The sequence below is a fragment of the Sceloporus occidentalis genome, unplaced genomic scaffold (genome assembly GCF_023333645.1).
Source record: "Sceloporus occidentalis isolate IW3139 unplaced genomic scaffold, rSceOcc1.0.p SCAF_1, whole genome shotgun sequence".
Classification (NCBI taxonomy): Eukaryota; Metazoa; Chordata; class Lepidosauria; order Squamata; family Phrynosomatidae; genus Sceloporus; species Sceloporus occidentalis.
The window spans coordinates 182940524-182997119 of NW_028316981.1; the positions used below are offsets into that span (position 1 = coordinate 182940524).

General features: G+C 43.3%; 1 protein-coding gene across 1 annotated transcript; it reads left to right on the plus strand.

The window, feature by feature from the left end:
- Nucleotides 1-9377: 9377 nt before the first annotated feature.
- On the plus strand, nucleotides 9378-37481 carry LOC149322990 (uncharacterized). The gene is made up of 9 exons (XM_089509759.1): nucleotides 9378-9635; nucleotides 14032-14319; nucleotides 16024-17184; nucleotides 19775-19890; nucleotides 22352-22484; nucleotides 30586-30743; nucleotides 32178-32317; nucleotides 36255-36581; nucleotides 37113-37481. Exons 1-9 carry the CDS (start codon nucleotides 9431-9433, stop codon nucleotides 37291-37293), a joined length of 2709 nt encoding a protein of 902 aa, XP_089365885.1. The 5' UTR covers nucleotides 9378-9430; the 3' UTR covers nucleotides 37294-37481.
- The last annotated feature ends 19115 nt before the right edge of the window (nucleotides 37482-56596 follow it).

Here is a 56596-nt window from a genome sequence, read left to right on the forward strand (position 1 = left end):
GAAGGATTGAGTGAATCTTAGTTATAAGAAACTGGTGATTTAGATAAAGATTTATAAACCCAACGGTAACTGTAACAAAGTAGAAAGTAAAATTACATAAGATAGTATATTAAAACCAACACTGTTAAACCATCTTGTAAATAAAGTTTTATTTGTTTGATTCAAGAAGGACACGCCTGGACTTGAGTTAATACCACGCTACTCACAATACAAAACACGGGTGGCAGTTGTGGGATAAAAACTTCCAGGTGCCTGCCATCATAGAAAAGGATTGTGGTTTGGGTGTGCATTACATAATTTGGTGGCAGCATTAGGGTGAAGGTTGACTAGACGGGGCTGGGTGGCACAATAGGAAAATTTTGTTACACCCCCCTTTCTTTTCTTTTTAAAAAAAACTCTTATCAAAAAATCGATTGCTAAAGCGACCACTTTGCAAGTGGCTGCTTCACCAATATAGCAATTTTGCAATGACATTTTTAAAAACAAACAAACAAACAAACAAAAACCAGCGCTGGGGGTGTCTCTGGGGAGGGATGGTGACAGCTCTCTGCCACTTGTCCCTCCTGCAGAAACAGAATCGATTCTGATGGCTTTCCCACCTGTTGGAATCATGTCAGAATTGATTCCTTGGAGAAAAAACTCGAAAACCCAGCTACCAAAATACTCTGGGCTTTTTGCATTTGCTCTGTTCCCCCCCCCCCCCACTGGAATCGATCACATGAGGCTCAGGATCGATTTCCAGTGGAAACTATGGACATAAAGCTCGAATCAGGATCTGAAGCGTTTCATAGTGGGAATGGGCCCAAAATCTGTCATTAGCTTTTTTTTCCAGGAGAATTTCCCTTCTTAGGGACATAACTTTCTTGATTTCTCACCTTTTCCTTTCATCTTTCCAGGCAGACATGTCAATGGAAAGGTATAGGGGAGAAAATGAGATGATGTCTGAGAGGAAGCCACACCACAAAGCTGAGAGCAGGTCTTAATTGCTGCATTAATTGAAGTCCCAGCAGTTGCCCAAGAATGCTGGCTTCATTCATTCCTTTATTAAATCTATGCCTTGATTCCCACTGCAAACGTTTCAAAAAGTGTAATATTGCAAGAAAAGATACATGAAGGCCTGTTAGTATAGGAAAAAAAAATCAATATCAAACTTGAACAATGTAGTACAGTAAATAAATATAGGTGCTGACAATAAAACAATGTACAATTGCCCCTCCTAACTCGCGAATCTGAGATCAGCGACCTTGAATATCCATGGAGGGGAGACCTCCAATATTTTCAATGGTGAGCACACCTGGGCAGTGGGCACAGGGGCACACCCTATTCAAGCCTGTGGGGCTTGAATATGCACAAGCCTCCGTTTTTTTTGGGGGGGGGGGGGCGGGGGTCCAAAATGAATTCCCCCATGAAAACGGAGGGCCAATTGTACTGTAAAAGCAACACTGCACTGACTGTCTTTTTATATAGGTACATACTGTATATACTCATGTATAAGTCTAGAAATGTAGGTAAAAAAACTGACCCAAAAACCCTGAGTTGATTTATCCATGGGTCAATGTAAGTACTGTATCTTAACTCTTATTTAAAAGAAGGAACCATCTCCAGGGGAAAAGCAAGAGTGTAATATGTGAAGCACCGACCCCATCTATTCTCTCATCCATCCAGTCTTAGCAGTAAGCACATAGAGTTACAGTTTTTTGTGGGTTTTTTGGGGGTATGTGGCCATGTTCTAGAAGGGTTTATTCCTGATGTTTCAGCAGCATCTGTGGCTGGCATCTTCAGAAGATACTGGCGAAACGTCAGGAAGAAACTCTTCTAGAATATGGCCATAGCCCAAAAAAAACCCACTAAAAACTATGGAAGCCAGCCATGAAAGCCTTCGACTTCACAAAGAGTTATGTCTGCTGGAATTTTGTAAGTTCTTTGACATTGTTTTGCTTTGCTTCATCCTTTAGATTGTTTGCTGTGTGCCCCTAAATGTTACCCTAGACTTATTCACGGGTCATAGAAAAATCCATAATTTTGCCCCCAAACTTGCTCTCGACTTATATATGAGGTCAACTTATAGTTGAGTATATACAGTAGTTTGAATGTTGGACTATGACTCTGAACCCCAGACTTTGAATCCCAGCTCAACCATGAAATCTACTAGGTGACTTCACATGCTCTCAGCCTCAGGAGAAAGCAATGGCAAACTTCTTCTGAACAAATCTTGCTGAGAAAACCCTATGATAGCCTTGAGATCGCCATAAGTTAAAAACCAATTGAAGGCACACAACAAGAACAAGATACTAGGTCAAACACCAAATATCTTGAACGCCACAAAAACAGCCTCTATAATATTCAAACTCTTTGTAAAATAAATGCAGCTTTGCTTGGAGCCCAAAAGATGCCAGTGTCAGGTGCAAGGGAAGATTCTTTTGGGAAAAACATTCTGCCATTGTGGGGCTACTACAGAAAAGACATGTTCTTCAGCTGACACACTCTCATACCTGAGCTGCTCTTAGAGGAAGAAGAAAATCTTGATGCCAATCTCAGGATAAAGTAATAATAATAATAAAGATAATAAAGATTTATTTATAGCCCGCCCAATCACGAAGATTGCGGGCGGGTTACAACAATAAAATACATCAATTACAATACAGCTAAAAATCAAGCCCTAGACCTACCGCCCCCCCCCCATACCAGTACTAAAACAGAATTAAACAATAATAGTATAAAAAACATTAAAAGCATTAAAAGCATTTAACAAAAAGGCGGAAACATAGGCGGGGAAGAATAGACAAATGAGGGGACAATATCTCTATATCTGGGGAGGGTAACTATGTGGGAAAGGCCTGCTGGAAGAAATCCATCTTGAGTGCTTTCTTAAAAGCTGTCAGAGTGAAAATGTGACGGATCTCCTCCGGCAGGTCGTTCCATAGTTTAGGAGCAGTAGTAGAGAAGGCCCTCTAGGAAACTGATGTTAACCTAGATTTTTTTGACTGTAGTAGATTTCTTCCTGAGGACCTTAGTGTGCGGGACGGACAATAGGGAAGAAGGCGTTCCTTCAAGTATTCTGGGCCCAAGCCATGTAGGGCTTTAAAGGTAATCACCAACACCTTGTACTTTGCCCGGAAACTAATAGGCAGCCAGTGCAGGGACTTCAAGACCGGTGTTATATGGTCATTCCTAGAAGTTCCCGTGATCAATCTGGCTGCCATATTTTATACCAACTGAAGTTTCCGAACTTGGCACAAGGGTAGCCCCAAGTAGAGCGCATTACAGAAGTCCAATCGAGAGGTTACCAGTGCATGTACTACTGTTTCCAGGTCCCTCGGCTCCAGGAAGCGACGCAGTTGGCGTATCAGACGAAGGTGATAGCAGGCGCTCTTGACTGTCGCATCCACCTGAGCTGTCAGTTGGAGCGACGAGTCAAGGAGCACCCCCAAGCTGCAAACAGAATCCTTCAGGGGAAGTGTGACCCCATCCAGAACTGGCTGACACAACTCCATTCCTGGATTCAGGGTTCCTATAGCGAGTACCTCCATCTTACCTGGATTCAGCTTGAGTCGGTTTTCCCTCATCCAGTCCATTACCGCCCCAAGGCAGGCATTCAGAGGAGAGATGCCATCCTTAGTCACTGCTTCAGTCTGAGACATAGAGAAATATATTTGGGTGTCATCAGCGTACTGATAACACCCCGCCCCATGTCTCCGGATGATCTCACCCAGCGGCTTCATGTAAATGTTAAACAGCATTGGGGGCAGAATCATGCCTTGAGGGACGCCCGATTTGGGCTCCCTCTTGGCCGAACAACTGTCCCCAAGCAACACCATCTGGAACCTCCCCGAGAGGTAGGACCGGAACCACTGCAATACAGTGCCTTCAATGCCCATCTCTCTCAGGCGTTCCAGAAGGATACCGTGGTCAATGGTATCGAAGGAGGGAGGACAGAATCCCTGAGGCAAAAGGCTTCAAAGGTTAAAAGCAAAGTTAAAAGCTTGAATCTGGCAAATAAACACATTTTGGCAGCTAATCTCATACCTTCCAACTGTTCCAGTTTGGCAGGAACAGTCTACTGTTTTTTTCAGATACACTTAAAACAATCCAGTTTCTCTCTATTCCTCCCACTTCTCCCCTTTGTCCCCAGCTCCATTTTGCTGTTTCTCTGAGTGTTCTTGAGAAAGCACAATAGTAAAGATGTTCAGCCTCATTAAAAAGCCTTCTATGCAGAAGTGAACACGTTGCATCAGCTCCAGTCAGTTTGGCTAACAGTCAGGGATCATGGGAGCTGTAGTTTCTAATAATATTGGTATAGCTACAAGTTTCCACTGTTGCATGAACGAAAGAGGCCTGTTTGGGGCTGTTCCTGAGATGCATAGTTTTGCTAGGAAAATTGTCAACTCATGGACAGTGTGCCAGCCTTTGGGAGAAAATATATTTCCTGGCTCCACTTCTTCTTCTTCTTTTTGGTTGCTAATGAGAGGCTTCAGGAGTACGTTGTGTTCATTTTGTTATGAGCTAGTTAAATTCTGGGCCTTATACTCACTGGAACTAATATTAGAAGTATCACTAACATAGAGATTAGAAGTAACAAGTTACATCTGATGTACAGTACTTACTTGTAACTTGTTGCCTTTAGAGGTATGAAAAAAAGTCATGCCTTTGGGGCAACAAGTTACTTTTGTAATGATGATACACAAAAATAACAAGGACCAGGAATTAATTTACTTTATTTTATTTTATTTAGAGTATTTATACCCTGCTCTTCACCACAAATACTCTTTATTAGTGTAATTAGTAACTTTCAAAAATTATTGTAGACATGAAGTTTTAGTGGCATTTTGATAAATTTTAAAAGTTGTATGTCATTCTCTTATGAATACTAGGGATTTTTTCTCTCAAAAAAGTAATAGAAAAGTAACAAGTAGTACTACAAGTAATGTAACAAGTTATTTTTTCATCACTGCGGGATAACATCCCCTCCAACAGTCCTGATTTGGCAGGGAATTTCCATTAATCCTCTGTTGTCCTTCATCTCTTTTTTAAATATCCCAGTTTCTTTTTCCTCTTCCCATTTTCCCACTTTGTCCTTCGTTAATTGCAATTGCTGTAAACTGTGTTCAAAGTGGAAGAATTAGTTAGCACTCAGTTAATTGACAATGGGAGAGAAGGGAGGAGATGGAGTCTTGTCCTTCCAAGGAGGCTCAGGCAAAAGCAAACTGCTGCAGCCTCCCCTAGCTTATCTTTGCTTCCTTATTAATAACGTTCTCCATCTTGACCATACTCTGAAATGGCATGTCCAAACAAGTCCCAGGTTTCGCCTATGAAACATTGGAAGGTATGACATTACCATGGGGCTGACGATCGTTATTATTCTCCATTAATGCACAATAACTTAGAGAGACCTATTATTGTGATTGTTGTTGTGTGCGTTCAAGTTGTTTCCAACTTATGGTGACCCTAAGGCGAGCCTATCATGGTGTTTTCTTGGCAAGATTTGTTCAGTGGAGGTTTGTCACTGGCTTCCTCTGAGGCTGAGAGCATGTGATTTGCCCAAGGGTACCTACTGAGTTTCGTGGCCAAGTGGGGAATCAGACCCTGATCTCCAGAGTCCTAGTCCAACACTTAAACAACTATACCGCACTGGCTCCAACAGAGATATAGCTAGGTCTATTACGTCTGCATACCTTCCAATGTTGTCATATGTAGAGGATTTTGTTCTTGCTAATTAGCTTACTTGCTGTTCACCGCTATGATCTTTGGAACAGCGGTATATAAATAAAACAAATTATTAAATTATTATTAATTATTTTTACATATATGCGTGCATTTTAGCATTGTCAGCCTTTTTTCACTCCTTTTATGAATTTTATATTTTATAATAGCTTTGTTATTATCTGTAACCTATGATTTACGATAAATGTCTTTTTTGGACCTGTGTAATACCTTGATTTACATTACTTAAAAAATTATCCTGGATCTGGTAGTGCCAGGCAGCCATCCAAGGCAATAGGTTTTGGGTATCATAAAAGAGCAGAAAATTCTTAATTCATTACGAATTTATGTTTGCTTCAAGGAGAAGAGTGCCATAGTCGTGTTTCTTTACCTCAAATGCCAAAAGAATTTGATGTGTGTATCATTCACTACTCTCCTGAGATAGCAAAATCTCTTGGGCCAGCCCTGAAGGCTGTATACAGCAATGAAGAGCAAGGTCTCTTTGTATTTCAGTCACAAGTATCTACTGGTACTATACCAAGGTTGTCTCCCTGCAGACCAACCCTCAGCTTCAGAATGCCTGAGAACAGAGCCTAGGAAAATTCCTTATTGATAACAGATAATTCCTTCAACTAGCATGGCCCTGGGGAATCCTGGGAACTGTATCCCAAAAAACCAAACTTTTCCTAGCTCTGAAGCCATGAACAACATTTGGGGATTGTTCCCACTTAAGATTTGAAACGATTTAAAATACAACGTTTTTAATAAAATCGATTCAAAATAACACTGTTCTTATCCCGCTATCCGAATCGCTTTGTTCATCGTTCCCATCTGGTTATTTAAATCGAAGTTTTTACCTGCAAGCGTTCCTACTTGGCATGAAATCGGTGTTTAAATAAAGCGATTCTTCTCCTCCATACCTTATTTGGAGCTGTCAATCAATAGTACGTCAGAATGACGTAACGTTAATCCGGAATATTTGGAAGCGATTTATCTTTTGGCATCGTTTCCATTTCATTGACTGTTTGTGAATTTAGCGAATTTAGGAAAGCGAATTTAGGAAACCCAAGCTCTTTCCAGAGGAACTATGGGATAGGTTTTGCATGACAGCATCCCCTCTTCATGTCTCCCAAAAGACAGCCAGGGAGAATCCCTTCAGAGAGCACCGAGATCAATGGGGGAGGCTTCTGGCAAAGCGAATTTAAGAAACCCAAGCTCTTTCCAGAGGAACTATGGGATAGGTTTTCCATGACAGCATCCCCTCTTCATGTCTCCCAAGACAGCCAGGGAGAATCCCTTCAGAGAGCACAGAGATCAATGGGGGAGGCTTCTGGCAAAGCGAATTAAGGAAACCCAAGCTCTTTCCAGAGGAACTATGGGATAGGTTTTGCATGACAGCATCCCCTCTTCATGTCTCCCAAAAGACAGCCAGGGAGAATCCCTTCAGAGAGCACCGAGATCAATGGGGGAGGCTTCTGGCAAAGCGAATTAAGGAAACCCAAGCTCTTTCCAGAGGAACTATGGGATAGGTTTTCCATGACAGCATCCCCTCTTCATGTCTCCCAAGACAGCCAGGGAGAATCCCTTCAGAGAGCACAGAGATCAATGGGGGAGGCTTCTGGCAAAGCGAATTAAGGAAACCCAAGCTCTTTCCAGAGGAACTATGGGATAGGTTTTCCATGACAGCATCCCCTCTTCATGTCTCCCAAAAGACAGCCAGGGAGAATCCCTTCAGAGAGCACAGAGATCAATGAAGGAGGCTGCTGGAAATGCAGGGAGGGAGCACTCTTCCCAAAGATTCTCTTTCCAGGGTTGGAGGAGAAGGCAGATTCCATTTGAGAAATGGAGGGAGAAAGGCTCTATTCCCCCCCCCCCATTGATCAGAGCCCTTCCTTGCCTGGGCGAGATCAGATGCCTCCTCGCGAGGAGCCTTCCCTTCCCTGCCTGGGCGAGATCAGATGCCTCCTCGCGAGGAGCCTTCCCTTCCCTGCCTGGGCGAGATCAGATGCCTCCTCGCGAGGAGCCTTCCCTTCCCTGCCTGGGCGAGATCAGATGCCTCCTCGCGAGGAGCCTTCCCTTCCCTGCCTGGGCGAGATCAGATGCCTCCTCGCGAGGAGCCTTCCCTTCCCTGCCTGGGCGAGATCAGATGCCTCCTCGCGAGGAGCCTTCCCTTCCCTGCCTGGGCGAGATCAGATGCCTCCTCGCGAGGAGCCTTCCCTTCCCTGTCTGGGCGAGATCAGAGCCCAAGCGGGCAGGGAATGCCTCTTCGAGAGGAGCCTTCCCTTCCTGCCTCTCCTCCGTTAGAAATGGGCTCTCCCCACACAGAGGGGAGGTTGCAAAAATAAAAATAATCCTTATCTCTTATTGAAAGACCACAGCGGACAAAGGGATGAGGGAAGCAAAAATGGCGACAGCCATGACAGATGGGGACAGAAAGGGCAACTCCCCCAAGGCCAGCCCCAACGCAGTCCGCTCCTCCCATCCATCTAACACGATTCAAAGGCTGTCGTTCCTATTTAAATACTCCGGTTCCTAACTCGAATCAATGGAAAAACGTAGATCGGACCCTAGTGTTTTTTTAACACGCGTTAAATGATGAAAGCTCGAATTAAATTTCTATCCCGCTCTACGATTCGATTTGTAGTGGGGACGATTGCGGGTTGCTCTAGAACCGTTCTAGGTTTAAATCGGATCCTAATAGGAACGCCACTGCTTGGATTCGATTCAGAACGCGGGGTTTCACCTAGTGGGAACAACCCCTTGGAAGCAACTGTTTTAGGAGATATGGTGCTGATTCTCCTACAGGTTGAGTCCCCCTTGTCTGAAATGCTTGAGACCAGAGGTGTTTTGCTTTTTTAATAACTGTATTTATATATACATACATAATAGGGTATCTTGGAGATGGGACCCAAGTCCAAATACAAAATGCATTTATGTTTCATATACACCTTATACACATAATGTGAAGGAAATTTTATACAATATTTTTAATAATTTTGTGCAGGAAATGAAGTTTGTGTACACTAAACCTTTGTGTACATGAACCATCAGAAAGCAAAGGTGGAACTGTCTCAGCCACCCTTGAAAAATGTTTTGTTTTTTGAAATATTTTGAATTTCCCGATATAGGAAGACTTAACCTGACCAAAAAAGGAGGGAGGGGAGCTAATTCAAGACAGTCTTTGCAAGCTGTCCAAATCCCTGACTCCAGCAGGCCTCTAGTCTTGCCTATATCCTGAAGCCAGTAAAAATCCTTACCACTCTAGTAGGAGTGGGATGCTGGTGCCTGTAGTCACAGACTTGGCACTGTGCAGTGAGAGATGGGCCAGCTAAGCTTGAGGGAAGTGGGAGAGGAAAGGGAGGGAGGTCTCCTTCTCAACAGGAGCAGCTCATGGCTTCTGGACAGTAGTTGGCTGTGTGTACGGGCACAGAAGCACCATTCATTGGAGTGAGGCCTCGGAGCCTGGCCAGGTGCTCCGAAACAAACTCCCCTGTATGAGGTGGGCTGCATCCTGTGACTGGCATGAATTTCCAAAGCCCCCCTTGGTACTGCCAGAGCCTTTGCTCCAGTCAAAGCTGTGCTACCCCTCCTCCTTCTTCCTCCACCATTGCCAGAGAGTTGTGGGGATGAAGAATATAAAACCTCTCACTGTATGGGAAGAATATATGCAACCAAGTGGGGATCCCAGCCTGGAGAGCAGCAGGCTTGCAATCAAGAAGGCAGTAAAAGGATGAAGCTCCTTCTCCTTGCTCTCTTGGTCTTGGCCTTATGGGCTCCTCCTGGCTGGGCTGCCAGGAAAAAACCCAAAAGCCCTACCCAGGGCTTGAGTCCCCCCTCCTCTCCAGCTGCCCTAAAGGTGCCAGCCCAGCCAGCGAAGAGCCAACACCAGCTCACAGCCAGTGAGCTCATCCCAGGAAAAGGTGTGGCAGTGGAAGGTGAGTTGGGGCAAGCGGGTAGGAGAAAAGGTTAGGAGTGTTTGCTGGACTCTTATCAGGAAAGGGCTTTAAAAAGAGATGGGGTGGGAAACAGAACAAAGCTGGGGGAAACAGAGAGATCTTGTAGCACCTATGAGACAAGAAAGAAGTTGGAGCATAAGCTTTCGTAGACTTAAGTCTACTTCCTCAGATGTATTTGTAGACTTAAGTAGACTTAAGTCTGTGAAAGTTCATGCTGCCAACTTCTTTCTTTCAGTTAGTCTCAAAGATGCTAGAAGATCTCTGTACATACTGATTCTACTGTGCATGTGTCTGTGCATGGCTGAATCTTTGAAAGCTGGCAAAAGTTACTGGTTTTAGACTACAGTTCCCAGATTCCCCTCGCTGGCACAGACACTGTGGGATTCTAGAGACTGTAGTCCCAAAATTTACTTTTCCAAGCAGTAAAAGTAAAAAAGTAACAGGGAGGCTAGATGGGTTGGTTTGTGAACTACAGTTGTCCCTCTGTATCTGCGGATTCTACCATCCACAGCTTGAAAATATTTGTTGTTGTTGCATGCCTTCAGTTCTTATGGTGACCCTCTCTAAGATGACCCAATCATTGGGCTTCCCTGACAAGATTTGTTCGTTCAGAGGAGGTTTGCCATTGTCCCCCCTGAGGCTAAGAGCATGTAACTTGAGCAAGGTAACCCAGTGGGTTTCATGGCTGAGCTGGAAATTGAGCCCTAGTCTCCAGAATCACAGTCCAATGCTCAAACCACTACACCATGCTGGCTCTCTTTGAAAATATCCCCCTCCCCACCAAAAAAATTCCAAAAAGCAAACCTTGGTTTTGCCATTTTATATGAGGCAAAATTAAGCCATTTTACTATGCCATTGTCTATAACAGAACATGAGCATCTATGGATTTGAGTATCTACAGAGAAAACCAAACCCTGGCAGATACCAAGGGCCCACCATGCTGCAAAACAGTGAAAGGGATCAAACTGAAACCAGCATCTCACCACTGAGGACAATTCCACACAGAGTAAGCTTCAAATACCCATTTCGCTATCCTCTGTGCCCTCCAACCAGCTCCAAATCCCAAACTGCCCTTCCCCAGGTATGACAGCCTGCACTGGTCCATGCTTCCTCCTCTCTCAACCCTAAGAGCTATAGTTGTCACCCATCCAAAATATTACAGGCTCAGGTAGGATTTTACTCCCACAGCTGGTCACCATCAGTTGGGTATAGACAGAGCGAGAGGGACATTTCAGCCAAGTTGGTGGTAAGCATGGCTACATGAGACATCATAATGCACACAGTGTTATGGAGTGGTGAGAATTGTGTGGATTATAGAGTGTGTGCTCTAAATGTTATGGATTGTGAGTATATGAGCAGTGTGCTCCCATAGAAGTGAGTTGAAACATTGATTAGGACCTGTGGCAGAAGCACATCCATGTATTTGTTTTGCAGTAATGCAATGGCCCAAAAGACAGCCCAGATTACTCTGGAGATCAGAAAAGAAATTTTGGGTGCCCTGATTGTTTTTTGGAGGACCATCAGTTGAGCAACTTTAGGTAAAATAATGGAAATTTCCTATTTTCAATGAATATTTATCAGGGAGCCGGGATCCTATCCCACCTTTCATGGTTGCCTTCACAATACCTGAACTTGCCATCCTTCATGATTCACTTTTTAATGGAGAAAATGGATGCTTTTATCATCAAACCACTGTTTGTTGTTCTCTCAGGTTTTTTTTCCCTGACTTGATTTGTGATGTTGGTATTTATTGGGAGAAGGGAGTGATTCCAAAACAGTGCTGTTCATGACAGGCAAAATTCTTCTAAAGCTCTGCAAGACTCCTGTGCAGTAAAATGCTATGGTCGCTCTTCTTTGGGGTTCAGCTGCAAGTGAGTCCCAGTTGGCACGGGACTGCAGCAATTGGATGCCACAGTCCTGAAGCTGGGCACTGCCATGGTACTGAATGGACCGCCAGCAAAAGGAGCAGCATTTTGCCATTCCTTTTCTTGCTGGCTTCACGCTGCTTTAAGCAGCCTTGGTCCAACTTCTGGCCACATTAGGGGCAAGTATTGTCTGCATGCCATGCCATGCCCTCGAAGAAGCCAGAAGCTGCACTTTGAGGCCCATCTGTTTTGGGCCACAGTGCAATAGATAAAGTACTATTGGCTTCTTGGGACTCCTGTTACTTTAATTAAAGGTTTCCTGTTCCTAGGATAATGGAAACATTATTGATTCCTGTTTATCATGATTAATGATGAAGGAGCAGTCTATTAATGGGCCCATGGATACTGGTGCAATCATACTAGAGAGTAAGATAAGAGGGTGAGAATTACTGCAGAATAAACCACGTATCAGACTCCACTGTTGGCGTGCAGGAGGAGAGCTCTTATGCAGGAGGAGAGCTCAGGAAGTTAATGGTAATGTTGATTTATTTACATGTGCACAATATGAGGTTTTCCATATGTAAGCAAACAACTATCTCAAGAACAGCTCCTTCCCTTTCACTTTGAAAACCCAGATTTCTGTGCACTTCTCTGTGTATCTTCCAATCACTCCTTTTTCTTACTCTGGTACTGTACATACATTCACTCAAACCTGTATTGTACCTGTATTGGTATGATCACCCAGTGACCTCAAATGGAAGAAGGAGGTGGCTGGCCATTAAGCTTTCTGTGACCTGCTATAGCCTGGATATGAAACTGAATACCAAAGTTAGGCTTGTCTAAGCCATTGTATTTCCCATCATCATGTATGAATGTCAGAGCTGGACAGTGAAGAAAATCAATAGAAAGAAAATCAATTCATTTCAGATGTGGTGCTGGAGAAGAGTGCTGAGGATACTGCCAGAAAGTCAAACAAATGGGTCATAGGACAGATAAATCCTGAACTCTCCCTGGAAGCCAAGATGACTAAACTGAGGTTGTCATACCCTGGCAACAACATGACAAGAGATGACTCAGTAAAACAGACAAGAATGCTAGGAAAGGTGGAAAGCAGTAGAAAGAGAGGAAGACCACATACCAGATGGATAGACTCAATCAACAAGGCCATGGATCTGAGCCTGCAGGACCTGAGCAGGGCAGTTAAGGACAGAGTTGCCATGAGTCAAGGCTGATTTGAGGGCAGTAAACAATAAATGCTGGCTACATGACCACCAGAGTTGTCTACGGACAACAAAGGCTCTTTGGCTTTGTAACGGAGATGAGCACCACCCCCTACAGTTGGTTATAACATTCCGATCAAGGAAAACAATAAATAGCCTGGGATTAGATACCAGTGCCCATCTACTTGGTAGTGATAAATGCTTTATGCAGCTGATCTTCTGCTTTGTGCTCATGGACACTACTAGAGTGAGTGATGGTGGCCATCTAGGTAGATCATTCTGGGCTCTGGAAAGGGTATTTTTTAATAATACAGCTCCCAGATTGAGCACAACTGACGCAGGAGCTAAACCTGCTTCTTCCTACTAATGATTCCAACCACTGAAAAGCAAATCATCTCTGCCTGCTCAATTAAAGGTATCCTAGGGCAGCCTCCTTCAATCTGGGCCCTTCCAGGTTTTTTTGGGACTATGGATATTATCGCATGAGACCCTTTCTTGCCACAATTGTGTCAGTTAAAAAAATAGAACATACATCTTTGAAATAGTGAGGCTGCTTCGGCCATCACACTCTCTTCTGGACTCCCCTTTATCTCCACCTCCTTGTCCTTTGCCCTACCTTTCTTTCCTTCCTTCCTTCCTCTTCCTTCCTTCCTTCCTTCCTTCCTTCCTTCCTTCCTTCCTTCCTTCCTTTAAAAAATTACTTTTATTTTCACTTTTTCACACAACAAAATTCTGCTGCAGTGATGTAATTTTAAAAGGAAAAGTAAATAAATTCAAGGGAGAAAAAATGCAACCAGCCTGCTTGGGGACAACGGGAGAGGAGTAGACACTGACACCATGTGACTGCCAATATCACAACTGCCCTGGCATTGATGTTTCACATCTGGGAACTAGCATGATTGTAAGATCATTGACGAGTTTCCTGCATCAATGAATAGGGACAGACTAATCGAGCTTGTGAGACTCAGGGGCTATAGGTCAGAAGCATCGTCATGCAATAAGTATTGCCAAAGCTGTTTCCCCCCCGAGTATAATCATAGTTTAAAAGCCATGTGTAGTAATCCCCTACAGCTCCAATAATTCCCGTTTGCCACGATGGCTAGAAATGATGGGAATTGCAGTCTAGCACATATGGGAGGAGGGACTTGAGGAGACTGTATTTCTCAGCTAGTTTTTGCATCACAAACGTGGTGCTATGATAGGAACTGACCTTGATACAGATCAAGGTGTATGTTCATAAGAAAATAACACAGATATCCTGGTTTTCTCTTTCCTGACTGATTTCTACAGAGACAACCAAGTCTGCAGCAGGTGCAGGAAGTGTGACAGCAGAAAAAGAATTCCACCGGAAAGGAAGAACGTTTTCAGTTCAGAAGAACAGCATCTTGAGGAGAAAGGAGCCAGCTGTTCGTCACCTGGACAGCCAAAGTCTGGGGAAAGGAGTTGTGGTCAAGAAGGAGGAACTAGCCCAAGCTGAGAAGAAGGTGTTGGGCACTAAGAAAAACGAGGCCAACAGTACCACTGCCAGAACCGAAGTTACTGGCTCTAATACAAACGTCAGCCTAAGCCACGCAGGGGGTAAGTACTCCCAAAGAAATATGAACAAGGGTGGGGATAAGGGAATAGGGGCAGGCCTGTCAGCAGGTATATAACCCTACTACCATTTTTAAAGTGTGTCTTCCTAGTTTAGGGCCCACCCTCAAACAATCTCACATTCAGGAGGGAATCCATTAAACACAATGGGGGTTGCTTCTGAGTAACTACCCTGAAGTTCTTGCTACTCACCTGATGTAAAGAGATGATTTGGGATTAATTCGTATGGATTAGAAGGGCATGACTCTGTGTGTGTATGTGTGTGTGTGTGTGTGTGTGTGTGTGTGTGTGAAATGTGGATTTGGTTTTATCTGGAATCAGTGTCTGATGATGACAAGCTGTCATTTTAAATTTCACTACAAGTGTAAAAAACTAGGAAATTTAATTTAGAGCTGGGAGATAACTACTTACAAACAACAAGTTGTTATTATATAGTGTCAAGTCAGCTCCAGTTTACGTTGAACCTCTCATAGGGTTTTTTGTGTGCAAGATTTGTTCAGAGAGGGTTTGCTTTTACCTTCCTCTGAGGCTGAGAGAGTATGACTTGCCAAAGGTCACCCAGTGTGTTTCCATAGATGAATGTCTCTGGTCTCCCAGTGTCCTAGTCCAATGCTCAAACTATTATACCATGCTTTCTGAAACACATTAAATTATCTTGGGTCTTGGTCTCTTTCTGCTGTGATTTTGAATTTTCCAACACAGCCCAATGTTGCATTGCTCAAAGAGCTCAGTGGGACATATAAATGGCAGATATCCCACTGAGTCCCAGATGTCCCATGCTAGACCCAGTTCTGATAAACCCCATGAGGGCACCAAGCTCTAGCAGTTGTCCAAGAGTGTCAGGTTTCCATGCTGGGCTTTACTACAGGCATAATGGAAAATGTGTCTCAGCAGTGGGAATCCCTACATTGTATGATATCACAGGTGGCCACAGTACAGGAGGCTGCTTGAGTATCCCATTGGTTTGACCTGGCAAAAGAGCAGTATGCAAAGCTAAGTGGTTGGCCAATAAAGGTTTTTTTCCTTTGTTCTTCACTCTACAGAGAGGACTTTATCATATCAGTTTTAACATGGTGAATTTTAGGATCCACTGGCTGTACAAGGCTTGTTTATGAGTTGCATTTACATGATGCCTTTCCTCCAAGGAACTCAAGGTAGCATGCATGGTTCTCTTCCTCATGTTTAGTCTCACAGCAACCCAGTGAGGTGTAGGTTAGACTTAGATACAAGTAAGCTTCATGGCTAAGTGAGGATGTGATTCTTTTGTTCTCAAGTGAGGATTTGAATTTAGAAAGTTCTATACCTTCCAACTGTCCCAAGTCCTTTTCTCCTAACTTTTGTGCTTTTCCTCATTCATATCTTTTGCCATCTTGACTACAATTGGAGGTTGCTCTGCCACATGTATCCATGTTTCCATCTGTGAAATGTAGGAGGGTATGCAGTCTTCATCCAACAAGCTAACCATCCTATCCCCTCTGGCTATCAATCTATGGGAAGCAGAAAAGTTCTGCATAGCAAGCCATCTTTGCATGAACAGGACTTTTTCAAGAACTACGCTATACTTGTGCCAGAGTGTTCCATGCTGTCTATTTATCAGGTGTTGGACTCCATGTTAACTGGGGAGTAGGGGTGTCCAGTGGGTGCCGTGGGGTGGATTTACTTTTCATTGTACATATCCTATCCTTGCAGGTTTGAGCCATCATGCAAAGGAAATACCAGTGAAGGGAGAGGTTGCTTCCCACAGGACAAAGGCAAGAAAAGAATATGTTGCAGTCACACACAGGAATGCAACTCATTCACAGAAAGGAAAAGTGTCAAGTTCTTGGCACAGAAATGAAAACCAAGAACGTTCTAGTCCTGCTCCCAAAAATGTTCCTCTAAAAAACAAAAAAGAGCCCAAATTCCTCCCTAGAAATGCCACCCGGACCTTGTTGCCAAAGAAGAACCTCTTCTCATCAGGGAAGGACCATCACACTCGCCACAGAAATAACAGCCACACACTGATGCAGAAGGAGCCTAATAATCCCGCAAGGAAAATCACTCAGGCACAGGAGGCAAAAGAGGCTAGGTTTCTCCACAAAAATGTCAGCCGGGACCTGCCAGGGAAAGACAATAGCACACCTTTCATGAACATCAGTGGGGCATCGCCAGAACTAAAGCAAGCCATCTTCCAGAGGAATACCAGCCGGGCACAATCATATAAGAAGCCCATTGTCCCTCACAGAAATGCCAGCCAGGTACTACCAGAGAAGAAACCTGGCACTGTGCACAGGAATATGAGCTGGGTTCAAGCTAGGAAGGCTCCCATTCCTTCCCAGAAGAATGCCAGCTGGGTGGTGCCACAGGAAAGGCTCAGGCCTTCTCTTAGGAATGCTAGCCAGGCTCTGCCAAGGAGCAGACACAGCACCCACCAAAGGAATATCACCTGGACTGAGGTTAGAAAGGAGAGCGGACATCCTCACAAGAATGCCAGCTGGGACTTGCTGAAGAAAGAGCCCATTGCCCCCCAGAGAAATCTCAGCCAGGAACTGGGAGGGACAAAGCATGGGGCTCTCCACAGAATTCATGGCCACACAGGGGCAAGGAATGTATCTAGTGCCCCTTTGAGGAAAACCTCTCAAACAGAGACTGTAGTGAAAGAACATGGACCATCTCATCGGAAGGGCATCAGAGTTGGAACAGTTACACCAAGATGGCGGCTCACAGTACCAACGGGAAGGGGTGAACCCATGATGCCATCCTTGCCAATGACTTGCCTGCTTTCTGAACACGCCATTGCTTGTGGCAATGCCCGCCTTAAACACGTGCCCAAACTGAATGACTCCGTGCTCAAAACCCTGTATCTGGCAGGTGATTCCCTGAGGGAGTGAAGGGGATCTCCAATCCACCCTTGCAGCCAGCTTCCCTTTCCCAAACTTGTTCCTGGTTTATACACTCTGCTGGCCCCACTAAGAGTGCAATCCTATGCAGGTCTAGGAAGAAATAATCCCTAGTGATTTCAACAGTACTTAATGTAAAATCAAGGTGTAACAGACATTATGCATACCCAAATTCCACTCTGGGGTCCTCTCTGCACCTGCAGAATTCACATACTAGGTTGGGACTAGGAATTGTGCAGCTGTTCAGATGTTGCTGGGCTACAGTTCCCAGCACTCCTCCTCACCATTGGCTATCCTCGCTAGAGCTGCTGTGACTTGCAGTAAAAAAACCCAAAAACATCTGGAGAACCACATGATTGTCATCCCAGTAAGATCTGTATCAGGCTGAAACCAAAGCTGCAAATACTGTATACAGTAGGCCCTTCTTATACATGGATTTTTTATACACAGATTCAAGCATCCAGTTTGAAAACGTTCAAAAAAGTATAAATTTCAAATATCAAACCTTGATTTTCTATTTTTTATAAGGGATACCATTTTGCTATGTCATTATATTTAATGGGACTTGAGCATACACAGATTTTGTTATACACTTTGGATCTTGGAACCAAACCCCAGCGTATAACAAGGGTCCACTGTATACTCCACTATAAGTCAGCCTCATGTAAAAACTGAGGGCAGGTTTTAGGGCCGAAATTATGGATTTTGATGTGAAGTGTGGATAAATCAAGGGTAAAGCTTAGGGGCATGTAACAAAGGATCTAAATGGATGAAGCAAAGGAAAACAATGCCAAAGAACCTAGAAAATTTCAGCAGGCATAACTTTTTGTGCTCACCCTAAAGGCTAGATGGATCAGAGAACAGAGAGGGTGTATATCAATACTTCTAGGACAGATTACATTCTTGCCTTTCACCAGGGGATGGTTCCTTTTTAAAATAAGAGTTAAAGTACAGTACTTACATTGACCCATGGATGGGCTGACTCAGGTTTTTTTGGGTCAATTTTTTAATTAAAATGTTTAGACTTATACATGAGTATACATAGTATATTTTAGAGACATAGCCATGTTAATCTGGAATATCAGTATGCAAAGAGATCTTGGATCACTTTTGAGTCTAACTGAGCAAAAGAAGTTGTAGCATAAACTTTCATAAACTTGGTCTATTGCATTTGATGAAGTAGACTAAGGGGCTGTACAGACCAGCCAAATGGGCCAACGCCAGGGTGGAGTGGAGGTGTGGCGGCCGCACACTGCACACCCTGAATTTACCCCCAGACTGCTGTCATGCTGCCTGCTCAACCAGATGATGGACGGTGTGGGTAGTTGCTGCGTCCCCAGTCCAATGTCCAAAGAAGCACTGGCAAGCTGGCCCAAAGGGGCCATCTGTTCAGCCCCTATGTTTAGGATAGCTTATGCTACAACGTCTTTCACTCAGCTAGTCTCAAAGGTGCTACAAGATCCCTTTGCATACTGCAAATATGTGCTAGCATTCAAGAACCCTTGTGGAGAATTCTCACACAGAACTTTATCGCACAGGCCCTGGAATGGACCTGTCATGTTCTAAAAGGGGACATGATGAGAACGGGAGGCAGCATAGAATGCTGTTTACCACACAGGGAGAATGCTGCCGCCGCTGCCGCCAAACATTCCCATCATGTTCTGGATGTGTCCTAGAGGGGGTGATTTTCAGGAATGCTTGAGAAGCGATCCTGAAAATCGCCCTCTGGGGAACACATCCAGAATGCGATGGGAATGTCTGGCAGCAGCTGTGGCAGCATTCTCCCTGTGCAGTAAACAGCATTCTATGCTGCCTCCTGTTCTCATCGCATTCCCTTTTAGAACGCGACAGGCCTGTTCCAGGGCCTGTGTGATAAAATTCATAGTTTGCATGGTCAGAGTCTTAAGGCGACGGCTACCCCTGCTTTTTGTAGGACCGGCATATTTTCTGCTGACTTTGCCCATGAGCTCTGGGGTAGATAAAAACCAGCTAGAGCTGAAGTTCTCAAAAACTAACCAAACAGCAATACTTTCCTTTGCCATGTACTGAAATATGGAGAGATTCTTTGGAATAACCTATGTACTCCATTATTAATTCTAAAGTGACCTTCCTAAACCTGGTGCCTTCCACTGGTTGGGGGTGATGGGAGCTGTAGTTCAGCTTTTGCAAGGAGAAATTTGAATCAGAGCAAAACAGGCAAGGGAAAGAGTTAAAATCCCATCCCAGATGGATCTTCTGTGTTTATGTCTAATCTGCAAGGTCCCTTCCAGGTCTATGATTTTGTCATGAGGCTGAGCCCAGAAATTGGTGTGAAGCAGCCTAAGGCCTGGTTTCAGTCATCAGCATAACAAGTGGGAATGATGGGACTTGTAGTCCAACATTTATTTTAGAAGACCATGAAAGTAGAAAGCACACACAAGGCCAAAACTGGGTTTTTGTGGTGTCATTGCCAATACATAATCCAAACAGCTCATTCTACCCTCCTTTTCCTTGTAACTATATCCACCTTGGTGATGATCCTCTTCAGCTTCTTTCCCCCTTCTTCCTTTTTTGCTTTCCAGAGAATGAGATCACCAACATCCCAGGTGGGATTTTCTTGGGTTTGCCTAATCTGGAATGGTTGGATCTCAGCAAGAACAAGCTGGATTCTGCAGGTCTGCATCCAGAAGCATTTAAGGTTAGTGGGAAGGACTGCTGTGTCAGTGAAGGCAACTGTGGTGGGAGGAGAAGGAACTGAACTTGGGGCCAGCGACATCAAAGAGGATGACTTTTTCATAAGATCACTCATAAACAGGAAAAGTCAAGGGCTACATCCAGTTTTGGACAGAACTGCAAAAACCATGCATAAGTGAAGTTTGAGCAGTATAGGATTGTATGTTGTACTTTTTCCTCTATCATCACACTACACTGTTATAGTGCTGTTATTCCACTTTAACCACTGAATTCCTCCTGTGGAATCCTGGGATTTGCAGTTTAGGGAGGGGTGTTTAGGAATATGAGCCAGGGAGCTCTTGGGCCTCACTAAACTACAAACCCTAGAATACCATAGAAGCCAGCCATAGCAGTGGAAAAATAGCATACCATGATAATAATAATAATAATAATAATAATAATAATGTAGTGTGATATTGACTGTCTCTCTGTTATGCCATTTAGTTTTCTCTTCCCCTCTTCTCTATCTGTTCCACTCCATCTCTATGCAATCCCACCTCCTTCTTTGTCCCTTCTGTTCTCAGTGCCACCTTATCTCTCTCTCTATGGGCTCATTCCCACTATGAAATAGAGCAAATTCCTGATCGATTTATATGACTGTCTTTCCCATTTGAAACTGGTTCTGATCCTGGTGCAGTCGATTGCAATCACGATGAAATAAGGCAAATGCAAAAAAACCGATTTATCCTGACACTAGTTTCAAAAGGGTTCTTTTGAAAAAAATCGATTTTGCCGCGTGTTTAACAAGTGGGAACGATGGATCTGAATCACATCATTCTGGAGGGGAGAGATTAATGGCAGAGGGGTGTTTACCATCCCTCCTCAGTTTTTGGTAGATCCACCATTCCCCTCCTTTCTCAGTGCTGCCTTTGTGCTTGTGGTGTGACCAATGGGTGGTTTTTTTTTTTTTAAAAAAAAAATAAGTTCATAGGAAATTCAATTTATTGATGTTGCAACTGGTTGCAAAACCAATGAATCAAATTTTCTATGAATTTATTTTTTAAAAAAGACCTCTGCCATGCCTTGATTGGGTGATCCAGGCATGGCAAGGCTCTGGATGGGACCCATGGGTCCCCCCCCCCCCCCCGCCATGGTTGGATTGGGTGATCCAGGGATGGAAGGGGTCTTCTTTTAAAAAATTAATTCATTGAAAATTTGATTCATAGGTTTTGCAACTACTTGCTGCACTTTGATTGCAAGTAGTTGCAAAAACAGTGAATCACATCTTCTATCAATTTATTTATTTTAAATATATATATAAAATAATTCCCAAGCCAGGTTGCCCAGGCTGCCGCTTACGTCACTGAAGACACACAGATGATTGACATGCATTTTGAAGTGGTGCCAACTAGTGGGAACAACAATCGTGCCAAAAAAAGAATTAGTTGCAGGGGGGTAATGAAATGCTCCATTTTTATAGTGAGAATGATAGACCTTTTGGAATCGATTCACCAACATGGAGTGAATGTGAATCATGTGCCAATTCAAATGTAAGTGGGAATGACCCCTTTCTCTTTTCTCTCCTTCCCCCCTTTCTCATTCTGTCACTTCATCTTCATAGGCTACATGGAATTAGGCGACATCTACAGCTCATACACCTCAGGTTCCACAAACTAGGTCTATAAACAAAGCATGCACTGTGCCATGGTTCTTATTATCTTGATTATCTGAAGGATAGTAATAGCTGACTAATTTTAAATGCTTATTAGAATTCATCACCACAAGACATTACCATATCTTCCAGCTGTTCTGATCTGCCAAAGACAGTCCCAGTCTATCATCCCACTTTTTCAGCTACTTTAAAAATGTCCCAGTTTCTCTCTCCTCCTCCCACTTTCCCCCTTTGTCCTCAACTCGCAGGTGCTGCATACTGACTTTGTTGTTGTTGTCTGCCTTCAAGTAGTTTCCAACTTAGATGAACATATCATGCGGTTTTCTTGGCAAGATTTGTTCAGAGGAGGTTTGTTCATGCCTTCCCCTAAAGATGAGAGGATGTGACTTGCTCAAGATTACTCAGTGGATTTCATGGTTGAGCTGGGAATCGAATCCTAGTCTCCAGAGTCATATTCCAACACTCAAACCACTATGCCATGCTGACTCTCAAACTGAGTTTAGTGTGCAAAGGTGCAGTAGTTTGCCCTCCATTAACTCACAGAGGGGGAGAAGAGAGAAGAGGTCATAGTTTTGTCCGTCCCAGTAGACTTAGGCAAAAGCAAACTGCTTCAGCCTCTCCTAGCTTGTCAGTTCTTCTTCATTAATAACTTTTGCCATCTTGACCAGACTATGATATTGCCTTGACCACATGTGTTCGAGTTTTCATGTGAAATGGAGGCTATGTAAGACAGTAATATCTGAATAAACACTAAGGCTTATCAGTATTAATCATGGCCACATTTTTCTCACTGTGCCATCTTCTCCCTACACAGAACCTCACCAAGCTGAAGCGTCTGAATTTAGATGGGAACCAGCTTACCACAATCCCAGCCTTACCCAGCTCGCTACAGGAGCTAAAGATGAACGACAATCACTTAGAAGGTCTTCAGAGGCACAACTTCAGAGGTATGGAAACATTCTTTTAAAGCCCCATTCCTAGGATGGGAGTATGTGTGATTTTTGTACATGCTCTGATGACCTTGTCTCTAGGTGCCAGGACTTTTGTATACACAAGGTGGCACCCTATTAATTCAGCTTCTTCACAGCAGGTACAACTCTGCCATAACCAGGTCATGGGCTATATCTTGTGTTTCCTATAGCAGAATACACAACGTGAAGAACAGCTATTATTTATATGTGGTGTCAAATGGGTATGTCCTTCTTGTCCAGAAGCACCGAACAGATTTTTTTTCCAGAGATCAGTTACCTGATTACTTTTGATGCAATGTTTGCCTTTAATTTCTTGCAATATTACATTGTTTTTATTACTTGAAGATGATCAGTTGTTTTAATACTTCAGTGGTTTGTTCTGACTTCAGCAGTTTGTTTTAAATTCTTGTTAGCTATCAAGAGCTTTTTAAAATTTAAAAAAAAATTGGTATAGATTTTTCCCCATTAAAGTCATAGTTCTGATTGTTATAGAAGATCACTGAGGAATCCAGGACTTTATTGCATCAATGATTTAGGAGTTGCACAGGCCATTATTAAAGGCATATTTTACAGAGAGGAAAGCACCAAAATATTTTCCAACAGCCATCCCATAGCTGCTCCTTGGCCAGGATGGCCAACTGCACTGACTAAAGACAGAGCAAGGTGTTAGTATATTTGGAGGGCACTAGGTTGAGGAAGGGTCATTTATACCAACCCTGTAGGAAAGGAGACTGTGTAGTTATCCCCATATTGGTAGGTAAGGCTAAGAATAAGTTACTTATGGACAGGCCTCTAGGTATTATTGTCACTATTTCCCATCAAACATATCCAGGGTAGTTGTGTTGGCCATATAGCAAAGTACAGTAATAGCCAAAATCTACAAAACAGTGATACTGTTATTGGACCAAGCAAAATGCACAATATACCTGTTGCAAGCTTTCGAAGCTCCACTGGCTTCTTCATCAGAGAAAAGGTGTTAAAAATCATACAGGAGAATTTAAAAGAAAGGTGACGATGTCAGCCAAGGTCTACATTTTGTCAAGACGTGGTTGTTGTCCTCAATTCAAATGGTGTGGAAAGGTATTCATGCAGGTTGGCTACTCCTTCATCTGGCAATGTGGCCGGATGCCCCAGTTTGTTGTTGCTAACTACCATCAAGTCAACTTTGACTTCTGGATCCCTCCTAGTCCCCCTGTCATCACTCTCCCTGCTCAGGTCTTACAGATTCAAGGCTGTGGCTTCCTTGATTGAGTCTATTCACCTAGAATGTGGTCTTCCTCTTTTCCTGCTGCCTTCTACCTTACTAAACATTATTGTCTTTTCCAGTAAGTCATGTCTTGTCACAATATGGCCCAAGTACAATAGCCTCAGTTTAGTCATCTTGGCTTCTAGGGAGAGTTCAGGTTTGATTTGCTTTAGGACCCATTTATTTGTCTTTTTAGAAATCCATGGTATTTGCAGAACTCTTCTCTAGCACCACATCTCAAATAAGTTTATTCTCTTCTGCTCTGCTTAGTTGATAACCTTGTAGTCCACCATTAACATTCCTATATTTCAGATGCAATAAAAATACATCCTCATTGTTGTTATGTGCCTTCAAGTAATTTCTGATTTATGCCAACTCTCAGGTGAATGACTTGGACAAAGGAATAGGAATGATTTGGACAGAGGAATATCAAATTTGCAGATGACACCGGGATTGGGAGGAGTAGCGAATAACCCAGAAGAGAGGATCAAATTTCAAAATGACTTTAATAGATTAGAAAGCTGAGCCAAAACTAACAAAATGAACTTCAGCAGGGAGAAATGTATTTAGGCTGAAAAAAATGAAACGCATAGATATAAGATGGGGGACACCTGGCTTAACGAGACTATCTGTGAAAAGGATCTTGGAGTCCTAGTAGACCAGAAGTTGAATGTGAGTCAACAGTGTGATACAGCAGTTAAAAAGGCCAATGTGATTCTAGGCTGCATCAATAGAAGTATTGTATCCAGATCAAGGGAAGTAATAGTGCCACTCTTTTCCACTTTGGTCAGGCCTCACCCGAAATACGGCATCCAGTTCTGGGCCCCACAGTTATAAAAGTACAGTATGTTGACAAACTGGAGCGTGTCCAGAGGAGGGTGACAAAAGTGGTGAAGGGTCTGGAAATCATGCCCTATGAAGAGAGACTTAGGGAGTTGTGTATGTTTAGCTGGAGGAGAGACGGTTAAGAGGTGATCTGATAGCCTGGTTTAAGTATTTGAAGGGGTGTCATGTTGAGGATGGAGCAAGCTTGTTTTCTGCTGCTCTAGAGAATAGGACTCAGAGCAATGGATGCAACTTATAGGAATGGAGATTCCACCTCAACATTAGGAGGAACTTCCTGACAGTAAGGGCTGTTCAACTGTGGAACACACTCCCTTGGAGAGTGGTGGAGTCTTCTTTGGAGGTTTTTAAACAGAGGCTGGATGGCCATCTGTCAGGGATGCTTTGACTGAGAGTTCCTGCATGGCAGGGGGTTGGACTGGATGGCCCCTGAAGTCTCTTCCAACTCTATGATTCTGTGGTCCTCTGAACCTATCACAGGGTTTTCTTGGCATGATCTTGGTGTCCTTGTCTTCCTCTGAGGCGGTGAGAGTATGACTTGCTCAAAATCACCTAGTGGGTTTTCATGGCTGAGTGGGGATTCAAACCCTGGTCTCCAGTGCTCTACGCCATGCTGGCTCTCAAAGTACATCTAGTAACACTATAGCTATACTGAAAGAAAGAAGTTGGTAGTGTGAACTTTTGGAAACTTGAGCCTACTTCTTCAGATGCGTGTTAAAAGGTAATGTACATCTGAGAAAGTAGGTTCAAGACTATGGAGTTTATCACACAGGGGAAATCCCATGCAGAAATGGGGGTTTAAATCGGGGGGGAAAGCAGGTTGATTTTCACATGATATCCCGAAAGTAAAAAGGAGTGGCTTTTGTCTACTTTCCGTTTGGGTTAACACCACTTTAACAGTGATGTGTGTGAAAATCACATGCTTTTGCATTTTTTTCCAGTTTTTTAATTCCGTTTTTGCACGGGATTTCCCTTGTGTGGTAAATTCCTATGAAAATTCATGCTACAAGATCCTTTTGCTACCAGCTTCTTTTTTCCAGTTAGTTTCAAAGGTGCTACAAGATCCTTTTGCATATTGATTTTTCAGATTCACACTGCTATGTCTTTGAACACTATAGCTATACTCTTGCTTCTGTGGTCCCTTCAATGTCTCTACCTTGATCTCCACACAATATCCATGTGGCACACAATCCAGTCCAACTCTACACAATGCAGGTATTATTTATTTATTTAACTTGCCACCTTTCATTTAAATTGGACCCAAGGTGACTCACAAAAGCTGCTTTAAAAATGGTACAATTTTAAAAGCCCGATTAAAAACATCACATTAATATAACAAGTTAAAAATATAAAATCATTTTAAAAAACAACACAAAGTTAAAAATATAAAGCCATTAACAACACAGCAAAGCAAACACCCCCAGTAAGAAGACTCCCTGGGTGCTGTTACGTATTTAAAACCTGTTTTTGCTCCTGGTAGCGAAAGCATTATTTTGTTTCCACACTCAACAGCTTAATGTGGATCATATGCTAGTCTAGTCTTGTTTCTTCTTCTGTATCTGCAGCAGGAATGGACACCATGCTCCCATAACCCCTCGCCATTGGCTATAAGGGCCAACCAGGACTGATGAAATTGATAGGGCAAAAACATCTGGAGTATCACAGCTGCCCCAGTCCCTGCTGTAGGAGGATGGATGGATGTGTGTGGGTTGTTTCCTGAGCAGCTTGTTAGCAGCTGATAAATGGTGTGTAAACAGGAAGCTCAACATACACACTGGACTAGCTGTGAGCAAGCCCTGTTCTGGATACACTCAACAGAGACCCTTTGTTTCTAATCCTCCCTCTGAGGATGTACTGGTGGCCACTGGAAGGAAATGTGAAAACTGGGCTGATTTGCACAAGAGTGGGTCATTAGCAAGGCCTGGGGTTTTTTTTAGTTCGTTTCTTTGAGCATCTGTTGCTCTGACACAAGTTAGAGGATATTTGGAATAATAGGGAGACCAGGGTTTGATTCCCAGCTGGGCTGTGAAACCCACTGGGTGACCTTGGGCAAGGCACACTCCCTCAGCCTCAGGGGAAGGCAATGGCAAACCTGCTCTGAACAAATCTTGACAAGAAAACCCCATGACAGGTTCACCTTATGGTCACCATGAAGACACACAGCGCGCACGCGCGCACACACACACACACTCACTCTTTCCCCCCCTCTTTATAACTGGCCTTGCTCATGCGTCTTTTGCAGCATCCTGAATGATGGAAATTCAACAAGTGAAGCTTTCTCTATCTTTTTGCTAAGTCCCTGAATTTCAAGCAGACAATTAAGGGCTTCAGAACAAGACTGGCAAGGAGGTGGTGGACTCTATATGCCTCTACTTGAGGTATATAGAGTGGCATAGTGGTTTGGGTGTTGGACTATGACTCTGGAGACCAGGGTTCAATTCCCGCTTGGTCATTAAACCCACTAGGTGACCTTGGGCAAGTCACATGCTCTGGCCTCAGGGGAAGGCAATGGCAAACCTCTGAACAAATCTTGCCAAGAAAATCCCATGATAGGTTCACCTGAAGGTTGCCATAAGTCAGAAATGACTTGATGGCACACAATAATAACAACCACCTGGGTTCAACTCAAAACAAAGCAGCACCCCAAGTCAAAAGCTGGTCATGTTATGTGCCACTACAATGGCAAATGAACTTGGAAAAGTTATTCCTGAATCTCCCAGGATGAAGGATTATGGGCATTATAGTCCAAAAACGTCAAGTTTCCCAGGCTCTTTGTTGGTCTTTCTTGTCATCCCAAATCGTCTCACTCTCTACCTAATGGTAAAGCCAGTCCTCCCTGTCCTGTCTTTTCCATCATGATTTCAGCACTGAGTCATCTTCGGAGAGTCACATCATAATGTTTATTTTATTTTATTTATATGCTGCCTTTCTCCAAGAGTGGAACCCAAGGTGGCTCACAGATAAACCTGGCTAAAATCTTACCAATAAAATTCTAAAAATAATAAAAATAATTTCAGTATGTATAAAATTACATTTAAAACAGAAAAGTTAAAAACATAAACACAGCATGCACCCCAAGGAGAAGCCTCCCTGGAATGATTACACATTAAAATCCTGCTTGAACAAAAATGTTTTTGCCTGCCAGCAAAAGGTGAGCAGAGAAGAGGTCCGCCTAGCCTCACAAGGGGGGGTGGGGTGTTCCCACTTGGCAGATAAAACGGATTATATTGGCGCGATTCTGATTTGGATTATGTTCCAGGAATAATTCGAATTTTTTCCATCGTTTCCATTACGAAAAGGGGCAAATTACCCCGATTCATTTAGACCCTGTTTTTGTTCCCATTTAGTTTAAATCACTTTATTTTAAAGCGGATTAATTTGCTCCCCATTCCCATTTGTGTCCGCAAGACGTCACAAGTCTTGGGGTTGTTTTTTTTGGGGGGGGGGGCAGCCAATGAAAATCGGCTGCATCCGAGGCTCTTCTGTTGTGTCTCCCCAGACTAGAAGGAGCCTCTATTCGTCCTCTTCTGTGTCTCCCCATATTAACTGCCATAATTCAGTGCTAGGGAATCCTGGGAATGGTAGTTTATTATGGCCCCAGCACTCTCTGGCAGAGGAGGATAAATGTCTCACAAAAACAAAAGTTCCCATAATTCCTTAGTACTGAGCCAGGGCAGATTAAGGGGTCTCAAACTGTATTATTTCTACAGTGGGTTTGGAACTACAGATGAGGTTTTTTTCGTAAATTAAAAAAGTTGTTACTTTATAATTTACTTTAGAAATACACACACACACACACAAATATACATTCATATGTGTATATATATGTGCGTTCACACACACACACAAATATGTATGTGTGTGTATACCTATGTTTGTGTGTGTTATATATATATATATATGTATGTATGTGTGTGTGTGTGTGAGTATTCATATATAAACATATGTGTATCTATCTATCTATCTATCTATCTATCTATCTATCTATCTATCTATCTAATCTAGCTAATGTGCGTGCGTGTGTGTTTGCCAAATCGGATCAAGGAGGAGAAGGCAGCGGGCTTCAGTGCGGAGAGACACTTTGGGGAAGAGAGAAAAGAAGGTGATCCCCCCCTCAGATCCCTGGGCATCCAGGCTCTCCTGTGGCTTCCCATAGTTTCTCTGGAAGGAGCCTCCATTCCCCAAATCCCTTTGCCTCCCCCATTGCTCCCTGGGCTGTCTGGGGGGTGATCAAGCAGGCATGTCCTGCAAAGCCCATCTGCTGCTCAGGTGCTTAGGCAGAGGCGAAAAAAGAAAAAAGAATAGTTAAAAATGGTGTTCAATGGCTCTCCTCACACATTGGTCTATGAATGTGGAGCAGAGGGGAGGTTGCAATCCACCAGGGGAAAGGCTATGCGAATTGAAGAAAATGGCGATGCAGAAAGAGACCAAAGAGGGTGACACCCCCAGGCCAGCCTCTTGAGTGCTGCTCCTCCCATCTCCAGGTTCCCGAATCAGACACCCTTGTCGTCCCCATTCGGATACCACGAATCGGACCCCGGGAGCAAAAATAATCCGCTTTAAAACCTACTGTTTTTTTAAACCGCTTTATAGGCATATAATTCGAATTATTTGAGATAATCCGATTCAAATTCGAATCTCTATGGGAACGATTCAGGGGCAATGCAGGTCGAATTCGGGCTTCAGTGGAAACAATACCCCCTAAATTCGCATAAAAATCCGCTTTATAGATGAATGGGAACACCCCCAAGGAAGGGAGTTCCAGAAGGTGGAACCAATCACTGAGAAGGCTCTCTCTCATGCCCTTATCCAGTGAAACTGCAATGGTAGTAGGACTGAGAGAAAGCCTTCTTTTGAAGATCTTAGAGCTCTGGCTGATTTGTATTGGGAGAAATGGTCAAATGGTAAAATAGTTTAGACCTAAGCTGTAAAGGCCTTTATAGGTCATGACCAGCACTTTGAATTGTGCTCAGAAACAAACCGGTAGCCGGTGAAACTGTTTCAACATGGGAGTAAATGTAATTGGCCCCAGTCAGCATTCTGGCTGCCACTTTTTGAACCTGGGGAATTTTCAAAGTTTCCAAAGACAACTCCACTTAGAATGCATTACAGTAGTCCAAATGGGATGTATTCAAGGTAGCCAGATCCGATGTTTCAAGGAACGGGTGTAGCTGGCACACTAGTTTTAGCTGTGCAAATCCACTCCTGACCACTGCTGAAACCTTGGCATCCAAGCTCAGAATTAAGTTCAGGAGAAATCCTAAATTGCAGGTCTGAGATTTCAGGGGATAGGTAGCCTCATTCAACACAGAGTCCTTATTCTGTAATCTGCCTTACAACTGATCAGGAGCACCCCTGTCTTGTCTGGATTAAATTCAGGTTTTTTGCCCTCATCCAGTACACTACTGACAACAGACAGTTCAATATGAGACAGTTTCCTTGGAATTAGATGGGAAGGAGAGCTAGAGATGGGTGTCATCTGCATACTGGTGATACCCCCCCCCCCAAATAAACTCTCACAGGTGATCTGTCACAGTGGTTTCATGTAAATGTTAAATAGCACTGAGGGCTAATGGCTAGGGCATCAAACCAGAGTCCCCCAGCACCACTTTCTGAGTTTGCCCCTCCAAGAAGAACTAGACCCATGGTGTAACAGTGCCCCCAAGCTCCATCCTAGATGGTTGGCCCATAAGTCATGGTTGATGGTATCGAAAGCCACTGAGAAGTCCACCAGAACCAAGAGGGACAGACTCACTCTGTCCAGTTCCCTGCAAGGTGACCAAAGCTGTTTCCATCCCATAACCAAGCCTGAAGTCAGATTGAAATTGATCTAAATAATCCACTGTATCCAAAAAAAGCTTCAGAACCTTAATAATAGAGTGGGAGGACCTCATTTTCCATCTTCATGGATGAACCTTCCACTCCATGTCTGACGGGGATGTTGATGGATAACTTCCTCATCTCTGTTCTGTCTTGACCTCTCCATAGGCCTCTTCAAGCTGCTCACCCTGGAGCTAGAGGGAAACCAACTGCATGATGGGAACGTGCTCCCTACTGCCTTCAAGCCCCTGGGCAGACTCATCTATCTGCGACTGGACCGGAATCGCTTTCGGGCAATCCCATCAGGTTTGCCTGCATCCTTGCAGGTAAGATGGTGGTACTGGTGGGCAAGATCTAGCTAGCTCCCTTAGAGTCAACAGGTTTTCAAAAATGGTGATCCCTAGCAGATCACGGACATATTTTCAGCTCTAAGGTTCCTGAGTGTGAGTAGGAAGTTAATGTAGGATGGATATTAAGGCTATCAATTGGCTACTAGTCATAAGCCATGATATGTTGCTTCCATGTTCAGAGGGAGCGTATCTTGATACAGAGTGTAAAGAAGGTCAAATGTCCATTTAAGCTGTTCTCTAGCAACTGATGCATTTGAGCAGGGGTAGGCAATTGCAGTGCTCCAGATTTCTGGAGGAAGGCTGTAGCTCCCATCAGCCCTAATCAGTGTAGCCAATTATGGGAGCTGCAGTCCACAAACAGAAGATGGAAGTTACCTACCCTTCCTCTAAATGTGTAATTTGTTTGGCAACAACCTTGGTGGTCATATGTCCTTCCTCCCCCTCCTCCTTTTTTTTTTTTTTTTAAAAACAACAACAAAGAACAGACCATTTTACAAGAGATCACTCGAAGATTTTCTCCTATTTAAAGATGATTCAGTCCAAGTTTGGTTTAAAGATAAAGTATGATGAGAAGGGTCTTGGACTTGCCCATCAGTGGTTAGGACTTCGGGAACATAGTACACTGATGCACCATTAATGCTCTTCTCCAGTGTCATGAAATGCCCTGTGTTTCTATTACACTGGTGTACCATTAATGTTCTTCTCCAGTGTCATGAAATGGCCTGCGTTTCTATTACATCAGTGTACCATTAATGCTCTTCTCCACTGACATGAAATGACCTGTTTCTTTTTGAAATTATAATTATTTCTAAATTTGCATCTGAACATATAAATGAATACATGTTGCTTTAATACACATCTCTGCCTTCTTTTGTCCTCTTTTCTGGAGATGCATTTCATCTCTTGCCCCCTTTTTGACAGTTTGCAAGCGAACATCCTGTGCACAGAGGGCAAAGGCTATTGCCCTCGTGTCCTGTTTCCCAGAGGTTGATCTGCTGTGGGCTAGGATAGCCCTTTGGTCTTGTTCAGCAGCGGCTTCCTTTAATGTTCCTGACTTTAATCTCTCCTTAAAAACTACTCTGGCTCCATCCTTATTTATCTTTTGAGTTATGTGAGAGATGATGGAGACAATATGCTACAAATTTCAGAGCTTCACAGTGTGACTTTTGTGGACTTCAAAATCCATTCCCATTCTGGCTAAGGCCTCCAATGAGTTATACTGCAAAAAAGCAACATTTCTATACTTTGTGCTATATACACCCCAAATCTATCACAACTTATAGAACTGAAAACATGGACAAAGGCAGAGAAAGAGTGGTCAGGATGCAGTGAAAGGCGGGGGGGGGGGAAGCTGGAGGCCATCTTAAGAAGGCAGATTTAAAGGATTCTTCCTCTGTTCTCACTTTTTAGGAGCTGCACCTCGATTCCAACCGCATTGAGGAAGTAACTGAGAGTGTTCTTAACAAAACCCTGAATCTCACAGTGCTCGTTTTGAGCAACAACAAACTCCAGGAAGACCGTATTGCTCCACGTGCCTGGATAGACCTCCCGTGAGTAACTATAGTATTTTCAGCACTAGGGATAGAACTGAGGACTGCTGTCTCTTGGTTGGCTAAGATTGCCACAACTCTCCTCACCTCAACTCTAGAGGCTCTGCCAGGCTGGAAAAGAACACCGGTCTAGAACTACAATAACATCCAACATCCACAGAACCATTATCCCTTTATATTTTGTGCCTTTGGGTGGTCCAATAAAGGTACAGTTAGTATCCACAATTTTTTATCCACAGATTCAACCATCCACGGTTTTAAATTATTTTATAAATTCCAAAATGCAAACCTTGATTTTGCCATTTTATATAAAGAGCATCATTTCATTATACCATTATATTTAATGGGACTTGAGCATCCATAGATTTTGGTATCCGTGTGTGTGTGTGTGTGTGTCCTGGAACCAAACCTCAGCAGATACCAAGGGCCCATTGTATCACTGTTTTGTGGATTTTGGACGTTATTTTACTTTGCTATATAGCTAACACAGCTACCCCTGCATATGTTTACCCCTGCATATGTTTACCCCGAATTTGAATCAGATTTTTTTTCCTAGTCATTATAATCTTTTTCTTTTCTGGAGTCTGACTGCCTCTGCCTCTTGAAAGGTAATGTGACCTTTCAGTGCCTTTCAAGAGGCAGCGAGAGTCTATCAGGACACTGATGCTAAATGGGCATCAAACCCAGCCCTCCTAACAGACTGACCAGATGCAAGAAAGAGAGGACTCTTGAACCACTGAGCATTCTGTAGAAGAGAGACTTTTGGCTTGGCATAAAGCTAGTGTAATATAGTGGTTTGAATGTCAGACTAGGACTCTGGAAAACTAGGGTTCAAATCCAGTCTTGGCCATGGAAACCAACTTGGTGACTTTGGGCAAGTCAGAATCTTTCAGCCTCAGGGGAAGACAAAGGAAAAACCCTCTTGAAAAGATTTTGCCCAGAAAACCTTGCGATAGGTTTGTTTTGTTGTTGTGTGCCTTCAAACTGTTTCTGACTTATGGCGACCCATGGGATTTTCTTAGCAAGTTTCTTTGTTGGTTTGGGTGAGTTTGCCATTGCCTTCCCTTGAAGCTGAGAGAGTGTGACTTGCCCAAGGTTACCCAGTGGATTTCATGGCTTAGCTGAGATCCGGGCCTTGTTTAGTCTCCAGAGTCTCAGTCCAATACTCAAACCATCATGCCACACTTTGCCTTAGGGTTGCCATAAATCAAAAGTCACTTGAAGGCACACAACAGGAACAAAATTTAAGGTAAGAAAAATGAAATCTGCTGCAATTCTCCTCTTCCCAGCTCCATCTTTCCCTGTGGTTGCTCCACCTTCCCTTACACAGGCGGGATACAGATGGGCAAAAAGGGGTGTATTCATGACGTCATGAAGGTAGAGCCTTCAGACGGCCCTTACCTGAATGCCGTCATGAACACGCCCCCCGCACGCCCCAAGCGGGAAGAGGCGGCATTAAAAAGGTGCTGCTTTTTTCCGCTTCTTTTTGATTTGCGGCGTACGTGCGCAGCTCCGTATGTAAGCTGCTGCACCGGTACGTCAGAATTGCTACGCCGCAAATATAAGTTGCCTGTTTAAAAGCTCCGTGTCAGCTGCGTCACATAATGGGTCGGGGTCCGGGACATGCGTGGTTTGCAGTCAAGCTTTAATTGCAGCGTCCGCTGCCATGCAGCTGTGGAAGCTGCGGCACAGCTGTGGCGCATTTTAAGTCTCGTAACCCTAACCCTAGAGCCACTTGTGCGCATGCGTTGCTAGAATCGTGGGAAGTTGTAAGTTTTGCCGGCAGATGTTTTGGTTGTAGAAAGTGATAAGGGAAAGTTTGGAATTTAAAGTGACCCCCTACACACATTCCTGCGCCATTTTCACCTGGGAACGGGCACAGTTCGGCTGCTCCTGGCACAGCTGTGCGGCGGCTCCCCTTTGCCACCAGGCAGGATGGCTCAGCCATCCACCAGCACCCCGAAAAAAGGCAGGGGGACGTCTTGGTCTCATGCGGAGACGGCTGACCTCATAGCTATATGGTCCCAGCCAAACATTTTGCAGAAACTGGAGCAGTCCTACCTGAATGCTGACACATATCGAGAAGTGGAAGAAGCCATGAGAGCTGCTGCACCGGTACGCCAGAATTGCTACGCCACTAATTTAAGTTGCCCATTTAAAAGCTCCGTGTCTGCTGCGTCGCATAATGAGTTGGGGTCTTGGAACATGCGCAGTTTGCAGTCAGGCTTTAATTGCAGCGTCCGCTGCCATGCAGGTGTGGAAGCTGCAGCATAGCTGCAGCACATTTTAAGACTCGTAACCCTAACCCTAACCCTAACCCTAACCCTAGAGCAACATGTACGCATGCGCTGCTTGGAAAGTTTGGACTTTAAAGTGCACCCCTACACACATTCCTGTGCCATTTTCACCTAACAATAAAAAACCCCTAAAACTGTAAATATTTACATATGTACAAGGGAGGTGATGGGGGATGGCAGGGGGACAGCGGTGGCAGCGGCAACAGCTGTGGCTGTGCATTGCAGATTCAGCAGGAGCGCGGGGACCAAAGGAGAGGAGGCATCTATGATGCTGGTGACACTGGCAAAGTGCAAGCGGACAAGGATGCCAACACCAGCTGATCGCCAGCTGGCAGGAGACCACCTTTGTTGTTGGACAGAGCGGGGAAAAAAGTTTTAAAGGGGCTTGGGCACTTTAAATGTGCCCATAGGCTTTCTGCCGCCGCTGCTTAGCGCTGCAGCTGCGCAGCTGCGCATCCACCAGCCGGCAAAGGAAAAAAAAAGCCGCGGTTTGGGCCGCCCGTGCAGAAGCTGCCCCTTTCTTTGCGGCGTCTTCCGAGGCGGCGGTATAGAAGCTACGGGTCCGAAACGGACCCAGGTGAGGCGTCTTCACTGCCCCCCGTGTGGAAGCCCCGACACCTGAAGCACGTCCCCGGGGTGGGCGGTCTGGAGGCTCCGTATTCAGCAGAATACACCTCCAAGACGTCTTCCCCTGCCCGTCTGTATCCCGCCACAGTCTTCTTTTTAAAGGTCATTAGAGGGTAGTAACCTGTTACCCAGGCTGTTTCATATAAATTTTGGAATCAATGATAACCCTTGGATGACCCCTGGCCAGACTCCTAGCCGGTCTGCCATTACTGGCAAAGCGAGAGGACATGTACACATCCCCTAAGGGAGTTCCCATATTAACATCTCAGAGGGTCCAGGGAAGTCGCATGAAGGGATTATCTCAAGGCTGGGAAGAGTGAAAGGATTGCCTTCCCTGAAGCTATCAACCTCCTCCTCGAACCTATTGTCCGAGAGGCATAAGCCCTTTATACTATCTAAAGCAGACATCCAGGTGAAAAGAAAATCTTTAGAACACCTTTGTTTCGGCCAAGCCAGCCTCTTTTGCCTAAGGCCAGATTTGGCCTATAAAAAGTCCCCACTTTGGCTGCTCAGCGCGCCATTTACAAGGTCTACTTACTCCACGTCAGTCAGACCTCTGTTTTGGTAGCCGGCATTTCTGCTCAAACCCAGGTTGCGGAGCAGGCTTGTCTCACTGTCCATCACCCCATTCGCTTCCCGGAGGGAATCTACATTCTGGTAAGCATCTCCATTAGTAACGCCTGAAATCTGTTCCTATTATCCAACCCTAATTTTCCTGAGTCCTGAGTGTGTGTGTGAGTGTATGCGCAACGCATGTGTTTTTCCCCAATTCAATAAATTAGACATCTAGTTATTAATATCCGTCTCAGCTTTATTTATTGGGATCCCCTGGTCTACTCCGTATACAAATCGGGAGGGCGATTTCGGTGGGCTCTTGTGGCCAGCCCCTCTTGCAATATTTGAGCTAATAACAACATAATAAAATTCCCCTAAACGGACCCTTGGCTACAAACCATAGTTCAGGAATCCTGAGGAAGGGTTTTATGTTTTTCTCCTCCCTTTTGCCTTTACAGGAAGTTGGAGGCACTGGATCTGTCCCACAACCGCTTGGCACACGTGCCCTCGTTCCTGCCCCGGCACCTGAAGCAGTTAACCCTGCATCACAACTACATAGAACGTATCCCTGGCTATGTCTTTGCCCACATGAAGCCAGGACTGGAATTCCTGCATCTCTCACACAATGTCTTGCAGGATGATGGCATCCATGCAGTCTCCTTCTTGGGGCTCTACCGCTCGCTCGCGGAACTGCTCTTGGACAATAACCAGCTCCAGTCCATTCCTCGTGGCATTTTGAACTTAAAGGGCCTTCAGGTTCTGCGACTGAGCCACAATCGTATCAGGTAAAAAGAAATGTCCGTCTACTCTGGCTGAGGAATGATTGCCTTGCATTTTACTCCAGGGCTACACTGCACCCATCTGTATAGAGGAAGAAGCCTAAATAACCTGAAGGCACCAGATCCTGACCTATCTTGGAAGCTAAGCAGAGTCAGGCCTGGTTGGTATTTCAATGGGGGACTGCCAAGCAAAACCAGGTGGTGTAGGCTATATGAGAAGAAGGCAATGTTAAACCAGTTCTGAGTACTCCTTAAGAAAACCATGTAAAATTCATGAGGTCACCATAAGTCAACAGGTGACTTGAACACACACACACACACACTCGAAACCTGTGGCCTTACATACACACACACACACACACATGCCGAATCACTCTAAAGGCACTCCCCCTCCGCTAGTATGGCTTCTCTGACCTGGCCTTTTGGAAATTATAGTCTGGAGCTACATGACATAGTTATTGTGGAGGGTTTCTGAGGTAACACCTCTTGCTCTAAGTCAGATCTCTGTAAATGTCCTTCTTCTCTCTCCTTGGGCAGAAACATCCCTCTGAACTCTGTCTGTGACACTCGTGTGGCGGAGGACTCCAACATTGTGTCAATGCACCTGGAAAACAACTTGATTGACCGCCGCCGCATCCCACCAACGGCCTTCTCCTGCATCAAAGCCTATCACAGTGTTGTACTACGGCCACAGGAGAACGAAGAGGAAGACTACTAAGGAGACACTCCTGCCAGATCCTTCCCAAGAGCTGTGAAGGGCTCACAAAACTATGGGAGAAAAATGTCCCACCTGTCCTGGGGATGGTTATAGGGGAAGAGGCTCTTGCTCTTCAGGATTTTACAGTGTTAGCAGGGGGCAAGAAATGATGTACCTGTCCAAAACTCTCTTCTCTATGGGTGCATCTACACTGTAGAAACAATGCAGTTTGACGCCACTTTACGTGCTGCAGCTCCAACCTATAGAATCCTGGGATTTGTAGCTTTACAAGGGCTTTCACCTTCTCCGCCAGAGAGTGCTGGTGCTTCACAAAACTACAAATCCCAAGATTCTGTAAGATGGCAGTTAAAGTGGTGTCAAGCTGCATTATTTCTACAGTGGAGATGCAACCTCCAACTGTTGTTTCATATTCCTTCCTTCTTTGAAAGGTACACCTTTTGGGGCCATTCTTATAAATTGCTAGTTTTCTTGTAATGAGAGAGTGTGGTAAACCTATGGTGGGTCTTATCTGCCTGCTTTTACAAATATATTAATGTGGAAGATCAGGTAAGCACCCAGGCCAATACTGAACATCTGTAAAACCACACTGATTTTCTCCTCCAGCTTCTTAAGCTCCCTATCCTTCACCTTGCCCAAGGCCCCATCTTCTTTCAGTCTCAAAGATGCTATAAGATTTCTCTACATACTGATTCTACAGACTAACACGGCTATATTTTGTATTCTACCACTTAAAAGTGTGTGTGTGTGTGCCTTCAAGTAGCCTGTTCACTTATGGTGACCTCATGAATTTCGTAGGGTTTTCTTAGGCAAGGAATACTCAGTCAGAGGTGTTTTTCCCAGTTAGCCCTACTCTCTGCAATAGCTGATTATCTTGCTGCAGTAGAGCTGTAGCATACATATCCTCCTGTTTTCCTATTTCCTTACAAAGAGTGGTTTTCTTATTTCCTTACAAATTCATATATTCAACAGTGTGTTCACTCAGATATTCATCTCTCATTCTGTCTTCCATAAGTAGATAGACATCCATCTAAGAAGCTATGGCCTGTTACAGACTGCCAAAATAAAGCTGCTTCGGATCTCTTTGGAGGTATGCTGTTTAAATGATGCACGCACCCTAAGAATCTGGAAGCTGCACCAAAAGCTGCACTCCAGTGCTTAAGAATTGAGTGTGGCTTTGGTGTGACCTCCGGACCCTTAGGACCCATGCATCATTTAAACAGCATACCTCCAAAGAGACCCGAAGCAGCTTTATTTTGGCAGTCTGTAACAGGCCTAAGTGACTATTATTTCACACTTTTAGGTGTTCCCACACACTACCATGCATATGCTCCTCCCATGACACATTTCCATATCATCCAATTCTTCCAGTTTGGTAGGGAAAGTCCCAATTACAGTAATCCTGTATCATCCAACTTTCTCCAGCTGCTTTTAAAATGTTCCATTTTCTCTCTCCTCCTCCCACTTTTCTGGTCATCCTTAGCTTACTTCCATTGCTACAAACTTAATTCAAAGTGCAAAAATACAGTGGGCCCTTACTTTGAGAGTTTGATTCCAGGATCCCCTATGGATACCAAAATCTGTGGATGCTCAAGTCCCATTAAATACAATGGCATAATAAAACCGTGTCCCTTGTATAAAATGGCAGTATTTTCAAGCTGTGGATGCTTGAATTCATGGATAAAGAATCTGTGGATATGGAGGGCTGACTGTAGTTTTCACTGAATTAATTCAGCAGGGAGGAGAAGGGGGTTGGTGGAATCTTGCCCTTCCTACTAGGCCCAGGCAAAAGCAAACTGCAGCAGTCTCTTGTAGCTTGTTTGTTCTTCCTCACTGGTAGTATTTGTATCTTGACCACACTCTCACGTTTCTTGACCCCATATGCCCTTGTCTTCATCTGTGAAATCTTGAAGGGTATATATTCCCCACATGTATTTGTATATCTAGTTAATCACTTCCATATCTAACCACCAATCAGCAAGTACAGATGTACACTGGGTGGGAGAGATGTATCGCTATTTAGCCATTAACATGGGATAGAGGGAAGGATGTTCTGAAGAAGTCATGGAGAAATTATGGCCTGAATCCTGGTGGTAGTCCCAACTAGCAAAAGCTTCCTGCATGAACAGGATATACAAAAGTATCATTGATTCATCCTTCAACATTTGATTCAACTCCAGATTGGTACTACCAGTAGAATTCAAGATGATGTATTTATACTATGTAGGATTCTTTTTTTAAAAAAAAACAATGAACAATTGATTGATTAATTAATTAAGGAAGAGGAAGGCAATGGCAAATCTCCTCTGACTGAAGTGTCAAGTATAATATATTGTAGTTTGAGTGTTGGGCTAGGACTCTAGGGTCCAAATCCCCTTCAGCCATGGAAAACACATTGGGTGATCTTGGATAAGTCACACTCTCAACTTCAGGGAAAGGCAAAAACAACCCCTCTCTGATCAAACCATGCTTAGAAAATCCTTTGATGACACTTTAAAGTGCATGATTCTTAAATGAAGGATAATCCCCCATAAACTGTTTACCCCAGTATGATATGGATGAAGGTGTTTATTTGAGAAATAAAAACCTAGAAACCTGGTCAACCATCACCAATAAATTTTCATTAGTTTTATAGAACATATTTGGTCCAAACTATGCTTTGGAGAAAATTTATGGGATTGTGAAAGGTGCAGGGGAGAAGGAAAGAGATACTGAGTCGTATTGAGGCTATAATATGGTAAAGAACAGGAACAAGGCTTAGAAAACCTACCTTTTGGACTCCAACTCCCAGAATCTTACCTAGTCACTGGCCATATTGATTACAGGATTCTGGGACTTATAGTGTTCCCTCCAAAGTAAATTTTCCAAATAAAGACTAACTCTTTTCCATCTTGGGTCTATTCACATCGGTTATTCACACAGCCAACGAAGCAAATCTATTAGGAAAACTCGGGGGGGGGGGGGATAAGATTGATTATCTTGGGTTAAGTGGGGGTTTGGATGCATTCCAAATGCATCTGAACAACAAAGATTCAACCCAGATTCTACCAGGATTGTTTTTGCCATCTGAATAACCTTTCAGTTTCCTAATGCAAATCTCTTTCTTGAAGCTGCTATTAGCAGCAGAGGGAAATAAATTTTTGTAATTAGTTTTCTGTGAATATGATGTCCAGATGAGAGCTTGTCTTAAAGCCTCAGAGCTACACCAGGTCAATAGTTTCATTTGTGTTAATAATTTTCCTTCAGTACAATGTCACATCACTGACTATCAATCATTCTGCATTGCTCTGATTACTCATATTCAAAGTTTGTTTATCCAGTAAATGTCTTTAAAGTATCTGATGTTCTGTCCCCCCTCTCCCCTGTATTTCTTAATGGACCTTACAAACTCTTCTTCTAGTTTTATATGCAACTGTTCTGCTTTTTCAATTTGTTAAATATGTTTTTAAATACTTTTCAGTAAAAAAAAAAAGTTAAGATGTTAGTTTCTTCTTAAATTCATTTATCAAGTATTATGGTTGCTTCTAAGTAATCAGGATATATCTCAAAGCTTAAATAAACACTGACTAATTTGAGAGCGGGAAGGGCAAATTTAAAGAATCTCAGAAAATATGAAGCAGCAACTACTTTTCTTGACTCAAGTGTCTGTAATTAGGGTCCCCAGATCTCAAAGAATTTCAGATTTCAAGAAAACAGATTCCACCTAAACATTAGGAAGAACATTTTTACTATATAAGAAGCTCAACAGTAGAACAGATTGCATTAGAGGCTGTTGGACTCTCCATCTTTGGAGGCCTTTAAGCAGAGGTTGGATGGGCATATTTCAGGAGCACCTTAGCATGGCAAGGGGTTGAATTAGACGACCCTTGTAGCCCCTTCCAACTTGAAGATTTTATGATTCAGGACCTGCTCCTTTTTCTCCAGTCTTCATGGTGAGGGAAAGGAATCTGTTTGTACCTCATTTCATTCCTCAGCAACCGCTGGCCATCTCACGATCCACAGACAGCATGCTGAACCACTTCCATCTCACAGTGTCCCCTGATATGAATTTGAACCTCTGCTTTTGGAATTGGTACAGTATCACCCTCTGCAATCCCTAAAGTTGCTATCTGCTACCATCTTTTATATCATTATATCACGTATTGTGTCTGCAAGGTCTTGTCCAGCAGAGCTCTTCATGGTGGTTAAAAAAATAACTCCCACTCTGAATCCTCTTTTAGAACCCACCAAAGCCTGCTGAGATGCATTTAATGATTTTTTTGCAGGTAAAATCTCTCAGATAAGAGTTGATTTGGACGCGAGCATTATGGCAGAAACAATAAGAGAGGTTTCCAGTGACTCAGTGGATAATGTTATACTGGATCACTTTGAGTTTGTAAATACCAATGAAGTGGACAAGCTTCTTGGAGGCATGAGGAGAACAACATGCCCTCTTGACTCTTGCCCTTCATGGTTCACTGCCCAGGGGGTGATGCTGTAAAAACCTTATTACAATCTATAATCAATGCATCCTTCAGGGAGGGTAAATTTCCATCCAGTTTAAAACAAGTGGTGTTTAAAGCACCAGCTCCAAGCCGTCTTGGAGAAAGCCAGTTATCTAGATCCATATCAAATCGGCTTTAGGATGGGATACGGAATAGAGACTGCCATGGTCACCTTAGTCGATCATCTCCATCTGGGTATCGACAGGGGAAGTGTGACCCTGTTGGTGCTCTTGGACCTCTCAGCAGCCTTCGATACCATAGACCAGGGGTAGGCAACCTTTTTGACCCGGGGGCTGGGTTGCTGTCCCTCAGACAACTGGGGGGGCCGAAGCCAAAAAATAAATAATTTAAAAAATTATATAAATAAATAAACCGGGACAAATGTAGGGCAAAATTTTCAAATGGAGGACACTTTTTTTTTTAAAAATGGAAGACACGTGAAAAAATTTGCTAATTTTTTAAAAAATGTTAATATAAATGCATGTTTCTGAGGCTTCTATAGACAATTGCCCCCCTTGCCCTCACGTGAGAGGCCAAAGGCCCCGGCGGCAATCGGTGGCAGGACTGGGCTGGGGCCGGTCCCAAGGCCTCACCGGGCCGCATCTGGCCCGCGGGCCGCAGGTTGCCTACCCCTGCCATAGACCATGGTATCCTTCTGAATGCCTGGGAGAGTTAGGAATTGGGGGCACTGCATTGCACTGGTTCCGTTCCTATCTCTTGGGCAGATTCCAGATGGTGATGCTGGGAGACAGTTGCTCCTCTAAAGGGGAATTAAAATCTGGCATCCCCCAGAGTGCAATTCTGTCTCTCATGCTGTTCAACATTTACATGAAGCTGCTGGGTGAGATCATCCGGAGACATGGGATGTGTTACTAGTATGCTGATGACACTCAAATATGTTTCTCTATGTCTCTGACTGCTGCAGTGACTAAGGATGGCATCTCTTTTCTGAATGACTTTTGGGTCAGTAATGGACTGGATGAGGGAAAACAAACTCAGGTTGAATCCAGAGAAAACGGAGGTACTTGCGATAGGAACCCCTGACCCAGGGAAGGAATTTTGTCAACTGGTCCTCAATGGTGTCATATTTCCCCTAAAGGACTGTGTTCGCAGCTTGAAAGTGCTCCTGGACTTGTCCCTTCAGCTGTCATCTCAAATAGATGTGACGGCCAGGAGCACTTGCTATCAGCTCCAGTTGATACGCCAGCTGCATCCCTACCTGAAGAGACTTTGAAGCATTGGTACATGCGCTGGTAACCTCTAGTCTTGATTTCTGCAATGCGCTCTATATGGGGCTGCCCTTGTACCAAGTCCGGAAGCTTCGGTTGGTTCAAAATATGGCAGCCAGATTGGTCACCGGTACATTGAGGTTTGACCACATAACTGGTACAAAAAAAACCTTCAATGGCTGCCGATTAGCTTCTGGGTGCAGTACAAGGTGTTGGTTATCACCTTTAAAGCCCTACATGGCTTGGGCCCAGGTTACTTGCGGGAACACCTCTCCCTATATAGTCCACCCCGCACTCTCAGAACTTCTGGGAAGCATTTACTACAACCACATAAGACTAAATTGGTTTCCACTTCCCAGAGGACTTTTGTCTTGACCGCTCCTAAATTATGGAATGACCTGCGGGAGGAGATCTGTCACATCACCACCTTAGATGTTTTTAAGAAAGCTGTCAAGATGGATCTCTTCTGACGGGCCTTCCCATATGACCGTGTAAATAGCTTTATCCACCTCTATACTCCAATAATTGATTATGTATGATAAGACTTTTTAATTTTTAATTTGTTTATTGTATTATGGGGGTTAAGTTTGTGGGAATTATTAGTATTGTCTAGATTTATATTATGTTGTATGATTCGTTTGTATTTTATCTGGTTGTAATCCTGCTTTGATCCGTAGGGAGTGGCAGGACATATAAATAAATTATTTTATTATTATTATTATCATTAGTTCTTGAATGTGTGTGCGCGTGTGTGTAAGCGTGCTTTTCTGTGACTGGTTATTCCCTGTTATCTACAAATAAAACTACATTTGGATCTTGCATTCTGGAGTTCTGTTTCTCAGAACCGATATACACAGGCTTTTAGTTACCCAAAGCCCTTTCAGCAGCTTTGAGCTATTAAAATCCCCTATTAAATATTGATTGTGGGTGCCCTTTGGGACCCTGACATTTTGGGTAACACATCTCTGGGCCTGGCAACCCTACCTGTAACACCTCTTGGAGAGTTAAAAACAAGACAGCACAGCTGCATTTCATGAATAATGAAGATGCTCCAGTGAAAAGGCCCAAAAAAGAAAAAGAAAGTTTCTTAGTAAATGGGGCTTCAGCTCTTCTGCACAAGCTGTTCCAAACACTGCATGTGTGCACTGCAAGGGAAAATTGAAATATATTAAAAATATGTCAGAGCTGAAGGATGGCTTTGCTGACACTCTTGAAAGAGATTAACTGCAACTGTTTCTACTTGCCAGAAAGAGAGAGAAAAGAAAGGGGGGGGGGATATATACTGTATTCCGTCCATGCATTTCAATTTCAATGCAAAAGACCAAATGTTCTGTACTGCAGAAAATGCTGTCAATAAAAAATATTCAAATGTCTAGGTTTTGCAAATGTCAAATGAACAAGTTCATTTGGGATTCTGGCTGCACAACAGCTGGATGTTGTGTTGCAAAGTTGGGCCCTCTTTTTGGTCTTATTTAATTTTCTGATGTTCCACATAGTAAAAATGAAGTTTCCTTCTTTTTAAAATATTTTTCTACAGAGCTCTTGAATTAAATATCTTGTCAAAATTCAGCCAATTAACAGATTTAAAAAAAATTTAAATGATAGTTTTGTGCTTGTTGATTTTCAAACTTTTCTCACGTATATGCTTCCACCTCCAATCTGATCAGTCTAATTTTCTTACACCTTTGGACCAACATGAGAAGACTGTGATGAGCTCAGTCTTCTGATATCTTTTTCTTTGGAAGATTAAGAGGCTTAGGGAAGGTTTGTCTTAAGGCCATACTTCTAGAGAACTAGGGTGGCGTAACTATTTCCACCATGATATAACTCTTTCCAACATCACCCAAATATAACCTGCCTTCACCTTACCTCGACATAATAAACTCTGTCTATATATCCGAGCCAACATAATGCAGTGGTTTGAATGTTGGACTAGGACTGCAGGGGACTAGGGCCTGAATTCCCACTCAGTCATGGTAACCTACTGGGTACATCTTCCAACTGCCCTAATTTGGCAGGGACAGTTTGAATCAGTGGCGTCACTAGAGTTGGTGTCACCCAGTCCAGTAACTCATGATCTCACCTCCCCACTGACCTTCTCCCACACCACACCATACAGAATCCTTAGTAATGTTTTTTGTACTAATGGTACTCATAAATCCTAATTGCCATATATCACGGAATGTAATGGAAATAGTTGTGACATAAACATAAATTGCTTTAAAATGAGTTCAAAGTGCAAAAGTAGTTTGCATTCAATTAACATGAGGGAGCGGAAGAGAGGAGAGGGGAGAATTTTGCCCTGCCCAGTGGATTCAGGCAAAAGCAAACAGTTAAATCCTCCTCCTTCCTTGCCTATACTTCCTCATTAATAACTTTTGCCATCTTGACCACACTAAGGTTGCTTGACCACGTGTGCCCCATTTTTAATCTTTGAAATGTTGCAGTTATGTGGGTATCCTTGGGCAAGTCACACTATCTCAGCCTCATGAGAAGGCAATGGCAGGGTGACCAGACATCCTCCTTTTCCAGGATACGTCTACATTTCAACTTTCTGTCCAGGAGGAATTTCACAATGTCCTCCACTCTGAGCATAGTTTTACAGTATGTTTTTAGCTTTTATTTGGTCATGGCCACGATTTTTTCGTGAATGTCCTACATTCTGCGGTGCCTTGTCGTCCTTTGTAGTGAGGATATCTGGTCACCTGGGCAATGGCAAATCTCCTCCAAAGAAATCTTGTCAAGAAAAGCCCATGATATAATTGGAAAGTGACTTGAAGGCACAGAACAGAAACAAATCTATGTTGAACCCCTGGATCCAGCAACAAGAGTCAGGCACAAAAGTAGGCTCAGGATCAAAGAATTCTCAGGAATTTGTTCTGAGTATCAAAACTGAACAGCACTCACTGTCTTCTTATACACAACCCCCTTCCCACACTTGTGGTTGCCCTGAGCATTTTTTAAATTTCAACAGCATAATCTGAGCGATTGAGTAAGGGAGGATGGATTATACTGCCGTTGCTATTGTTAAACTATTGGAAGTCAGAAATCCTTGTGAATCTGCTACAAATCACCCTATGTTTTACCAGCAGATCCAGACCTGCTTTCTGCAAAGTGGCCTTCGTGCTTCTCCAGCAGGCATTTTCATAAAAGGCAGAGGGAAGAAAGTGCAACTTTAGTTTCTCAGCTAACAAGCTAAAGGCACATTTTTGGGCCCTTTTGACCACACAGTTTTTTGTTCTGCTTGCACTGGGAATGGCTTGGTGGGGGCAGGGAGCTCAGTGACGCAGCCTCCAAAGCTGGTTCCAATTTGCAAGGCGCAGGGTTGGCTTGGAGTGGGGTGGGGGGAATAGGACTGGAGGGAGCACAGCAAGCCCCAGCCAAAGCCAACATTTGCTGCTGCCCCCCCTGACCTTCTCAAAAACAGGAAGTGCCTTTGTTATGATCCAGATCAGAGGGAGATTGTAGCTGCAAGCTGGGCATTAACTGTTCCTGGCTCTTGACGGGTCCCTCATGGGAGCCTGGCTTTAGCGAAGGGAGGGATAGAAGCAAAGTCAGCTCAGAGAATGTAGGATTTTTGGGACTGCATGAATATTGACCTACTAGCAGAATGCATCACAGACTTGGAACAATCACTAAAGAAAGTCCAAAGAAGAAAGTACAAAGGCAGGCCTAATGTTAACCATAAAGAAAACAACAATAATGACCATGGCTGTTGTTGTTGTGTGCCTTCAAGTGTGCCTTCAAGTAGTTTCCGATTTATGATGACCCTAAGGCCATATCGTAGAGAGCGAGTGTAGTGCAGTGGTTTGAGCGTTGGATTAGGAGACTGGGGGACCAGGGTTTGAATCCCAGGTCAACCATGGAAACCCACTGGGTGACCTTGGGCAAGTCACACACTCTCAGCCTCAGAGGATGGATTGGCAAACCCCCTCTGAACAAATCTGGCCAAGGAAACCCCATGATAGGATTGCCTTGGGGTTGCCATAGGTCAGAAATGACTTGAAGGCACACAACACACACAAGGCTATATCACGGGGTTTTCTTGGCAAGATTTGTTCAGAGGAAGTTTGTCATTGCCATCTTCTGAGGCTGAGAGAGTGTGACTCACCCAAGGTCAACTAGTGAGTGGGCTTCCATGGCCCAGCTGGGATTCAAACCCTGGTTTCCAGAGTCTTAGCCCAGCACTCAAACTACTACACCACACTGGCTACTTAAATTCAACCTAGATAACAAGGAAATCAAAATAGTTAAAGATTTCCCATATCTTGGCTCAAATGGGAAGGGCAGCTAGGAAAGAACTAGACAAAATCCTAAAGTGCAAAGATATACAGCTGAAGTTAGAATCATCCAAACCATTTTATTCCCCATCACCATATACAGAAATGAGAGTTGGACAGTGAAGAAAGCAGATAGGAAAAAAAATGATTTGAGATGTGGTGCTGGAGAAGCGTAATGAGGATACTGTGGATGGCCAAAAAGACAAACAAGTGAGTCCTAGGAAGATATCAAGCCTGAACTCTGCCTCGAAGGCAAGATGACTACTGTAAGTTGAGGCTGTTGTACTCAGCTACTAGAATAGACAAGTGATGCTGGGGAAGGTAGAGGGCAATAGAAAAAGAGGAAGACCATATGTGAGATGGATAGACTCAGTCAGGGAGACCATGGACCTGAGCTTCCAGGACCTGAGCAGGGAGGTAGAGAATAAAGAGTCTTGGAGACATCTCATTCACAGGGTCACCATGAGTCGAGGTTGACTCGAAGGCAGCTAACAACAACATGAGTATTCACGAGGGGAGGAGACAGATGGGGTGCCAGCCATGACAAATAGTGCAGGAAGGGGTCTTGTTATAACATACCTGAGATATTGACATACAAGGATTTATTTATTTTTTACATTACACACTCAGAACAGATTCTCTTATGCCAGTACCTGGAAAATCTACCTTTGTGGACTCCAGTTCACAGCACCTTCAACCCATGCCAGTATGATCAGTCATCCACTTGGCTGTGGGATGTTTTGAAGCTGACTTCCAAAAAGGAACACTTCTGAGCTCTGACTTATGCACACCTTTACCCACTCTCTGGCGGTTTGTGTTTTATTATGTTCTTATTACATTTGGAATCATAGAATAACGAACCATATAACAAACAAAGCAAACAATATCAAAACTTTTAAATTCAATACTGTATCAAACAACAAATGAACCCCCTTTTTGTGTTTTGTGACCAGAGCTTGAAAGTCCCCCACCACCAATAATGATGATATAACAATATTACATTGTGATTGTAAAGTGATGAGAAATCAATTCTTTTGTGGAGTTACTGTGACTTTTAAACTGAAGTTTGTTTTCACTGGGCTATGACTTCACAACACGGCAGAGAAGGAATATTTTATGGTACAAGTGTTGGCTCAGTTTGTGCCTTGTGCTGATTCCTTGTGTGTTGTCGGAGTTGTTAAACGTGGCAGTAATGTGGGCAGGACAAGTGTCTGGTTTGTAGCCCAAGCTAGTGGCTTGCAGTATCCCAATTTTCCAAAGCAATAAGGTAACTAGTTACTTTTCAGAAGCAGCAGAGATGAACAACTATATAAATGGTAACCAGAATGGCAACCAGTTACTTTTGGCCACTGGAATGGCAACTTAACTAAATACTTTTTAAAAGGTAACTTTCCAATCTCTGTGATTTACACAATTCACTTGGCATTCTGAGATTAGGGGCTCTGTAGAATTTTGGATCTGTTTTCAAAGGAAGCAGGCAGAGAGAGAGCAAAAGCACTGAACAATAAGACAAAACAGTGTACATTGACACCCAGAACAAGGCATGATACTGACTTACCAATAGGGATGCAAATCTTCATTTATTTTATGAACACATGCATGAATCAAGACTTTCAAAAGTTATCTGCCCACTAGCCAAGATTATGAAACCTTGTGCACTTTGTTTTGCATTTTTGAACTTTTTGGGGAAATGCCCTTTACATAAAAACACTTTTTTCCCTTTAGCAAGAAAGGACATTCTTGCACAAAACCCCACAATATTTTGTTAGAAAACCAATTCTTTCTGTGCAATCTTTTATACAATTTCCCTCCCAAAGCCTCCAAATGTGAAAAATCTCACTGCTGTTGATAACAGCTGGGAATATTCTTTCACTCTTACCCACCAATGTACAGGATTCATCTTTTGGTATATTGATAGAAACACTTGAACACTGATGTTACGTGCACTCTATGCATGGCTTTCCTTAGGCAGACCAGGTTCTGTGGTGAGGAAGAAAAGAAGATGCATGCCTTGTCATTGAATAATGAGAGAAAAATAAGTGAGTCAGGGGAACTATTATTTGGAAATGGGGCAGCAGTGGGTTTAATTGTGCACACTAGTGTACACAATTACTCATATATACATTCATCCTCCACACACCATTTTTAAATCACCCTCCCGAAAACATTTTTAAACATAAGTTGTAGAATTGCTCTGGGGATAGTGAAGGAAAACACATATTACTGATGTCAGAGGCACTAGCCAGTGTTCAGTTTGCAGAGTTGGTTTTTCTGTGTTCTGAAACTGGACTACACATTATATTTGTGTTAATTGCACTGCATGCAACTGAGCCCTAATTTGTTTTTTATTCCAAAGTTAGCACCTGGGAACCCAATATCGATAAGGCTCATCACACAAGGAGGGAAGCTCAGCCATTCCTCTTTAAGCCCCTCATCCCATTAGCATTTCCAAACTGAAAACTGGAGAAGGCTCCTGTACCTTTAATGGTTGTGTAGAAGAGGGAATTTCAACAGGTATTACCTGGTGATGTGACATGTAACCTGCTGAAATTCCCTCTTCAACACAACCATTAAAAGTACAGGAGCCTTCCCCTGTTTTCTATTTGAGTACCCTACTTTAACACCTATGGGTGCTTTAAAAAAATGAAATTCCATGGTGCCAAATTTAAAGAAAATGGGAGGAGTTCAAACCTCCTCTACCCATGCACAGTGGTCTCCATCTGGACTGGCTCTCCATCCATCTACTTTGCAGCAAGCAAGAGAACCCCAACTTCAAGCGATCCATTTAACATAGGGCCTGAACAGACAAGTCAAAATAAAGCTACTTCGGGTCACTTTGGAGGTATGTTGTTTAAATGATGCATGTGTCCTAAAGAGGCTGGAAGCCATGCCAAAGCCATTCTCCAGTCTTAAGGACTGGAGCATGGCTTTGGTGCAGCCTCTGGCCTCTTCAGATGTGTGTGTCATTTAAGCAGCACACCTCCAAAGTGATCCAAAAGAGTTTGCTCTACAAATGATACACTTGTCTTTCCTCAATTTATATCAAATATTTTTATACCACTTTCCCAAATGGTTCAAAGAAATTCAGAGATTAATTAGAAAGGAGGCAGAGGGAAGAGAGAGAGAAAGGAAAAAAAGAGACAAGATTCCTCTCTGGGGGAGACCAGGTGCTTTTGATATATAGCTTAAATTAGCTTTTCATTTAAATCAGTCTTTAACGAGAATGTAAAAATGAAATTGGCAAGAATGTAGGTTCAGTTTCCTCCTGTTCCATGCCTCATTCTTCATTAACATATGGCATGAATGAGGCTCAAGGATTTTTTTGTAACAACATCTTGTATAACAGTTTTGGACTCACACAGCTGAAGTTTCATAATGTGCCCCACCATCCCATTCCATGGCAGGGCAACACACAGTCCTCCAAAGGTTGTTGAACTGCATCTCTCATCATCCCTAGCCAGCACAGCTAATGCTGGGGCATTGTGGCAGCTGTGGTCCAGCAATATCTGGAGACCCATATGTTCCCCAGCCCTCTTGTTTAGGACAGATATTAGGACTGTGAGCAATTTGTATCTTGGTTGCATCTTTGGGTTGTTGGACCTTAACAGACCCTACCTTCTACTCATTATGTCATTCACATCTGCTCTGTTTGCTCCCTTGTTCCATCTCAACTGCATCTACCTTTCTTCTGAGTATCATCTACTCTTCTCTTTTTTCTGCTTGCAACGAGCAACTATTTCTTTAATATGATGGTCTCCAGATATCTTGAAGTCTGAGCACTTTGAGCTCTGAGCACTCAGAGTAATGCCCACACTTGCTCAGACTGATGGAATTGAAATGTTGCCTACAATGCTTATCATCTCCAGCCAATAGGGTTACGGTATATGTGTGTGTGTGTGTGTGCGGGGGGAATAGGAGTTATAGCCATACTCATATAGAAGGCACTAGGTACCAGGAAACTTGAACTATAATACAATGCAGTACATTATGGCCATGTTAACAAATCAAACAGCCTCTTCCCACACTCCACAAAGTCCTGAAAAGACAGCCCCTCCTCTGAATGCTAACTTTCCATTTTCTGACAGCATTGTCATGTATCCTTTACTACAGGAGAGATCAGAGACATAGCCATGTTAGTCTAGAACATTAGTATAGAAAAGGATCTTGTAGCACCTGTGAAACTAGCTGAGAAAAAGAAGTTGTAGCATAAGCTTACAAGTGAGCACAAAAGGTAGAATCGAAGCTATTGTATTCCCCATTACCATGTACAGATGTGAGAGCTGGACAGTGAAGAAAGCAAATACAGTAAAAATAAAATCAACTAATTTGAGATGTAGTGCTGGAGATGAGTGTTGAGGATACTGTGGACAACCAAAAAGACAACCAAATGGATCCTAGAACAGATCAAGCCAGAAATCTCTCTGGAAGCCAAGATGGCCAAACTGATGCTATCATACTTTGGCCATATCATGAGAAGGCATGGCTCACTAGAAAAGACAATGATACTAGAAAAGGTGGAGGGAAGTAGAAAAAGAGGAAGGCTGCATGAGAGATGGATCAACTCTATTAAAGATCTCATGGATATGAATTTACATGAACTAAGCAGAGCAATGGAGGCTAGGGGGTCTTGGAGATGTCTTATACACAGAGTCACCATGAGTCAGGATGTGAGTGTGCCTAAGGTGGCCGAGATGGGCAGCAACTGATGAGAATTTTGTTTGTTTTTGTTTTTAGCATATTAGCATATTATTTTAGTACTGTATTTTAGCATTTTATAGTGTAGCATTTTATCATTCATGTTTGATTGTATATTTATTTATTTTATTTACAGTATTTATACCCCGCTCTTCAGGCCTAAAGGCTCTCAGAGTTGCTTACAGATAGTTATTCAGACGGTTCCTTGCCCTCAGTCTTACAATCTAAAAAGACATAACACAAAAGGAGAAGGGAATGGTGATGGGGAAGAGGATCAAGTCCAGTAGTTCTTCTCTCCCTCTGAGGCCTGGACCATGGCAGATGGACTGGAGGGAGGGCCCTTCTTCTTCCTCTGGCTAGGCCTGATCGAGTTGGGCCTGCCTTTTCACCCCCTCTGATGTACTGCCCTTTGATGGAAAGGTGTTATAAATAAATGTAGTTGTTGCTGAGGTTGTTGTCATCATCATCGTCGTCATCATCATCATCATCTTGAAGGTGGTTAACAACAACAAAGCATAAGCTTTTGTAAACCTAAGTCTACTTTCTCAGATGCAAGATGTATAGAATGTACAGAAAATCATGGGTGACCCGATGGATGGAAAAACTAGAAAATCCTGAATTACTAGATGGATCCATACAACTGGATAACTAGCTAAAGTGCATGACAGATCCTCCCTTCCAGGGCCTATTGCTGATAGAACAAGCTTATTTTTCCTCTTTTCTTTATTCTTTCTCCATCTCCTTTCCCTTCCCACTTCCTTCAATGCCCACCCTCCCTTCCTGCCACGTGCCACGGTGCCTGACATGCCCAGCCAAGGCCTTGTCTGCCCCCATTAGCTTCAATGACACACGTTGCTGCTGTTGTTGCTTCTCCCTCCTTTCCTCCCTGTCTGGGCTTCCAGCCCATTTGGTCCCTTAGGGCAAAGAGTGCTGGCACTGCAGAGAGGACTTGTGCCAGCACCTGTCCTTTCTGCCTCTCCTTTCACCATGAAAGAGAAGCTGCAGCACTAACTAGTTCACCTGCTGGCCAACAAGCCCCAAAGGACCATGCTATAAGAGAGAGAAAGAGCAAGCTAAGGCTCATGTGTTAAGGGGATGTAGGTGGCGGGTGAGCAGAAGAGGGTGGACCTATGAGACTCTGGGACAGTGAAACTAGGGTTGGGGAATACATTTTAGAAGAGATTCTAAACTCTTGAGTATCATAGTTGATAATTTAGGCTGCATCCACACTGCAGAAATAATCCAGTTTGACACCACTTTAACTGCCATGGCTCCATGCTATGGAATTCTGGGAACTATAGTTTATTAAGCCATCCCTGTCAAAGAGTTCGGGTGCTTCAACAAACTACAGTTCTCAAAATTCCAGAGCACTGAGCCATGGCAGTTAAGGTGATGTGAACCTGGGTTGTTTCTGCAATGTGTCTGCAAGCTTAGAAAAATAAATGTGGTAAAATACTTTTTAATATGGTAATCGTGGTCTGAATAGTATATGCAGGAAAATGGAAAGAGGAAAAAATCCTGGATACTTATGATTGTTGGTGGGAAATGTGTGACTATATGGAAATGGATAAATTTGATTAGAAATGGACCAATGGCTAGATATAAGTCAGAGTAGTAAATAATGCTAGATTATTTAAAATTGAATTGGGGACCTGTAACTATCTATGAAATTGTTTAAATGGTTAATAAGGATTTAAGGGAATAAAATAAGAGTACATTAATAGTTCAAAAATAATAAAAAGTGTGAAATATAAAGATTAGACAAATGTATCCAAAAGTAGAGATTTGGAAGTCTTTTTAATGTTGGTTTTTTTCCCCTCTCCTTCTTTTCTTGCTTGTTCATTTGTTGTTCTTTGCTACCTTTGCATATCTGTTAGGGCTATTTTTATGACGTAATTGTTAACAAAAATATATATAATAAAAAAAGAAATGGGGGTTGGGCAGGATGGCAATCTCGCTTCTGCAGCTGTGGAGTGCTGACATGACCCATTTTGGGCAAACCGCCTTCATCTCACCGCGTCTGATCTTTGCAAAGAATTCGGCCTCAGGTGAACCTTGATCTGATCCTCCCAGGCCGTTCCTCTGTTTTGAAGCAAAGAGTGTTCTCTCAGGATGATTTAGCACAGACTAGTTAGGACTTTACTGTGAAGAGATCTTGTGCCCGCTACTTTTATAACAGGGATAGCCTATGACATCTTTCTGCCGGAGGCAGAGGAGCAAATAGTACCCCACATCCACCCAAATTAATGTGCAGAGTACCAAAAAACCTAGACAAGTTAGTTGGGCCAATGAAGCAGAAAATCCTTCAAGCATCTCTCCCTACCTCTTCAGTAAAATACAATGCCAACAAATGGAATAAATAACATTCTTAGCCCTTTCATGACACCCACAAATCAGCCACATGAGGTGGCTGCATCAATATGTTTAATGGTAGGGCCAGTCATACTCTGTAATCTTCACAGACTGGTAGACCAAAGAGGTGTTACCCAAAACGTCAGGGTCCAAGGGGACAACCACAACCAGTATTTCATAGGGAAATTTTAACAGCTCAAGGAAAGCTAATGAGAAGGCTTTGCACAACTAAAAGCGGGGATCACAGAAGTGTAAACCAAAACGCCAGGATCCCAGGGGGCACCCACAACCAATATTTAATAGGGAAATGTTAATAGCTCAAGTAAAGCTGCTGAGAGGACTTTGGACAACTAAAAGCAGGTATCAGTCCTGTGTATATCGGCTCCAAGAAACAGAACTCCAGAACTCAATGTCCAAATGTAATTTTAATTCTGGATCAAAGGGATCTGAGGTGGCCAGCAGTTACTGAGGAGTCAGGTGAGGTATAGACAGTGGCCTGTTACAGACAGCCAAAATAAAGCTGCTTCGAGTCACAGTGGAGGTATGGTGTTTCAATGATGCATGCGTCCTAAGAGTCCAGAAGTCACACCAAAGCCACACTCCATCCCTAAGGACTGGAGCGTGGCTTTGGTGTGACTTTTGGACTCTTAGGACGTATGCATCATTGAAACACCATACCTCCACTGTGACTCGAAGCAGCTTTATTTTGGCTGTCTGTAACAGGCCAGTGTGTCTGTCTGACCTCAAAACAGGAGCAAATTGAAGGTGCCTTGGCAGGAATATTGATAGGGCAAAACATATCTGGGTGGAAAGAATGGAACTGGAAATTTGTAAATGACTGAACAACCATTGCAAATGTCCCTAGACAATGAGGTTTTGCTTACAGAGGGAAGTATTCTTGGATTTTTGTTCATGTGCAAGCCACAGGTCTATCACCCACCATTACTCTCGTTACTGAAGGGAATTATGAAAATTCTGATCTTAATTGATCTATCCTGGCTAAGTGCGTTTAGCTTTCCCCCTGCTGAGCTAGTCAGATCTCCTTATATCATAGCTAGTTTCCTACACTGGGGTACCTTCTTGGTTACATGCCTAAAATATTCCTTTAACATAAAACTGAAATTAGCTTGTTATCTCATAACAAGTATGTAGGGAGGTTGTAAGAACAGATCAAAAAGTCAATTTTTCTCTTTTCTTTTTCTTTTTCAAGGAAAGAAATCTGCAGAAAGGTGCAAAATGAAATATCTTGCTCAGAGTCAGACTACATTATAATATGAACTGTGTGTAAAAAACTTAAGTGCATAATATTTGGGGGGAAAAGGTAAATAAATGCCGCAGGCTGGTGGAGCAAGATTGGCATCTGAGCACATAGAGGAGAGCCTTTCTTACCCATCCATGTTGTATTCCTCACAAAAATTGTTCCTCTGTTAAGGTGCCATTAGCCTCATGGAGGAAGCCATCATTAGAATGAAAGGAAGATTCCTCTGTCTGCCCCAGACTTGTGAATAGTATTTTAGGGAAAGTGATTTTAATATATCTTTCAACATTTCACACATGAAAACTGGGACATGGGTGGCCAAGCAACATCAGAAGTGGTCAAAATGGCAAAAGTTATGAATGAAGGACATATAAACTAGGAGAGGCTGCAGCAGTATGCTTTTGCCTGAGTCTACTGGGAAGGGCAACATTTGACCTCCTCCTCTCCTCTCCCCCCACTGAGTTGAGGGTAAACTGGTTTTGCACTTGAACTCAGTTTGCAGCAATGGAAGTAAGCTCAGAACAGGAGGAAAGTGGGAGGAGGAGAGGGGAAATGGGACATTTTAAACAAAACGTAGGATTGCAGGATATTAATTTGGATTGTTTTTGTCAAATTGAAATGGCTGGTGGGTATGTTTTAACTGGGACACAATGGAAAGAATAATTGTTCTTGCCATATTGTTGTTGTTGTGTATCTTCAAGTCATTTCCAACTTATTGCAATCCTAAGGCAAACCTATCATGGGTTTTCTTGGCAGGTTGCTTCAGAGGGGTGGGTCTGCCATTGCTATCCTCTGGGGATGAGAGAGTGTGACTTGACCAGAGTCACCCAGTAGGTTTCATATTGCAATACTGTTGTAATTATGTTGAACCACTCACCCTGCTGACAATCTTGTTTAGTTTGGCCTTCAGACAACAAATGTGAAATACTCTACGGGCAGGACCATATGAGGCTTGGTCTCACTTCAGTCTTGTGGCCAAGCAACATCCGTATGTGATCTGAGCTCAGC

Excerpts from the sequence above, each read along its gene's own strand:
- LOC149322990 (XM_089509759.1), top strand. The coding sequence starts at position 9,431 with ATGAAGCTCCTTCTCCTTGCTCTCTTGGTCTTGGCCTTATGGGCTCCT. Across the intron at positions 19,891-22,351 it reads TGCATCCAGAAGCATTTAAG|AACCTCACCAAGCTGAAGCG; the intron begins GTTAGTGGGAAG and ends CTCCCTACACAG. Across the intron at positions 22,485-30,585 it reads TCAGAGGCACAACTTCAGAG|GCCTCTTCAAGCTGCTCACC; the intron begins GTATGGAAACAT and ends ACCTCTCCATAG.